The sequence below is a fragment of the Mytilus galloprovincialis genome, chromosome 2, assembly GCF_965363235.1.
Source record: "Mytilus galloprovincialis chromosome 2, xbMytGall1.hap1.1, whole genome shotgun sequence".
NCBI classification, from domain to species: Eukaryota; Metazoa; Mollusca; class Bivalvia; order Mytilida; family Mytilidae; genus Mytilus; species Mytilus galloprovincialis.
Genome location: NC_134839.1, coordinates 99219699 through 99288456, shown reverse-complemented (window position 1 = coordinate 99288456; position 68758 = coordinate 99219699). Strand labels below are relative to the sequence as shown.

At 31.6% G+C, this 68758-nt stretch overlaps 2 protein-coding genes across 8 annotated transcripts; both read left to right on the top strand.

The window, feature by feature from the left end:
• Nucleotides 1–10845: 10845 nt before the first annotated feature.
• Nucleotides 10846–36033, top strand: LOC143065079 (embryonic protein UVS.2-like). Of its 6 annotated transcripts, none has more exons than XM_076238418.1 (10): nt 10846–10898; nt 23571–23655; nt 25316–25494; nt 26172–26265; nt 26897–27006; nt 27863–28042; nt 28349–28439; nt 31453–31571; nt 33661–33801; nt 35903–36033. In XM_076238418.1, exons 3-10 carry the CDS (start codon nt 25437–25439, stop codon nt 35983–35985), a joined length of 876 nt encoding a protein of 291 aa, XP_076094533.1. In that variant the 5' UTR covers nt 10846–10898; nt 23571–23655; nt 25316–25436; the 3' UTR covers nt 35986–36033. The 6 variants fall into 6 exon arrangements, with proteins under 6 accessions (XP_076094533.1, XP_076094534.1, XP_076094537.1 ...); XM_076238419.1 differs by lacking the exon at nt 10846–10898 and adding an exon at nt 20136–20166; XM_076238422.1 differs by lacking the exons at nt 10846–10898; nt 35903–36033 and adding exons at nt 23083–23316; nt 35693–35894.
• Nucleotides 36034–38951: 2918 nt separating this feature from the next.
• On the top strand, nt 38952–65433 carry LOC143065078 (embryonic protein UVS.2-like). 2 transcript variants are annotated; one of them, XM_076238414.1, is made up of 8 exons: nt 38952–39099; nt 55279–55523; nt 56229–56341; nt 59010–59189; nt 59560–59650; nt 60218–60345; nt 62548–62691; nt 64918–65433. In XM_076238414.1, the coding sequence occupies exons 2-8, from the start codon at nt 55375–55377 to the stop codon at nt 65214–65216; spliced, it is 1104 nt and encodes a 367-aa protein (XP_076094529.1). In that variant the 5' UTR covers nt 38952–39099; nt 55279–55374; the 3' UTR covers nt 65217–65433. The 2 variants fall into 2 exon arrangements, with proteins under 2 accessions (XP_076094529.1, XP_076094530.1); XM_076238415.1 differs by lacking the exon at nt 38952–39099 and adding an exon at nt 54338–54476.
• Nucleotides 65434–68758: the final 3325 nt, after the last annotated feature.

Here is a 68758-nt window from a genome sequence, read left to right as displayed (position 1 = left end):
TTCATATTCTATAGGGCAAAAACGCGAAAACGATTTGGTACAGGCATTTTTTTATGTAGAAAATGGTGAATTAAACAAGGTTTTAAAGCTAGTAAAACCTTATAATTTGTATGACAGTCGCATAAAATTCCATTATATTGACTACAATGCGTGAACAAAGCAAACAGACATAACAGGTAAAAATGTAAATACTAGGGGTACAGCAGTGAACATTGTGTTATTTTCTTAATCACGTTAAAACAAACAAATACATTAATAAACATTTACCATGGCCCAATTGCACAATGACCGGATGTATACGTACAGAGCTAAGCCATATGCAAGAAAGAAACACAAAAAATCATCAATCCTAGTATACCACTGCTATATTATTCATTTATTACTTCATATAATTTACACCTTTTTCAAAAACAACATTTCTGTTTTAAGTTATTGCGCTTTGATCGGCAACAAGAAAGAAAGAAAATGGTTAAAAAAGTTAAAAAGTAATTCAATTTGCGTTGTTAAATCTTTAAAAGTGCTAAAATGATGACATATCGATATACAACCACTCGCATCAAATTTTTTGTTGTAGTAGTGAGTATTAGTTTTTATACTACAATGTATAGAAGAACACATTTCTAACTCATGTGTTATCATACACTGCATGCATGTTTCATTATGATACTTTTTTTTTTGATTGGCTACCAGCAATCTCGTGTCTTTCTGGAATTAACATTCATTACACAATGAAATGTAACATTCATGATGACACGAGCTCCCACAATAAAGTGCACAGGTAAATTGAAGAAAACCTAATTTCATAGGGTTGTAAAAGCGTTGACCGTGCGAACATTTTTAGAATTTACAAAAAGAAGCTTTCAATTCTTAAATTTTTTCAGGTCAGTTGTGGAAAAAATGAAACAATAAAAAATATAAGACTCCAAAGAGACAACCATCTCATAACTTGAAAACATTGCCAGAACAACCTCACTAGAATTCTGAAAAGTTAAAATACACAAGACTTATAGGCATTACCAAATATGTTGGATAGTGCAAAAAGTAAAGTAACCAAAAATCCGAACTGCAAGGAAAATTCAAAACGGAAAGTCCGCAGTTAACTGACAAAATCAAAAGCTTAAACACATCAAATCAATGGATAACAACTGTCATATTCCTGACTTTGTAAAGACATTTTCTTATGTACAAAATGGTGGATCAAACACGGTTTTATAAAAAAAGTCGCATACAATTCCATTATATTGACACCCATGTGTGAACAAAACAAATAGAAATATCAGGTAAAAATGTCCGAAATAGGGGTACAGCAGTCGACATGGTGTTATAATCTTAATATCTACAAAACAAACTAATATGTAACAAAGAAACACAAAAAGGCATATATATATATATATATAAAACTAACAAAACTCCATCAAGAAGAATTACTTAACAAAAATCTAATTTCCACTTCTAAATAATTCCCCAAAAATAAATAAAGAAAAATCACTGTACGTATGTGTCTTCTGGAGAGGCCTTCTTATAAAGTTTTATTTCAAAACAGGTACCCAAATCTAGAGAAGCAATTTTTCGGTTATTAACTGAACGTCTAAATAAAGGCAACAGTAGTATACCGCTGTTCAAAACTCATAAATCCATGGACAAAAAACAAAATCGGGGTAACAAACCAAAACCGAGCGAAACGCATTAAATATAAGAGGAGAACAACGACACAACATCGAAACGCAACACACACAGAAACAGACCAATCATCAGACAAAACACCACGAGAATAACAAATGTAACATGAAAACCAAATACATGAATTTGGGATAGACAAGTACCGTGCCACGTCTTATCTCAATATCTCAAAAATAAGAGAAAACACAAACGACTCAACGTTAAAATGCAACACAAAGAGAAACGAACAATATATAACAATGACCATCTTCCTGACTTGGTACAGGACACTTTTAAAGGGGAATAAAAGTGGTGGGTTGAACCTGGTTTTAAGGCATGCCAAACCTCGCACTTTAATGGCAAAGTTAAATATAACATTGAAATGACAACATAATATTACAGGACTACAATACAAATAAATAGGAGAACATATAAGACACAGAAAAACATGATTAATAGATAACAAAAAGCATCAGGTTTAAAATTCAATACGCCAAAAACGCGCCTTGCCCACACAAGACTCACCAGTGACGCCCAGATATAAAAGATCGAAAGTGAAAAAAGTACAAAGTTGTACAGCACTGAAGATCAAAAGTTGAAAAGGTTTCGCAAAATACGGCATTGTTTTTATGCCCGGGATAAGAACATTCTTATTATATAGAACAATTCATGCTATTGCAAACAGTAAACATGTTAAGTGTTAATTGTCTGTAAGTATGAGCAACTTATACTAGCTTAATGGTTTCACTTGTTATCCCAACATATATTATTCTGATGTGTACAGACATATATATAATTCTCTAAATCTGCAACTTCTTACCTTAAACGTATACATATTAAAATATTTCACATTACATTGACATACAACGAATTGTTTATTTCTCAGAGCCCTATAATTCGAATTATTTAGAAAATTCATTCCCAAAAGATTATTATAATTTTTTTTTATTAACTGTTACTTATGATACCCGAGGTGTAAAATAATAATTACATTGTATGTGTATTTATACACGTATAACTATGTTTGATTTATCTATTTAAGAATAGAATTAATTATAATTTATCTATGAGAATAGAATTGCGTATGATTTAATCTGTTTAAAAATAAGCTGATGTGGTATGATTCATAATGAGGCAATTATAGTTCAGAGTCCAAATTACGAAAATGCAATAAATCAAAGTCGCCGAACGGCCTTCAACAATTAGAAAAAAACCTGTAATTAACTATCAAGGGGACCGACATGAAGAATGTGAAATAATTCATTCTAAACAAAAAACAACCTATATTATATCAATACAATTTATATGAAAACACAAACATTTTAATATTGCAATTCTGTAAATATATACACTGTAATTTCATATACGAATTTGCGGCTAAGTCTGTACCACCTTTTCTATGAACTTTCGTGAAAAATTATATCCAAGAACGGAAAGTTGATATGCACTTCTATTTCATTCAAAGGTCAAAATATAGGCCTGTGCAGCATATTTTCAACATGTATATGCCCTGAACCTCTAAGAGTTTAAACTTATACTAACATACTATACTATCCCTACCTCCACTATTGGATTACCTAAGAATTAAATTTTTATCGCTACCTTGTCTTTCTATACTGGTACATTCCCAAGGTATGTCTCTTTGAGATAAAATACAGAAATCATATCTTGGAACCAGTACGTTAAAAAATTAACATATCTATGAATATTATATATCTTCCCAAAAGAGGCGTGGCAAGTGCAACAGCTGTATTTACAGAGTGCAATCTAAAAAAGGATTTTCTGTTTTGAATTTCCTTTGGAGTTCGGTATTTTTTTATTTAACTTTTTGACCTTACGACAAACATTTAGTTAAAGTCTCGTGACTTGCGGTACATAACGAATGTGGCACGGTTAATAAGATATGTAAGTAAGCGCTAAAACCCTCCTTAACACGGGATAGTGGTGTAACAGCACAACATAAGACAACTGTAAAAACCAGTTACAAATGGTTAAACTTAATATATCGGTTAGAACCACAAAACATCTAACGTGACAACAACAGATGAGCAGCACTGACAAGCCACTACTTACCTTTCCGGCGCACCTGATATTACCCCCAGTTTTTGGTGGGGCTCGTGTTGTTTAGTCTTTAGTTTTCTATGTTCTGTCTTGTGTACTATTATTATTCTGTTTATCTTTTTTAGCCATTGCGTTGTATTTTTGAACTATGAATTTGACTGTCCCTTTCGTATCTTTCGCCCCTCTTTTGCAATTGTGAATCATATTTTTTCCAGCTATTAAGTATCAATCAATACACAATAGCATATTAAGTGAAAATGCGTAATAGAAACACACGATCCGGTGCAATTCTAAATATAAGTTACCAGTATCGACAGAATGTAGGATTATGAGTTCTTATAACTGTACATATATGGCAATATATATTTAGTAAGTTTTCCAAAACAGAATAAATATGGGTCCGATAAAAACAACATTTCAAGACTTTACTAAGTTGATAATCTTGAAGAAAAACTTCATTTAAGGATCTATGAGTTTACATTGACCGTATTTGAATTAACATACTCTGTTAACCACATCACTGTAAAATTCAATGTTTTGATGTCTTAGTTTTAATAAGTACTCTACATGTACTGCCAGACTTTTAAACTGAATTCGTTGTATTCTTTTAAGAAAACTTTTTAATGTTTGCTTGTGATATCAAAATTGTGACGAAATTAGCATAAAATATATAAAGTTTTTTCTTTAAAATCACTGAATCGATATACCGCTGCTGTTAGACTATAACTGTTAGAGGTATTTTTAGCACATCGGGTGGCACTTCTGTACTGGGATGATTATAACAAATAAATTCTGCAATTGTTTGTTTATGAATTTAGAAATTATTACCAAACTTAGATTCCAACTCCCTCAGTCAGAGGTGTCCTAAATGGATTTAGGTTATTATTTTATATGTATTTATATTGCTGTTCAACTGTTTCTGTTCTATACATTCTTTGCTATCCCATTTTCGACTTGGATCGTTCTTGGTGATTGTTAATCCAGAAATAAGCGCTTGAGATGCAAGAAATATTAAATGTTTTGTTTTAATAATTTATACCACTAGGTTGATACTGCTGCTGTTGGACTATCAGTCCCCGCGGGTATCAGTAGTCAGTACTTCAGAACTGGCAGAATTTATAACAAACTTTATAAAATTTACGGGTAATGAATTTAAAAATAATTACAAAACTTAATTATGATTCACATCCTTTAAGCAATTGAAAGTTGACCATAGATATATTTGACTATTACTATTTCTTGAAGGTAAATCCAATAAAAAGCTTCAGCCGGATGCATAATTTCGTGGATTGTTGAAAACTTGCATACTCGTGGCTATTTAATTTCGTGGTTTTATACTTCATATACAGGAGTGTGCTCCTAACGCAGAAACTGCTCCAACAAAGTTATGAGTAGGACAGATTTAAATGACATTCCGTAAATTTTACGGACAACATCATGAATTGGTTGATCCATACGATGTGTCTTTGTCCAAACTAACTAAAGACATTTTTACCACGTGTCAGATTGTGGTTTGTCATCACGTCGTCTGATCTTTTTACTACCATATGTGACTTATTCCCGATTGTGACTGTTTTGCTGAGTGTGAATTCGCTTTGCTATAAGACGTGTCACGGTACTTTTCCATCCCAAATTGATGTATTTAGTTTTGATGTTATATTTGTTATTCTTATCGGATTTTGTCAAATGTCTTAACGTTTGAAGTTGTCAATCTTATTTTTTTCTGTTGTATTCGTGTGTTATGGTAAAGATAATTAATCATCCAGTTCATTTATTAGATTTAAGTTTGGAGCTACGAAATTTATACGATATATTTGGTTTACAGTTTGATTCAGAAGAAACACCGACATAGCTAGATAATACAATTAATTATCTAATTACTTCCACAATTTGATATAAATTAGTAGTGTAATTTTCATTGTTATTAATAAATGTTATATAAGTCTTACAAATCTAATCTTGAATTCTATCCTAATTCTTTCTTATCGTTTTAGAAATTCAAATGTGACGTCACTTTGTTCGTTGAACTGGCTTTGCTTAACTCGGCTGTTTATTTTTATGTGCTGGTATTTAGGCTGATTTATATAATATATAAGTTTTTATTCTGTAGTTAGTCACCACTTTGATATTATCATGTATATCTATTATATAGTCATTTTATAAAATTTACTGTTTGCAAAAGTATGAATTATTCTAAATAATAAGGATGATCTTATCCCAGGCAAATAACACTGGCCGTATTATTGGTCACAACTTTTTTGAACTTTTGGTCTTCGATGCTCTTCAACTTTGTACTTGTTTTGGTTTCCAAACGTTTTTCATCCAAGCGTCACTGGTTAGTCTTGCACAGACGAAACGCACGTGTGGCATATCCAATTTTCAACCTTGTACCTTTTGCTGGCTATTATTCGTGTGTGTTTCTATCCTATCTTTTCTCCCATTTATTTGTATTGTAGTCCTGGTATGTTATGTTGTCATTTTAATGTTATATGTAACATTGCAATTAAAGCGGGAGGTTTGGCATGGCATATAACCAGGTTCAACCCACCATTTGTTTTCTTAGAATGTCCTGTACCAAGTCAGGAAAATGGCTATTGTTATATTATAGTTCGTTTCTGTGTGTGTTACATTTTAATGTTGTGTTTCTGTTGTGTCGTAGTTCTCTTATATTTGATGCGTTTTCCTCGGTTTTAGTTTGTATTCAGGATTTGTTTTTTTTTTTCTCAATCGATTTATGAATTTCGAACAGCGGTATACTACTGTTGCCTTTATTTACAGAAATGTTAGCCAATCGACAATCTATATATATAAATACGTTCAAATGAACACTATCGTCAAACATGGATTGCTTATAGGAATTATTGTTTTGAAAAAAGGTTATTAATTTTGTCAACAGGTGGTTTTGGTCAGTCTTGAGTTTCACAAAGGATAAACAAGGTTATGCATTAATAAAGTTTTTTGTAACCATATACGATTCTGCTGTTTTGTTTCCGGCAGATCGGATTCCATTTTTGTCCTAAAAACAAATCAAAATATCGCTGGTACTTTATACTTGTTTACATAACGACATAGAGAAATCAAGTAAGTAAAAACATATAATAATTTTCTGTTGCATCCATGGAATGTATTTTGTTGTTGATAATTGTAAGTAATACAATGATACTCAGGTGTGTTTCAACACTGCTTTTGTACGATTCTAATTTCTTTATAAAAATACATCTTTTATTGCAACTTGTTAACGAAACACACCTGCACCTTATAAGATATAACTTTTAGATTTATTATGTAATGCTCAATAAATCTTAAAAAATTGAAGGAGCTTTCAAAGCAATAAGATTTAATGTTTTTTGACTGCAAAGAAATATATTTTGACATAACAAAGAAGCTCAAATAATTACAATAATGTCGTAATTGATATTATTGACATATATTCTTAGTATTAAATGTTATGCGAAAATTACCAAAAAATATAAATGACGTCGCTATAAATTTCAATGACTCTGTAATTGGGGTTTCGAGGTAGTGTACTAGCCCCGACTACTGTTCCACGGCGACAGTATCCGACCAAAGACTTCGAGCTGTTATTTCTTGCTTCTAATGAGATCATGATGTATTTAGAACAATGAACAACGGCTTGAAAGCAGAACTATTTATTCCGTTTATATGAATGATTTTAATCCGAGGTAATACTTTGTGAGCTGACATGTACAATTGTCTTTGCGTATATGTCTTAGACAACTTATGATATACTCATGTCACAATCACTTGTTATATTTCCTATTCAGCATGCAGTAGATGACGATGGATTTAAAGCGTCCATAATAACTCAATATAAAACATGGTTGAAAATAGCAACAATATAGCCATTTGATTCAAAATGAGGTTTAGGATCTAAAAATGCCCCTCACAATTATGTTGTAAACGTCAGCTTTGGTCTATTAGAATCTTAAAGGTGAGACAAATATACAATGCTGTAGTCGATAATCACATATTTCATTGATATTTTGTACCTACCGGGACTTACTAAATTTTTTTCCAGTTTGATTAAGAGTAAGGCATAATGGTTGTACTCCTGTTAGAAAAGGCAAACACTATATTGTAATTGTTTGCATGATGAATTGAACTTTGATGTATATTTTATTAGCACTCAGGTATTCACACATACAAAAACATATAATTTGACAAGGATGAGATGTTTGCGAATCATAAGTCCCTCATGGCTTCAATGATCATAACAACAACAAATCGGATGACTTACCCAGTTTGTATTAGATACTTAAACTTCAAAACATTCCTTACAAACAACACTGCATTGCCTCATCTGCATTTTCGACTAAAGAATTGTCCATTAGATTGACTAAAATACTGTCCGCTGTGGATGAGGGTCTTCAGAAATTCCGTGAAACTGTTAACTCGAGAAGTATTATTATATATATGTGGATTCTAAAAAAACTCTATAAAGAACATCTGTAAAATTTTGAATCTTGATCTTGTTCTGCGATTAGCTTTATCAAAACTTTAGATTTTTAAACCCTGTAAACCACATTCCAAATGTTAAATTGAAAATCGTTTGAAAGAAATAATCCACAATGCTTTTCCATATATAAATAGTAGCTTACGGCATAGTTTGTTAAAAGTGAACAAAAAGTTAAAACAGGATACACAGCGGAACAAGTGATCAGAATGCTTGAGTTTATTATTAACAACATATTTGTTGAATTTAGAGGTAGACTTTTCAATAAATTGTCTCTCATTGCCCACCACATCTTATTTTCATATGGATTGGAGTTCCTTCAGCAATTGTAAAAAAACAACAAGATCAAAGAAGCCGTAATTTTATTTCCCATTCTAATATATATTGATGATGTTCTTTCCATTAACAGTCCAATATTTTTTGATTGGGTTGCATTAAAATATCACCCTGAAACAACAAATACGGCTTCCTCCGCCTCATTTTAATCTGATACCTCGAATTTGTTATACACGGTCATCTCATTACCAGAATCTATGACAACGCAACGATTTTAATTTTGAGATTATCAACTTCCCCCTCCTTAGTAGTAATATACAAACTTCACCTGCATATGGGAAAATTATTGACCAACTAAATCGAGTTCAAGAGCTGAGAATTTGTAAAACGTCACCAGTATCTGGGCAGAAAGTTGATGAACCAGGGGTATGTCAAAGAACGCCTTGTCCTTTATGTGCAAAAGTTCTTCGGAAAGTACCAATATTTTGTTGATACATATTTCGTATCAACTTCACAAAAAATACAGGATGGAGTAAATAAAGTATAGATTCTGGGTACTGACGTTGTTTATCATCTTAAAACTTAATAACGTGTTGTAGTATTCTTTTATTTGCCTTTATTAATATTACTTTTACTGTTTGGTCTGTTTTTGTGGTATCAATTTGACGTGACTCTGTACTGATACATCCCGTTATTGCTCTATGATACATTTTGTATTTGTGTCTTTCGTTTTTGCTAATGTGATTTGTCTGTCTGCCCTTTTGTGTTTCTTTGATACATATGACGTGAATCTGTACTTATACATTCCATCATTGTGTAGTTATGCTATCGTAAATTTTTGTATTCTTGTCTTTTCATTTTTGCTAATGTGCTTTAACTACTGTACCCCTATTTTTGACATTTTCACCTATTATGTCTGTTTGTTTTGGTCACACATCGTTGTCAATATAATGGTATTTGTTGCGACTGTCATACAAGTGAGAGGTTTAGTTAGCTATAAAACCAGGTTTTGATTTTGTCATTTGATTAGGAACTTTCTGTTTTCAGTTCAGTATTTCTGTGATTTAATTTTTTATGGAATCAAAACATCAATAGCAGCTAAACCTATAACATATGCAAGTTTCTTAAAGTTCAATATAAATATAATCATATATTTCAGTACTTGTATCGTTTTTTTGATAACAGTTCAGTTTCATTTGGAATTATGAAACAAGTGTTTAGGCATACAAATAAATTTGAAGAAGTATATTGATTGAAATAACAAATGTAAATTATAAACTAACATCATAAAAAAAGGCATAACAATTATAGAATGATCTGAGGCAAAGTACAAAATCAGCAGATCATGTAAAATATATAATTGTTATCTATAACTATAGTTAACGGGTGGTCCTGCCGGATTAACATGATTTATGTACCTTCGTATTATAAGTAATTTACATGGATCTATTAAAAGGTTATTATCCATAACGTATGAGTTAATTGTAGTCAGTCAGTCTGGGTATTCTTTTTTTCCGAGGGTAACACCATTATTTATCAACATTTATTATAGATGGCACTGTATGAATATAGCATGTCCGGTATTGGTCATATGTGGTACCTTTTGTTCAACAAATATTTTTCAGATGAACAACATGCAACTTTTATAATAGTTGCCAATGAATACATTATACTAATAGTAATACTATCAATAAGCAATGATTGTGAAAACTAAATAGTCGATCTTGTAAAAAATATCTACAAACTAGCCTTGCTATACATATAAAAGATAGGTTTATCCTACTGTACAAATAATACATGATCATCAATGTCCTTATATGCACTTATAAATAATAGCTGTCAACCATAATCATTCACGAACAATGTTAATTTGAGCAATCATACTAATTGTTGAAAAACACTTATGGTTCTTCTTTATACAAATATTTAATAGTTTTACACCAAATGATAAAAAAGAAGTTTAGTCATTGTATCATAATGTTCAAAAAAGAAATTAAAAAACATCTAGACGCTAGTATACATCAATAATGTTAAATTGACTATCTAATGGTATCGTTTCATCAGTCAAGCAGGTCTACCAAAAGAAAATATCCTGCTATGATTAAAACCAAATTACAGTTTAAATGTATAAACTTCCAACGTATACAAAGATATTATGAATTCAATAGTGAATTTCAAATTGCAATTAAGTGTAATAACTTATAGAAATTAAGGGTCGTGCCTTTTGGAGTGCCTTCATAATTTTAAATGTTTAAATGGAAGCTCATAATAAATGTTTAATGCTGCATTTTATATATGTATGTAATTGTCATACAAACTAGGGAAAGTATTCGACGCTTTTTATGTTCGTTATAAGACACATTTTTACATATATATTGAAATTGCATTAAAGTAAGATATCATTACACGGAATTTTAGTCGTTTGAAGGTAGGGTCTAAATTAATGTTATATTTTATAATAACACAAATATTTTGACTCATAAAATATGGTATATTTATCAGCATAAGTAAAAATTATTATTACTTTTAAAAGGGAGAAAAGAATTGGTGTTCTCCTTTGTTTTGTGGAGTTCGTGTTGATCAATCTTTAGGATTCAGTGTAATGATGTGTATGCTCTCTGGACAATACATTGTCTTGTGTCTTATCTTTTTAAGTCTCTATGATGTCTTTTCATTTTTTTAAAATAAAATTTAAATGTTTGAGCAGATGTTTAAGAAAAGAGATTTGACCTTAGTTAATACCACAAATCATTAAGATAGACAGATAGATATGACTTCCAATCATACCCTTAAGTACTCCTTTTTTCCTAAAACAAATCACTTTAAGTAAATGTGACGCAGTTGCTACAGGAACTGACCCTGTCTTGAGACCAATATTAGACGCTTTTAGCAAATTGATATTCATGAGAATGACACGTTGGGAGAGGCTCGCGACAGGGTCAAGTGTAAACTTAAATGGTAAAAAAAGTCAATCAAAGAAGTTTAGTTTTTTCTTGATGATACAGTTTTTGTTGAATCATTTTTTTGAGGTTTATTTGAAGAACTAACGTAAAACTATTCAATTCGTTTGTTTTTAATCTTGAACAGTTTAAAGTTCATCATTGTATTGTCAATCAGACAAACCCATTACAGGCAATAAGTTAGACAAACACAAATGATAGCAATGGTAACAAAAGATTTGATTACCATAGCATAAATAAAGGAAGAAAACATGGAAAATACAAATAGATTTACAACATAGAAAGTATAATATCACATTTGATATTTTGAATACTGGCTTTGTCAAAACACACACACACACACACACACACACACACACACACACACACACACACATATATATATATATATATATATATATATATATATATATATATATATATATATATATATATATATATAACGCCTAAAAAAGTGTACACAACAACTCCAAATACAAAAAAGGTAACTATAAATGTAATTATTTATAAATATTTCGGATAACAGATATCATTCGTCAGTCAGATTCTGATGTTAAATGAATCATCTTTAAGTCTTCTTAGATTAAACTTTTACTAAATCTTGAAATTTATACAATAAAAAAGTCAAACCGAACATCATTTAAGACGCTTGCACCATTCTAAAAAAAATGTTAAACATGACATAGGTTATATGACTTATTACAACAGAGAGCTCACATATATGCTTTAAATACAAATAATAATGTGCGATTTGAACTAGCACAATTCTAAAACTTTATCGGGAACGACAATTATGATGGTATAACATGTATAAGCATGATAACGTCAGTAAAATTACCAAATAGACAGCACTGAACGATCTAAATATTTGAAATTGACAGAGTAAAGAAGCTACAACAGAGTCTGAATATTTAAGCATCGCGAACAAACGGCTGTTAAAATGTAATAATAATTTTTGACTAAGTATAACTAGAAGAACGTGGCTTGGTACTTATACATCCCTCAAAAAATTAAGCAATTTAAATTGGTACCTTCAACAAATTTATTTAATAAATGAAAAAGGTTAAGAAAAAGAAACAGAGACTGTAATAATAAGTAATATAACCTGAATGTGTAGCACTACACGGAGTCGAACTACATCTTTTCATTTATCCCATTTGGTGCCAAAGTTGTTAATTTACTTATCCAAAATCTTTCCCGAGCGAGTCTATCCTCCTTAGACCAAGCAGAGTTGTGGTCAATGATTTTAATGGTCAGTCGATTGAGATCTGCCTTAGTGTGGCCAGGGGATCTCAAATGTCGACTGAGAGGGAGGTCTGGCTTGCATTGGTAGTCGCTACGATGGCCGTTCATTCGTTTGTGAAACGGCTGTTCTGACTCGCCAACATACTGTTTACCACATTTACACTGAAAGAGATACACAACATTTGAAGTCTTGTCGTTTGAGTTGTCATCCCAAACACTGCACCAAGAGCATTCCCTACAGCCAGGCCATACGAATAAAAAGGATTTGCTCCACCAACGATATTGCAAAAAAACGTCTACAAGAACTTCGCGGTCACCTTAAACATCGGGGCTACAAAAGAAAAGACATTGATAAAGGTTTTTCTCGTGCTAACAACATCAGCTGAGATGAGCTTTTACAATATAAAGACAAAAAGGTCAACAAGAGGGTGCCTTCTGTGTTGACTTACCATCCAAAATTTGACAAATTATCTCACCTTATCCGCGAAAATTGGAAAGAGATCGAAAAACATTCTAAACTATCCAAGATCTTTCCCGAGCCACATGAACTGGCTTTCCGTAGGCCCAAAAGCCTTAAAGACTTGCTGGTGAGAGCTGATTTATCTTCTCAAGCAGGCTCTTCATCTATGGGCTCTTGCAAGGGTTGCGGAAACAAACGATGTCTGACTTGCAAACAAATACTGGATACCCAGACTTTTAACAGTCACTCTACTGGCACAGAATACACCATATTTTGCAATGTTAATTGCAAGACTTCCAATGTTGTGTATCTCTTACAGTGTAAATGTGGTAAACAGTATGTTGGCGAGTCAGAACAGCCGTTTCACAAACGAATGAACGGCCATCGTAGCGACTACCAATGCAAGCCAGACTTCTCTCTCAGTCGACATTTGAGATCCCCTGGCCACACTAAGGCAGATCTCAATCGACTGACCATTAAAATCATTGACCACAACTCTGCTTGGTCTAAGGAGGATAGACTCGCTCGGGAAAGATTTTGGATAAGAAAATTAACAACTGTGGCACCAAATGGGATAAATGAAAAGATGTAGTTCGACTCCGTGTAGTGCTTCACATTCAGGTTATAGTACTTATTATTATAGTCTCTGCTTCTTTTTCTTAACCTTTTTCATTTATCAAATAAATTTGTTGAAGGTACCAATTTAAATTGCTTAATTTTTTTAGGGTAAGTACCAAGCCACGTTCTTCTAGTTATACTTAGTCAAAATTATTATTACATTTTAACAGCCGTTTGTTCGCGATGTTTAAATATTCAGACTCTGTTGTAGCTACTTTACTCTGTCAATTTCAAATATTTAGATCGTTCAGTGCTGTCTATTTGGTAATTTTACAGACGTTATCATGCTTATACATGTTATACCATCATAATTGTCGTTCCCGATAAAGTTTTAGAATTGTGCTAGTTCAAATCGCACATTATTATTTGTATTTAAAGCATATATGTGAGCTCTCTGTTGTAATAAGCCATATAATCTATGTCATGTTTAACATTTTTTTTAGAATGGTGCAAGCGTCTTAACTGATGTTCGGTTTGACTTTTTTATTGTATAAATTTCAAGATTTAGTAAAAGTTTAATCTAAGAAGACTTAAAGATGATTCATTTAACATCAGAATCTGACTGACGAAGGATATCTGTTATCCGAAATATTTATAAATAATTACATTTATAGTTACCTTTTTTGTATTTGGAGTTGTTGTGTACACTTTTTTAGGCGTTTATATAATTTATCTATTGTGTACATGTATCGTTACTCGTAACGATCCAGCGCCTTCGTGGGGAAAATCGTTGACGACTATTCAGACGTTATATATATATATATATATATATATATATATATAGTGTCTAAAAATAGCAACAATCAACATTCAATCTATCTAGGTGTGGATCAGTTTGTAAATAAACTGATGCAGTTACTAAATTAAATTATATATATTTTTTTGTCATGCATCCGATTTCACCTAGATAGATGCACACGCCCGATGAAGCTAATTTGTTTAGCGAAATATTGCGTGAATAATATATAAAATATAACAAATAATTTTATAACACTCATTAGTGTGTTAAAGTTACATTCTTAGACACTTATATATATATATATATATATATATATATATATATATATATATATATATATATAAGTACGTCTGAGTCAGTGACAACTCTACAACAGATGTATCCATCGGATCGCCATCAATGATGGTGATACATGGCTGTGTACATAATGTATATACAACTCGTCTAAACATCAACCCAACAATGTTAGATCTGTAAATTTGCTTTCGCAAATTTTTGGTTCTTCTCTCGCCGGGATTCGAACCCATGCTACTGTGATATCGTGACACCAAATCGCCTGCACTGCAGCCGTCCCGCTAGACCACACGACCACCTGGGCTCTCAAAAAAAGAGCTTTCACTGGCCGTGTGTTACCTTTCCTCGTCAGTTTTAATCTAGCGGCGTACTACAGTACATGATATATAAGGCATGAAGATGTAATTGTTACAGATCAGCTAAATTATCATGGGTTCGAATCCCGGCGAGGGAAGAACCAAAAATTTGCGAAAGCAAATTTACAGATCTAACATTGTTGGGTTGATGTTTAAACGAGTTGTATATACATTATGTACACAGCCATGTATCACCATCATTGATGGCGATCCGATGGATACATCTGTTGTAGAGTTGTCACTGACTCAGACGTACTTATAAATATAATTATTTTCTGTGACTGTATATTACATTAATTTGTAGGATCCTTTACTATAGATAATTTAGCTGATCTGTAACAATAACATCTTCATGCCTTATATATCATGTACTGTAGTACGCCGCTAGATTAAAACTGACGAGGAAAGGTAACACACGGCCAGCGAAAGCTCTTTTTTTGAGAGCCCAGGTGGTCGTGTGGTCTAGCGGGACGGCTGCAGTGCAGGCGATTTTGTGTCACGATATCACAGTAGCATGGGTTCGAATCCCGGCGAGGGAAGAACCAAAAATTTGCGAAAGCAAATTTACAGATCTAACATTGTTGGGTTGATGTTTAGACGAGTTGTGTATATATATATATTATGTTTTGACATTGATAAAGGCAGTGATCCAAAAATTGAAAATAAACTGTATACTGAATTAAATATTCAGTATTTTTTCAAAGGCTTGAATATACATTAACTCATAATCGCAAATGTCAATAAATAAATCAATCAAATCAAAGTGGCTATATGGTATTAACTTGTACGCAGGAAAAAGTAGAATTAAAAAAACACGACATTTGAAATGAGAATCAATCTCAACATTATTTATATAGTCCAAGAAAATTGAATATAATCTAAACCCAATTCAGATGTTCGGCATCCTTCTTGAATTGTGACTTGTTTAGAGCTAACATTATATCTGATCCATATTATAGATGTGGTTTGAATATTGAGGACATGCACCATTTTTCTTTGATTGTCCTTTCTATCTAAATAAAAGGGATATTCTGTTTAATAGTCTCAGCTGGCTTACCGAAGGCTGCGATTTGGAATTAAAACTATTGGCTTTCGGAAAGAAACTCTTTCCTAAGATCAAAATGTGCAAAGTGTTAATCAAGTATTCAATTTTATAAAGAAATCAAAACGATTCCTCGTAGAATAGTACCAAAATAGGTAAAACGCACAGCACCATCATCATCATCCTAATCTCTGCCGTTCTTTCTTCATTCCCTCTCCTTTTTCAGTATAGTTTTTAATATTTATGATGTTATATTATTTAATGCATGATCATGTTCATTTTGTATTGTTATATATCTTGTATTTTGGAGAAGGCTTTATAAGTATGTTTCACTTGTGTCTGATCCTTTTTGCTTTGAGCAAATAAGATATTTTAAAAATAAGCAGGAAAGTTAACTGTTGGTTTAAACCAGTTATATGTATCAATAAAGGTAAGATCATAGAGTAGTTGTTAAACTATTTGGTACTTTAACACTACAATTGTATGTTAGGTTGATGGTTGGTGCTTATGAGAAAGTTAAAACCTGCTGCATTTGATTGCACATGACAAGGAATTTGTTGTGAGTGGTTGTCGTTTTTTTTTAATGTGGTTCATATGTGTTTCTCGTTTCCTTTTTATATATAGATTATACCGTTGGTTTTCCTGTTTAAAAGGTTTTACACTAGTCTTTTTTGCCCTTTATAGCTTGCTGGTTGGTGTGAGACAAGAATCCGTGTTAAAGGCCGTTTTTTAATCTATAACTGTTTACGTTTTACACATTGTGACTAACTTATATCAAAGGTTGTCTCATTGGTACTCATGTCACACCTTCTTATTACTATAAATAAAGACAAAGAAGATGTGTGTATGAGAAAAGTATCAAACAGAGACAAAATAACGGGAATTTAAGCAATCAGAGGTTTGGCATTCTACAAATAACATAATCCATACCGTAATCAGTTATAAAAGGTTTGATAAAAGACTTGGAATAGGCACATACAATAAATGTTTCTAAACAAATATGTACTTAAGAGATATTCAAACCCGTAAACAGCAAAGCCGTGGTTAGAAAAGAAAAAGATCACAATACAAATATCAGAATACAAAATACAACAGAGAAAACTCAATACTGGACAACTCAAACACGTCCAAAAGCCAGAGATTATCTCATGTGCTCCACCAGGGTAATACTATTAAGCGGATCCTGCCCTACATCTGCTCCACCAGGGTAATATTAAGCAGATCCTGCCCTACATCTGCTCCACCAGGGTAATATTAAGCAGATCCTGCCCTACATCTTCTCCACCAGGGTAATATTAAGCAGATCCTGCCCTACATATTCTCCACCAGGGTAATATTAAGCAGATCCTGCCCTACATCTGCTCCACCAGGGTAATATTAAGCAGATCCTGCCCTACATCTGCTCCACCAGGGTAATATTAAGCAGATCCTGCCCTACATCTTCTCCACCAGGGTAATATTAAGCAGATCCTGCCCTACATCTTCTCCACCAGGGTAATATTAAGCAGATCCTGCCCTACATCTTCTCCACCAGGGTAATATTAAGCAGATCCTGCCCTACATCTGCTCCACCAGGGTAATATTAAGCAGATCCTGCCCTACATCTGTTCCACCAGGGTAATATTAAGCAGATCCTGCCCTACATCTGCTCCACCAGGGTAATATTAAGCAGATCCTGCCCTACATCTGCTCCACCAAGGTAATATTAGCAGATCCTGCCCTACATCTGGAAACCGACGTGTTGCTCATGTAAGTACAAGTCCAATGATAATTTCAATTCAGTAAGTCACTTTTGAGAAGAGGATTGGATTGTTGTTATCACTCTTTGAACATACCTGCATCATGTGTGAACATATAAACCATGTTATGTTATGATGGCGTCAGTGTCATTTTTAGAAGTGGTGTCTTCAAAATCACCACTTGGAACTCTTGGTGTAATATCTTCCTTGTAAGCAGCAAACCTCTATCAAGGAAAATATGATAGGAAATGCAACCTCTGAACTATCATTATAACTAGGAGATATGCATATGCATGCGCTGCTAAAATGTTGCTACTTCACACTTAGAATCCTGAAATCATATCTTTTGTCGTGAAGCTGTGTTGGGAACAGGTTGACTCACAATATCGACACGAAGCAGAAAAACAACTGACATAAAAACATATAGAACCGATGTAAGAATACTCCCAGACACTGGAAGTTTATTCAGAGACAATACACACTAATAGATAAATAATGTATTCCTTAATGATATCATCAATCGGTACACAATCAACGTATTTAAAGACGCCAAAAACATTTACAGATAATAAGTATAAGCTTATTTCAAAGTAATTCCCTTTCGGTAAATTTTCGAAGTATAATAAGAGTATTATTACTATTTAAAGCAAAAATAGTATCAAGGTAACGGATATCGTCAGAAATATAGACGGATGATACTGAGTTTTGCAATAAACTGTGATTCAAAGCAATACAGCACCGAATACACAACAAATGGAAGTTTTTAACGACCTTGACTGGCTATACGGCCCTTGCAAGGTCGGTCCAGCACCGAATATGACTGCAATGGCGCTATTGGTACCAATCGGAACACATAATCCTGTCGATGAACGTTCTAATCATAGATTTGACGAAACCAGCTTGCCATATTGGAGCAAATTTTATTTCAGGCCTGATACTTAACCAGTCATGTGATACATTAAACTTTTCAAGTAATCGAATATGTCGTATGGACCTATTGATGACAGATGTTAACATAAACCTAATTCGATCTCTGGTGCAATTGAAAAATCTGACCCCATCACTTTAAATTATATTGATCAATATAATATATTTTGACAAATACATATACATGTTTTTATGGCCCCGCAACGAAGTTGTCGGTGCCATATAGTTTTACCCTTGTCCGAAATTCCGTCATTCCGTCATTCCGCAACAAACCATTATACGGAGTTTTTTTTCTGAATGCCTTCAGATAATGGACTGAATTTTGGTATATGAGTTTACCATGATGAGTTACAGATCAAGTTTAAGTTTTGCTCCGCTCTGCTATTTTTTACCGAAATTACGGCATTTGGACTTTGAAAAATTGTTGAAAATCACAGTTATAGAGACTTTTTTTCTAAATGCTTTCAGATATTGGGATGATTTTTGGCATGTGAGTTAACCAAGATGAGTTACAGATCAAGTTCAAGTTTTGTTATGCTCGGCTAATTTTTGCTGAAATTACAGGCTATGGACTTTGATAAATTGTTGAAAATCACAGTTATACGGACTTTTTTCTAAATGCTTTCAGATTTTGGGCTGATATTTGGTATGTGAGTTATCCATGATGAGTTACAGATCAAGTTTAAGTTTCGTTCCGCTCGGCTAATTTTTGCTGTAGTTTTGGGGTTTTTGACTTTTATAAATATTTGAAAATCACAGTTATACGGACCTTTTTTTCTAAATGCTTTCAGATATTGTGCTGATTTTTGGTATGTGAGCTAACCATGATGAGATACAGACCAAGTTTAAGTTTGGTTCCGCTCCGCTAATTTTTACCAAAATTAAGGGTTTACAACTATAAAAAATTGTAGAAATCACAGTTATACAGCCTTTTTTTATATGCCTTCAGATTTTGAGCAGATTTTTGATATGCGAGACTACCATCATGTCTGTGTCCACATGTGTTATTGAAATTGCAGATTTTTCAAATTTTTGAGACGAGGCCATTCGTGTCGCTTTGACACATCTAGTTAATTAATATCTATCTAATTTTAATATATTATTTCCTACTTTCAATTCTCCTATACCACTGAACGTTAAGCAACCAATGAATCAATCAATTAATTATCATACATGTCTATGTATGTGTTGTATCTACCGGTTTCAGTTTTATCTATCCATTGTCTTGATTAATCATGTTTTCATGCATTCGACGGTACCTCATAAATTTTGTGATGTATGATAGTTAAAATGGAGGCATATACAAATATGCTCAGGTATGATGTCTTACGTAATTTACATGCGTAACACAGCAAATTAAACTATAGAAGAGTAGGACATGTTAATCGAACCGGAGAACATAAATCTACCTCAAGTATTTAATGCCATATGCATTGCGCATTCTTTGTTGTATGTGGAGTGTTTTGTTGTCTATTGTTTATATTTCGCCATTTTCTGGGTTTTCGCGAAATAAAAACGCTCTTCATTTCAGAAAATATACATTAGAAAATATAAAAGTGTTCTAAGCCAAATTGAATCGTCGGATGAGTGGGTTTCTTCATAGTGAAGAATGAAAGTAAAACATGCTCTTAGTAAGGGATGTTCCTATCGTTAAAGCCTATTTACAGTTTACAACAAAGAGCTTTATAAATGAGTTGCAAATGACGAAGCACATTTATCAGCTTTAAAGCCCTTATAATTGATGGGACTAAAAGATTTTTTTAAATTTTAAAACAAATATAATTTCAAATTTACTATAAAAAAAATAATGTCATAGCGATGCAAAAACGAAAAAAAAAAAGAATAAAGTTTTAAAGGGCGTATGACATTTGCGCCGATTTAAAAAAATTTGATTCTTTCATTTGCGCCGATTTCATTTTTTCATTTGCGCCGATTTTATATTTGCTCCTAATTGGATTTACAGGTAAGTTAATACTTGTACATATACTATACCGTGCAGGTATATTGGTAAAATATGTTTATAAACAAAGGTTTTAGTTAATTTTGATTCATATTGTTCTGAACTTTGCTGTAATTGATGGACATATTGCACACTGCAACTATCCTAGAAGTCAATTTTTATAACCATCGACGGCCATACACATAAGTACGTTAATAGCAAGACAAAGAAAAGATGGATTTCGTTATTGACAATTACAACAAATATAGAAGAGACGAAATCACAAGAAAGGAATATATTAGATATGTTGCCTATAAATACTCAGCAATAACAGATTTATGATTTTAATGTATTCCGTTTTTATGGATTTAAATGCTGTAAATAGATTTTCAATTCGTCATTTTAGTATAAACCAGAGTGCTTTTATCTAAGGTTTTTACTTCTTGATTTTAAAGTATGTGAATATAGTGTACAACTTGAAGACGGAAGAGGTCTATAATGATAAATGAAAAATAACATGACTTGGATGGAGAGTTGTCTCATTTGCACTCAAACCACATCTTCCTATATCTATTCACCTGTAATTAACCTGTAATTTACCTGTAAAAAATCGGCGCAAATGAAAACAAAAATCGGCGCAAATGAAATGCAGATCGGCGCAAATGCAAAACGCCGGTTTTAAATTAAATTAAATTTAAATCTTTAGCTAATACGCATACCACAAAACTCTGATTACTGGACCACCTGTTGGTAAGAACAGTAGTTTCCTATATTCCGATAAGATTAAGAAAAGAATCAGTTGTTTAATTTCACTTTTAAATATATTCTATGATATGCATGTAAAAGTAAAGATATCGACTAGTTCATTTATATGTGAATTTTATTTAAAGCAACTATATGCACAGGAATTATTTCACAGTTTGATTTAGAAGATAAACTGACATGGTTATGAAATACAAATAATTAAACCATTACTTACACAATTCTATATTAATATCATAATTTCTTAATGTTAAAAAGTACATCAATTAACACCTGTACAAACCTAATACCAATTTTATATTCTGTTCTGAGAAATTAACCTTTGAAGTCACCTTTTTAGCGTCGATACATTCTTGTGACGCATAGTTCATCATTATAGTTATATTGTGCTGTATTGGTGTACTGTCGTGAATTAATTTTAGTTGTTCGTTGGTATTCTGTGGTTTACATTTTGAAATGTACTATTATATTATTTATTTGTGTATTTCTCTGTCCTTGAGTGTTCTTGCGTTTATTTGTACTGTATTCCTGTCACGTAAAGTCGTAATGTTAGCATTACAATTTAAGCGGGAGGTTTGACAAACAACAAGTTCAGGTTAACCCCACTACATTTCTAAAAATGTCCTGTACTATTTCAGGAATATGGCAGTTGTTATCAAATAGTCCGTTTCGATGTATGATGGCGTTTGATTTTGAAGCAGTACAGATTTTCTGGTGTTCCCTTTCCCACCTCTTATAGTTGATAAGTGTCCATCAGTTTCGGTGTGTGATCCGGATTTGTTTCAGTAATAATGATTTATGACTACTAGACCTCGGTGTACTGAAACTGTCGTTATATACTAGGACATTACTCACGTGCATCGATTGAAAATGCTTTTGGTGTCACACCACCAATTACTCCCTCCAATTTAGAACGTATGTGAGAGTAGCCCTACTCTGACACAAAATAGTGCTTTTGGTGTCCTTGTTTACTTAAACTAAACAACAAATTTGCAGAAATGAAACTTTTGGTGAAAGAGAAATATATCTTGACCATTTTGAGCCAAAATTTACTTGTCAATGAGTTTGCATTAAAAATTGAGGATTAATGCACTCCATAGTATACTAATTTAAGATTTCCTGAAAACCAGGGGTTATTTTTGGGGTACCTCTGTTTGAAGGTCAGTTATTTTGTTAGAAGGCTTTAAAGGTATGGTGAAAATTGGCATGTAGAAAGCTGATACATGTACAATTCAGGATATACCTTGTTTCTATATGAAGTTAAACTTAAGGTAAAATATTTAGAAAGCTGTGAAAATTGCAAAATTTGGTTGAACAGATAGGGACTTGTAATTGGTGGTATGACACCTTTTATATTAGTAGAATAGTAGATAATTAGTATCACTACTTTTATTATGTCATACAGAGAAATGCCATTAAGGTAATATAAATGGAGTCCCATGATAAAGCTTTTGATATGTCAAGCAAATTATAGTTTAAATGTTAACACTTCCAACTTATACAACGCATTCATATTACAATTGAGTGTAAGAAGATATAGAAATTAAGGGTTGTCCCGTTCGGAGTGTCATTTTTTAAGTGTTTAAATGGAAGCTCATGATATATGTTTAATGCTGCATTTTATATAATGTTTATTATTGTCAAACAAATATTGGAGAGGAGTCGACACTTTTTTTTATATACGTTATACAAGACAAATTATACGTATATATTGATATTATATTATTAACAAAATAGTATACCACGGAAGTTAAGTCGTTTGAAGGTAAGATCTAAATTCATATTATACTTCTTAAATAACAAACAAAAAAAATGTATCTATAAAATAAAGATTATTTCTAAGTTCTTGTTTGTCAATCTTTAGTTTTGTGCTGTGATTTGTAAACTAGTTTTTGTTTTGTTTTATTTGATTGTGCCTTGTGTTAATCATTTCTTTTGTTTATTTTGTCTGCTTTAACAGTTTTTATTTATTTCTTGTCCGCAAAAATTCTGTTGTCATTCTAAACTTTCTATCTCCAGAAAGTGTAAGAACCAGAGACTATATAGTTCATAAATGTGGTGATGCTGTACGGTTAGAGAAAAGACGTCTACAAACCTACTTTATGTATGTATGATGACATATACCTGGATGTGACTCACGCATTTTACATGAGTAACATAATGTGTGTAACTATAGAGGTACAGGACATTTTGATCAATTCGGAGAACCTAAATTTAACGCCAGTTTTAATGCGATTTGAACTGCTCAATCTTCGTTTTCAGTGAATTGTTGTGGTCTATTATTCATATTTTTCGCTTATATCCGTAATTAAGAACTCTTTATTTCAGAAAATATTCATTAAACGTAACCCTCAGATTGTTAATAAATTGATATGGATAATTTATATATTCGTTATCAGTATCACATTAGCCATTTGTTCTACAGTGAGTGAATTTCAAAGTTAAAGCTCTTTTATATTTCACATGTTCATTTTAGGGATAAAAAAATAAAGATTGGCAACAACGCTTGCCTTCTGTGATTCACAAAGCACGCAATAAAATTATTTGTTATTCGGGATCCTTTATACGTATTTCTCCTGAGACGACGTACAAAGGGGATATAGAGCATTTATCGGTACATGTACTATGAGCTAATATCCTCTTTGAATACCGAATAACAATTATAGCATACATGATGTCCAGATTTTAACACTCATTACCATTTCCCCCTTTAGGTAACCAATCAAATTACAGGATTAACCGAGATGTATTTAATGCATGTATAATATACGAATATATAGGATGGTGATCCTTAATTGGGCAATGCTTATTATGAAATATGCATGATGTATCTTTTATGAAAAATGCCATTTCCCTGTCTTAATATGTATACCAGGCATGTTTTACATGATTTAATTCCTTATTTAATTAGAAAAAAAAAAATACAAAGATTCATTAATTAAAATGTATATGTTATTTGTTTGAAATACAGGCGGAGTTAGAAGAGTTTCCCTCTTATTTATAAGTTGCTTATTTGCGTATATACATTGTATAAACAACGCATTTATTAATTTACGCAATATAAGAAAAAAGTTCTTCAAATTTTAATGTAATTAGAAGGCGTTTTAACATTAGAATAACATTAAGGGAAAAATGCATATCATTCATTCCAAAGTGTTCAATATGCTGTCATTCATAAACCCAGCAGGACCTCGTCTCATTTTGTCCCGTGTTTTATATACAATTCAATTTTAAAATTTACGCTGTTTTAAGTTTTAATGCAACAGTTACTTTCAACCCATCTTTATCATTAGTTTTCATTTGACGGATATTTGAATTTATCCAAACATTTGGCAAACCGCAATCATATACAAATAAATTGATAAAGCGTTGGAGCATCAATGCAACTGTATGTATGTCTGCTTTATTCGTACATATTCTTGTTGTAATTTGAATAAAAGTAACATTTTTCAAAAAGTTTGTTTAAAAGTGAATGTATGGTATCAGTCAAAAAATTGTGATACTTCCGTGTTATCCTCATTTGTTAATTGAGACATCGTAGAACAATTCAGTTCGGATCGGATTCCTAAACACCGGTTAGAGTTTGAATTTAACATCATATTGAAGTGTAAAGATGTAAGCATATGGTAACTGATAACGAAGCAGTGTTCAAGACATGTTAGAACAACACACTGAATGAAATAGATCTTTATTACAATGTATCAAAAATATTTGATAGTTTATTACCATGTGCATATGGTCCAACAATTCATCATTTATTGTAGGAATTCGAAACTAGTAAAATTAAAGTGCATATCATAACAGATGTTAGACGATATATTTAATAGAAGAACAAAAAAATCACAGTTAATGGTTGCCGCCTTGTTAACGTACTAAGAACTGAAGATGATATCAGTACGATATCTGCTGCTTTGTGTGCTTCTTTCACTTACCATATATCAAGGTAAATGAAGGAACTATATATTTTTTCTAATCTTAAAAATATGTTTTGCACTGATAAAGTATTGGCATTTTGTACTCTTTTACTTTTTGAGTCCATATCAAGTAATATTTTTTTTTTACGTATGCCTTATGTTCTCTTTCAATGTACTATAATAGGCGATTATTTTTTGTTATAGATGTTTTGTTGTTTTCGTATTTTATAATTACCTGTGATTTTGTTTGTTGTTTGATGCATTCTAAGTACACATTCTCTTTTTCCCTATGTTTGCATCAGAATAAACAATTCAGCTGTCATCTGTCAGACGCTTTGCTACAACAAGTAATGCCAAATGATGTATTTGAATAACGATGTGTAAACAATTTATAGTTCGCTATGATAATAAATAAAACTGATATTGGTTTTCCATTCTCCTTGTAAATAATAAATTTTATTGATGATTTGTTTGCAATAAACAATTAATGTATATAAAAAACACCATATTTAGTTTTCAATTGAACAGTGTTTTGAAAAATTTGAAGCACAGCAGATGTGCAAAATTTCAATAACTTTTATTATTTATCGTGACAAGATTGAACTTTAATTTTATTTCTCTACCTACCTTTTTAAATTGATATCCGAACATTGAATATGATCAATGTTAGAAATATAAACATTATAATTCATTCTACACATTACAGTAGCAGCACAATGTAGTGGTACACCAGCTGAAATGATTGTAGGATATAGCATTACTAGCATCACACCTCCTGGATATCCTAACGGATATGCTGGGTGAGTATCATAAAATAGTATATTAGTTTAAACATTTTTTATTCACTCAAAGCAAAAAGGGTCAGACACTTATAAAAAAATATAAGAAGATGAGGTATGAGTGAGAATGAGACAACTCTCCATCCAAGTCACAATTTGTACAAGTGCACCATTATAGGTCAAATTACAGAAAACACGAAGCCTTGGCTCACACCGAAAAGTGATATGTTTAAGAAGTCTTATCCACAATACAATATCGTCTCCACAATACAATACGTTTAACAAATCAAATTGAATGTGAGCATGCTTTACATAATATAAACAACATAAAAATTACTAAACTATACTGAAAAGGGAATAAAGGATAAAGAGAGAATGACACAACAAATCAGGATACTGATGATACATATTGAATATAATGCTAGACCCTAACGTGTAGGCTGGGTGAGTATTAAAAATAGTATATAATGCTATTGATAACGAGTATGTATTGCATTATTTTCGATCTGGTTTAGCATTAATCTCTCGAATAATGTTTAATTGAAACGACGCATAGTCCTGACTTAATAAAATTGCAAATTAAAGATTACAAATGGTGATTATGACAATAGTTTTGCACGCAATGTTATCATTGTCGTACTTCTTATTGCAGAGATCTAAATTGTTCTTGGATTGCTAGAACTCAAGTACAAGGTGATGTTTTGTTAATAATAAGCACAGAGAACACTGTATCATGTGGTGACACAGTCAACGTTCATGACGGTAACTATTTGCAAATATATACAAGTTTATATATAAACTTAAAATGGCAGAGTATACTTAATTTTATAATTTGTTTTATAAAATAGAATCAAAAGAAAAAAATTTGAAAGAGTGGAAATATTTTTTTCCATTTATAATCAAAATGGTTTATTTTCTTTTTAAAGGAACATTTTATATATGTTTGTGATTGTTCTATAAGCTGAACACGTTGTTCTCTACTGATTTTTCCTCCATTCATATGTGCTTCAATTTTTAATTTATATATAATAGTAATTTTAATGATTTAGAATGTGTGCCACTGGTGTATTCCCCTTGATTGTTTTTCTATCTGTGAGCATGGTATATGTGGCTTTGATAAAACTCTCAACTATTGTTTCCTTTACTAAGATATGCTTAAATAGATATAAGAAGATGTGGTATGAACGCCAATGAGACAACTCTCCATCCAAGTCACAATTTGTTAATAGAAAAACCATTATAGGTCAAAGTACGGCCTTCATCACGGCGCATTTGCACTTACAGAACAACAAGCTATAATGGGCCCCCAAAAAATGTAAAACCATACAAACGTTTGAATTACTTGACTACATTCTCATCCAAACTGATGATTTTGATAGTTTACTAAATGGTTCCTAGTTTAATAGAGAACCGCAAAAACATTATGGAGTTATATATATATAAAAAACACAATAATTCACTGCATTAGTATTAAAAAAACTGAAAATGGTTTCTCATTCTCAATGGTTTTCGTTTACTGATGACAAGTAGATAAACCAATAGAGAAAATCAATACGATTTACTCAATTTATATATTTTGCTTTACAAATCAGCATATGCAAATTGTTTGTCATTTTAGGTCAGAATAGTTCCGCTAATTATTTGATATTGAAACATTGTTCATCTAATGGAAATGTTGCACACAGTGGATTTAAAGTAACAACAGCGGAATCGGCATATATTGAATTTGTATCCGACGGTATATCTGCATCTACTGAAAAAGGATTTGATATGAAAATAATCAGTGGTCATGATTTTTGTAAGCATAATTAATTTCTTGATATTCTTATGTTAAAATAAAATATGCAATGTATCGCTCAATTTTGCTGCATAACGATAATTGATTTCTGATCATGAATATTCTTTGTCTCTGTTTAGTTCCTTTACCGTTTGTCTAGACAATGCATTAAAAACAAAATACTTTGATTAATTAAATCCTGTAAAGTTTAAACTTGAAGCATGCAGTCAACATATCAACAGATTTTTTCTATCTATAACACTCTTTTTCATTTTTCAATTCATTGTAATCTGAATTATCTCATCATTCATTGTTATCTCTTTACAGCAGGATCAGCATGTAGCTCACCGGTCAATCTCACTGCAACCAGCAATCCACAATATATTACTTCCCCTTCTTTCCCTGAATCGTATACCACGTAAGTTTCAATATATATGCACGACATGAAACATACTAGACATTTACTAAAAATAAATGTGGACAGTTATTTCAATATGAGGATTCGAGCTTCGCTATCACCTCATATGGAATAAACTGACCACATATATTTCGTATTAGGTCTCTAGCACACTATGTAAATAATAACATTGACAGTATATATCTTTTTTTTTTCTTTATGAATATTCCGTATTCAATTGAATGTCAACCGAGAACTAAAGCATAAACGAGTAGATATAAGCTTGTAACACCTCTTTGGCATGATCGGTAGGATAGTATTTTATATAAGAAATAAAGTATGCATTATTGTGAACGATACAGCTTTTTATAGAAATGGACGAAATAAAAAGATTCACTTATCTATGATTTCTAAAATCATATACTAGCAGTTTTGCTTTAAGATAAGGATCAGAGTTTAACTTCTAGATTTTAAATGACCATTACTCTCATATGACCAATCGTAATTTTATATCCCATTGAATGAATGATTGGTTTCTTACACACGTGTGTACATTCACCTGTAACACGCTATCCAAATACTTAGAGACAAAATATTAAAACGACTACAAACTAAGAAGATCATAGGTACTTGTCTATCCCAAATTCATGTATTTGGTTTTGATGTTATATTTGTTATTCTCGTGGGATTTTGTCTGTTGCTTGGTCCGTTTTTGTGTTTGTTACATTGTAGTGTTGTGTCGTTGTTCTCCTCTTATATTTAATGCATTTCCCTCAGTTTTAGTTTGTTACCCCGATTTTGTTTTTTGTCCATGGATTTATGAGTTTGAAAATCGGTATACTACTGTTGCCTTTATAGGTAGGATTATTTGCCATGGTATTTTCGATATAAAAAACAGGGAGATGGGGTATGATTTCCAATGAGTCAACTGTCAACCCAAGTTGGAATGAAGTGTATCTGAGCAATTTTAGTCAACTGTACAGCCTTAAAAACTGAAAAAAAACTATTCTTTATAGAAGGCTATAATAGACCCCGACATAAAAAATATAAAACAAATAGGTTACAAATACTAACGACCTAATTCATAGCAAAACAATTTAAGAAAAACACCGATGAAAGACATGAACCAACGACAACCACTGAAATACAAGCTCTTGCCTTGAGGTAGGGACATACAGAATATGGCGGGTTAAACATGTTTGTGAGCGCTCAACCCTCCCCTCACTTACATATTATGTTTTGCTTCCACACCACAAAGACACCTTTCATATGCAAATTATTTGATACTATTATACCAAAGGCTTCCATTCTGAATAAATAGTTTTGTCGTTCCCTGTATTTCATCCTGATACTTTGACCTCATTTTTTAAGTTGACAATTTGATATATATATGTTTGTATCATGGTGACATATAGCAACAGAAAGTTTTTCGAGATCTTACATCACCACTGCTTAATGTAAAATTGAGAAAGGAAATGGCGAATGTGTCAAAGCGACAATAACCCGACCATATAGCAGACAACATCCGAAGGCCACCAATGGGTCTTCAATGTAGCGAGAAGCTCATACACCCGTAGGCGTCCTTCAGCTGACCCCTTAAAAATATGTATACTAGTACAGTGATAATGGAAGTCATACTAAACTCCGAATTATACACAAGAAACTAAAATTTTAAATCATACAAGACTAACAAAGGCCAGAGGCTCCTGACTTAGGACAGGCGCAAACTTTCGGCGGGGTTAAACATGTTTATGAGATCTCAACTCTCTCCCTATACCTAGCCAATGTAGAAAGTAAACGCATAACAATACGCACATTAAAATCAGTTCAAGAGAAGTCCGAGTCCGATGTCAGAAGATGTAACAAAAGAAAGTAAATAAAATGACAATAATACATAGATAACACCAGACTACTAGCAGTTAACTGACATGCCAGCTACAGACCTCAATTAAACTGATTGAAAGATTATGTCTTCATCATATGAATATCGGGCACAATCCCTCCCGTTAGGGGTTTAGTATCATTCTATCATAAAATATATGAGAAGAACATAACCCGTGTCATGCCAACAACTGTTTTTTTTTTAAATAAATGTGTTTAGTTCCGATGCAAAGACCCTATAAGTGAATCAATATTAAAGCCAAAATATGCAATCTTTAATGACCTGACAATAGTATCGTAACTATATCCCTTCTTAATAAGTCTGTTTAAAGGTTTTGTAAGCTTTTGATGTGAATACTGACATTTGTGTGCTTTGTGATTAAAGAATATTACCTTAAAAGATTGGATGTGAAATACCTGAACGTATAAGATGTCTGCATGTTGAGTTATATATACGAATTATATTTAGATTGATAAAGGTTTTATTATCACTGGTCAGTCAATATGTAGGCGTGCATTAATATAATGGGATTGTCTAAAAATTTAGCATCCACAGTGTTTACAGGCTTTGAGTGGTTAATGTACTTTTAGCGTTTGTTGTTATCGAACGCTATAGTGATTAAGATGATAACACAATGTTGACTGCTGTACCCCTATTTTTGACATTTTTACCTATTGTGTCTGTTTGTTTTGTTCACGCATCGGTTACAATATAATGGAATTTGATGCGACTGTCATACAAGTGAGAGGTTTAGCTAGCTATAAAACCAGGTTCAATCCACCATTTTCTACATTTGAAAATGCCTGTACCAAGTCAGGAATATGACAGTTCTTGTCCATTCATTTTTTATGCGTTTTGTTATTTGATTTTGCCATGTGATTATGGACTTTCCGAATTGATTTTCCTCTGAGTTCAGTATTTTTGTGATTTTACTTTTTCCTCTATTATTCTGATGTTAAAAAAACATTCAATTTATATTTAGTATTAAAGGAATTAATTCCTCATTATATAGAGCACAGGAATCATGAATACTTTGACATTAAAACATAGCAGTCTTCTAAATTAATTAATATTAATTATAATTTAACGATGGTGATATTTTGACCTAAACATATTGTTAACTCATAATTTACCAATTCTTCTTATATTCAGCAATACAGACTGCCAATGGATAATACAGACTACATTAGGAAGAGTTATGTTAAACCTTATGTTCATGGACATTGAAGTGGAAGAATCCTGTTCGTATGATTACCTTAACGTTACAGATGGTTAGCTATTTAATTTTAATTTCTTTCGTGATTAACACCACGTTAATCATCACAATTACCGTCACCGTCATCGTCATTATCACCATTTCCATCACCGTCACCTTCATCATCATCATAGTCACCATCACCATTACCGTCATCGTCAATTTCATTATCACCATTTCCATTACCGTCACCGTCATCGTCATCATCGTCTTCATCACCATTACCGTCATCGTCAATGTCATAATCATTATTTTCATCAATGTCACCTTCATCGTCATCATCGTCATCATCACAATTATCGTTATCGTCTATGTCATTATCACCATTTCAATTACCGTCACCGTCATTATCATCATCAAACTATGTTTTATCAATATGTGTTTTTCTGAATTCTTTGAGTTTAATCGACAAGTCTTAACAGCATCATTTTTAATTGCAAATGTCTGAAATATCAGAAAGGTGTCAGTTGCTTTAAATATTTTTGGAGGCCTCTGGTGTATCTTCTTGCAAATATCTTAACTATCAGAAAAGTGTCAGTTGCTTTTCAATAGTTTTGACAGTGTTATTGTTCATTTGACTGAGGTTTTATATGTGACGTATGATTTCTGCATACAAAATTAATCTAATGAAGATAAGAAATGAGTTCACAAAAAAAAAAACTAACAAAATCAAACGCACGACTGTATAAACCAACGGCAATAGAAATGCACTGTCATATTTTTGACTCAGTTAATATAAATAAAGGCAACAGTAGTATACCGCTGTTCGAAACTCTTAAATTGATTGAGAAAAAAAACAAATCCGGGTTACAAACTAAAACTGAGGGAAACGCATCAAATATTAGAGAAGAACAGCGACACAACAGATAAGAACATCCTTATTATTTAGAATAATTCATACTTTTGCAAACAGTAAATTTTATAAATTGACTATATAATAGGTATACATGCTAAAATCGAAGTGGTGACTAACTACAGAATAAAAACGGATACATTACATAAACCAGCACATAAAAATATACAACTAAAATGTTATGAAGGGGTGATTAATAATATTAATAATCTTTACCATTACACACAAATATAACAGAAAAAATAAGATTTACAACTACAAATGTTAAGAAAGTTGACAAAATCCGATGAGAATAACAAATATAACATTAAAACTAAAAGGTTTGGTACCATTAAAACGTTTAATTCCGCTGCAAATGTTTATACCTGTCCTAAGTCAGGAATCTAATGTACAGTAGTTGCCGTTTGGTTTTGTAATTTATACGTGTTTCTCGTTTCTCGTTTTTTATATAGATTAGACCGTTGGTATTCCCGTTTGAATGGTTTTACATTAGTAATTTTGGGGCCCTTTATAGCTTGTTGTTCGGTGTGAGCCAAGTGTTGAAGGTCGTACCTTGACTTATAAAGGTTTACTTTTATAAATTGTTATTTGGATGGACAGTTGTCTCATTGTCACTCATACCACATCTTCCTATATCTATTAAATACATGAATTTGGGATAGAAAAGTACCGTGACACGTCTTATACCAATGCGAACTCATATCAACAAAACAGTCACAATCGGGAATAATTCACGTTCGGTAATTAACAGATCAGACGACACAATGACAAACCACAATCTTACACGTGGTAAAAATGTCCTTAGTTAGTTTGGACAAAGACACATCGTATGGATCAACCAATTTATGATGGTGTCAGTAAAATTTACGGAGTATCATTATTAATCTGTCCTCCTCATAACTTAATTGGAGCAGTTTCTGCGTAAAGATCACTTATAAATGCATTTATCTTGTTGGCTAAACCTAGTTTTATAGTTAGCTTAATATCCAACTTGCATGACAGGTGTTCATAGTCCGTTATATTGACAAAATTAGGTGAACAACAACTATTTTTTAATATTTCAGCGTTTATAATTTATTCTACTATTCAGTATTTCGAGAAGGATTTTCTTCTTCTAAATTGCCGTTACAAAATGTGAGGCGTTGCTTATTGCATATAAATTCATATTCCAATTCCTCGAGTCATTTGTATTTATACTGTCAGATTAAAGCCAATTTCCTGATATTTGATGCATTGTTTTACTCCTTGTTAGAGGGATATAGTCTAAAGTTATGTGAGGAAAGATATTGGTCGGAGATAAAATATGTCTCGAATGGGACGTCCATAACAGTCGATTTCCATAGCGACGAGCAGTCAACACGACGAGGATTTATATTATCGTACCAACAGACAAGTAAGTATAATGGCGTTTAAAAAAAAAACTTTTATGAATTGCTTAAAATTTGAAATTTTAAACATCTTCGTGTATGTGCTGTAATATTCAAACAAATTTACATTTTTTTTAAACTATAAATACACAATACTGATTTTAAATAGATTTTAACAAGAAGAGAATAGACATCGTAAGCCGAAAACAAAAAAAGCTAGGTAACGGCACTTGTATTGTTGTTCTTCATTTCAAAGTCACATTGAGGCCTTAATTACGAAGCAATAATTTTCACCCCACTGCAAGTTTCAGACGGCTTCTAGCGCGAGTATGAGTGGAATCCTTTGCCAGCTGACAATCACGCCACAACTTTGAATTGAAGAATAAAACCATTGAATGATATCAATAAAATAAATTTGACAAAGAAATGATATATCACTTTATAATAGAACGGTTACATGCTTAGTTTTGTTGTTAGATTGTCTATGCAAATATTATAATGTAATTATGAATATAATAAATATACTGCTGTTCGAAAATCACTATAAAACAGTAAAACAACAACACAATAGAAACACTAAAGTGCAACAAAAAACCGAACTACAATGCAACACACACAGAAACAAACTATAAGATAACAATTGCCATTTTCCTGACTTGGTACAGAACACCTTAAAAAAATGGTGGGTTGAACCTGGTTTTGAGGCTAGCCAAACCTCCCACTTGTATGGCAATGTTAAATATAACACTAAAATGACAACATTACTTGACAGGACTAAAATACAAATAAATTAAAAAGCATTCAGGACAGAGAAATACACAATTAAACAATAGACTTACGGCATGATAGTAGTTAAAGGTACCAGGCTTATCATCTAACAATATTTTACATGATACATTAATTCATTCTTAAAATCAAATTTGTATACATTCTTTAAAATCAAAATACTGTGTTATCAACTCATTTTGAATGTATCAGTTGAGACACTTAGTGCATGCGTAATGTGAACAAAAACATGAGAATTAATTGTGAAAAAAGATGGCAGTTATTTATTGTGCACTAATAAGCAGATACAGGCAAATGTTAAAATTGTAGACCAGGCAAATATGTGCTTCAATAAACGTTCATAACTCGGCATAAATCACTCAGACTTTAAAATAGCTTTCAGTTATGAAGACACAAACAAAAATATAATAACTCAAAAGCAAAATCACTCCATAATATGAAAAAGGAAAGCAAAATGAGACTTGACAAATTGGTTTTTAGCTTTTTCTCAAAATTAGCTACGAAAATAAAACCAGCTACATCCGATCATGACAACACCTGAGCAACTTTATAAACAACGTATTTGATTTCAGCGAAAGAAATCTCTCTATTACGGACAAAAATTTACACCAGGTTTTTGATATCACCAATTAGTGAAAACATTTACTAAATTTTGTCATCGGTACAAGGACATCATTTGTAAATATAAATCAACATGCAGACATCTTATAAGTTCAGGTATTTCACATCCAATAATTTTTGGTAAAATTCTTTAAAAAGCACAAAGTGTTGGCATTCATCTCAAAAGATAAACCTAACCTTTAAGCAGACTTATTCGGAAGGGATATATTTACGATATTGTTGTCAGGTTATTAAGTATTGCATATTCTGATATTAATATTGATTATTTGCATCGGAAATAAAAACATTTATGATAAAACAAAGTTGTTGGCTTGAGTCCTTTGTCAATTTATGTATCATTGTCATTTTGCTTAGTTTCTTTTGATACCTATTTTGACATCGGACTCGGACTTCAACTGAATTCTACTGTGCTATGTGATTCTTTATTATACATTGGATAGAGTTCATTTATGTGGTTTGGAGTTTAGTGTTACGTCCATTTTCACTGAACTAGTACACACTTTTATTTAGGGGCCAGCTGAGAACCACCTCCAAGTGCGGGACTATCTCGTGGCGTTGAAGACCTATTGGTAGCCTTTGGCTGCTTTATGGTGGGTCAATTGTCTCTTTGACATATTCCCCATTTCCATTCTCAATATTGTTATTTTAAATAATAAGTATAAATCTAACTATAAAGACATTAATGAGTGTACAACTGTCAGGATTTATTTTCTATTTCAGATTTGCCATGCTCATACTGCACAGCAAATATTACAAAACCATTTTATATGTTAACATTCATCTTGGCAATTTGTCTCAGCTGAAAATATAACAAACTATGATCATACCTTCAATTAAAAAATGTATTTGAATATCACATATAATGCATTTTCTGTGATTGCCAGAATTAATGTATGGTGCGAAAGGATTTTAGTATAGAATCAAAAGAAGAATACCTGTTGAGTTGAGAGTCTAGATAATTTTTTTCCATTGATATTGTTTCCACCATCTTAAATTAAATCTAGTCACTTTACAAACAAACAGAATCAGATGTTCAACAACAGCATTACTTTGAAACATCAGTTGGGAATGTTTTAATCGACCTAAGCCGTAGACGTTTTACTAACCTATCAACAATATGGTTCATTGGGAGTTCAATTCAATCCCTAAATTAAATGGGGTTCGTGTTGTTTATTCTTTAGTTTTCTATGTTGTGTCATGTGTACTATTGTTTGTCTGTTTTTTTTTTTTTTTTATTTTTAGCCATGGCGTTGTCAGTTTATTTAAGATTTATGAATTTGACTGTTCCTTTGGTATCTTTCGTCCCTCTTTTGCATCATTAGAACTTTTTAATCAAACTTTATTCTCTGATCTAGGAAAATACCATTCTTTGAACACGTCAAAAAAATATAATTGCTCTAAATACCCTTAAATTTAGTTAACAATAAAAAAAAATATAACGCCGAAATAAATTGAAAGAGAATTTGTTTGAAATGGTTTTTCCAGATGTAAACTTCTTTTGACACTGTGGGTACTTACATTTACAAAATGCTTCATATAACAGAAATAAAGCGTTACTTTCTTGGCAAATAACTATACGAAATTATACAATCAAATTAAAGACATAGAAATATTTTACTGCAGCAAAATCAGAAACAGTAGTTTGGTAAACTGTCATACTTCTTATAAAAGGGATATCTTTGTTAGTATTTAAACAATTTAATTTATTAGCAGCTTGTAATTTTAGATGGGTGGATGAAGAAAGAATTGCATATTAAAGTGTTTTTAATATTATATATGTTGATATGAATTGGACAGCTAGGAAAATTGGACATTATGTGGTATTTAATAAAGGCTTCAGTAGTTTACCACTGTTCAATAGTCCTAACTCGATTAAGCAAAAGGAAATTCGGGAAACAATCTAATACCGAGGAAAACATATAAATCATAACAGTAAAAAAACGGAACAACAGGAACAATAAGCTACAACAAAAGAAAACCCATAACCACATAGAGTGTTGATATTAACTGTCATATTTCTGACTTGGTATGGGACATTTTAAGAAAAAATGTTGGGTTAAACTGGGTTTTAGGGCTAGCCCAACCTCCCGTTTTAAACGAAACGTAGTCCTTCTATCTCAAACAAGATAATACAGAGGAACTCGGTCAAAATATACAAATATCAATAACAATATAATTATCAAGAACTGAAAAAGTTCAAACAATTAATCAAGTTGGTAGGGCAAGTCGAAGAACCAATTATAATAAGAGGATATGTGGAGGTAGAGTCATCAATTTGGCACTACAACAAGACACGTAAAATGTAAAATACTCCAGTAATTGCTGCAATAATTCCATTACATGCAAACTATGATATGTCGATGAGAAACTGACAACGTCATTGCAAAAACAGAGACAAAAACACAAACACCAGTCTAGAAACAAAACACTACATATAAAGATAAATATTTATCAATGACATACTGAAGTGATTGATTGATTGGGGATTACAGAAATGGACAAGATGTCTTGATGAATTGTTTTAACTTATGAAGTTACTCTCAGTAGCCATTTTGTTTTGCTAAGCCAATACGACACATAATCGTTGTTAAATATTGGAATCTGAGAACGGATTGACCTGATGTTTCGTGTATTGTTGTTTTCTTGAATTTGTTTTCTGGGTTTTTGTCATGACACTTTCAGTTTGTTTTCGAGTCATGATTTTGACTTTCCCTATGAGATCTAACCAAATACTCTCTTTACGTACTTGTAAATAAATCATGGAGTTTATTCCCCTCTATAGTAAATAATAAGAATACAAGAATTATTCAATATTGCATAGTTCAACAAACCACACATACCACAAAATATGGTTGAACAATGACACACAATGTAGTCCCTAGTGTAAACAGTGTTTAACTTGCCATTTTTCTTTTTTATACCGTTACTCAATTCATTTCTTGATATTTCATGCATGAAATATTAAGTAAGGGGATGAAACTACATGTTAAAAAACTTTGGGTGCTGAATCTTTATGTTAAGTAGTGGTTTTGTCTAGTTTGAAAAAGTCAGAAATTATCATGTCTGAAACTGTAAAACTGAATTTTAAACCCCATTAACATCGTCCATATTTTGAGTTAACTATGGTAGACTTTTCAATAATTTTGATATAATTTGCCCCAATAGTAAAACACTACTGTAACACTGAAAAACTCTTTTTGAGTTATCAGGTGCGTTTTTTTTTAAATTTAAATTCAATGTCCAAAAGAAATACACTGCGAAATAATTGTGTTTTCGGACCACATGGTCCATGGCCTAGTTATACACTATGTTGTAAACACTATAACAACCAGCAATGTCCAGCCACTGATCGATTAGATTTTTATATAGCAGCTGAAATTTGTTTTATCGATATCATTTGTACGTTGTTGTTGTCAGATTCTTTAAAAATTGTTCGGTTGGAATTTGGACACAATGACAGCCGCTGAGACAAATATCCAAAAAATTATCAAAGAACAATGTTGTTATTAACTACAGGTTACCCACAAAACCTTTAACAATGAGCAAATACCATACCATATAGAAAGATAAAAAATGGTAGTTAAACAAATGTAAAAATAAATCAAAGGTCATAAAGGTCATGAAGCATATCTAAGGATAACATTTTAGACATTTTCATTTTACAGGCTTCTGTTTTTATCTTTTCCTTTAGATAAATTACAACTGATAGTTATCTCGACCAACATACAAACTGTATTTTTTATACCTTTAAATGTCAATCAATAAAATTTACAGACATATACTGACCGTTATTGATTGTAGATATGTCACTCGAATATTTTTAACAACAGGGGTAGTGTCTGACTAATATAAGTTCAGCCATTCTTTGACGACGTTGTGTTTTTTTTAAAGAAAAGATTTAGGAACAAAAGATTCATGTAAGTAAAGTGTTGTTTCACAATTGATGTCTATCTGTAAAATTGTGTTCTTAAATATATGAATGTTTTTAGCTTTACATTTATTTTATATATTTTTTCACACACACAAAACTAAATAAGACAAAACTGTTCTAAATTTATATGAATTGAAAAATTAAATGTTTTCAATCAATTGCATGATGATACATCAATCTTGTTAAATTTCGGGATTTGTACAAGTATTTGCCATCTACTACTTGATTTTGATTTATTTTGTATAGTATGAAATTGAGAATGGAAATGGGAAATGTGTCAAAGAGACAACAGCCCGACAAAAAAGCAGAAAACAGCCGAAGGATACCAATAGTTCTTCAATACAGCGAAAAAAAATCCCGCACCGGAGGCGTGCTTCAGCTAGGCCCTTAACAAAATGGATACTTGTTCAGTGATATTAGACGTCATACTCATTTCCGAAATTTTTAATATATAAATGAACTAAAATTAAAAATCATATATGACTTAAAAAGGCCAGAGGCGCCTATCTTGGGATAGGCGCAAAAATGCAGCGGGATTAAAAAAAGTTTTGTTTTTGATGAAAAATAAATGTCTATTTAGTTTGGCAGTTTATTTGATTTAGATTGAATACTCAATGACTTATGATTTGTGATAAAATAAGATTTTGAAATATCTTCCAAACTTAACTTGTAGTTTAATCAACTGTGTTGTTTTTTTAAGTCCTTATTGAATTAAATTTCGAGACAAAGCACTAAATATGATACCCCATTCAATTCTTCGCTACTTTGAACGATATAGTTCATCGGTATAGCATGCATGCTTAATGATTATATAAATTATAACTTACAAGTTGTATAGCGTTCAAAAAAACAAAAATATCAGTCATATCATTATTAAAATTTTTATTAGAAATACTATTGATAGGGGCCAGCTGAAGGACGCCACCGAGTGTGGAAGTTTCTCGCTGCATTGAAAACCTATTGGTTACCTTCTGCTGTTGTCTGTTCTATGGTCGGGTTGTTGTCTCTTTGGCACATTCCCCATTTCCATTCTCAATTTCAAATCCTTGGTCACATATTCAACGTTGAAACATATACGTTGAAACATATAATACTGTCTGGAATAAATACTTCAATGATTTATAAAGGACAAAACAATGTCTTTAAATTTGTTATATAGGAGATACATTTATTCTTTTCAAAATGCATTTCCCACAATCAACATCATCGACAAATTTAAGAAAGGAAAATTAGTAGAAATGTGCCTGTCTACTTTGCAGAACATGTTGTTCGCTATATGCTTATCTAAAACAAAGAGTTCGGTATAACACTGAAAAATAAAGGAAAGGCAGATGCATGAGATGAGGGGAAGAATTTAAAATCTGACGAAAATAAATCCTATATGCATAACATTTCAGACCAATTCAAAAAAGCAAAAGTAAATCACAAAAATACTGAACTCCGAGGAAAATTCAAAAAGGAAAGTCCCTAATCCAATGGCAAAATCAAAAGCCTTAAACACGAATGGATAACAACTGTCATAGTTCTGACTTGGTACAGGCATTTTCTTATGTAGATTAAGGTGGATTAAACCTGGTTTAGGCAAGTATAAAATAAAATTGGCAAGGCAACTATTTTGTCATTATATTGCTCCTGTATTGGTAAAAGAGAGGAAAAAGATACCAAAGGGTTATTCACTCTCATAAGCCGAAAATAACTGACAACGCCATGGCTAAAAACAAAAAAGACAACTCACAGTCAAACAGCAGAACACAAAACATAGCAGAATAGAAAACTACAGACTGAACAACACGAACCCCACTAAAACTTTGGACTATTCAAGGTACACCGAAAGGGTAAGCAGATCCCGCTAATAATTCTTGTTTTTGATTGTACATTTGCTAATGGCTGTATGCAAATGATTGAAATTCAAGAATTTCTAATATGACTGATTGTTCAAAATATATGTAATTTAACTCAAATACACCTTCATATGCATGTTCCATATCATAAATCTCACTTATATCGTTAATTTGCTATCGCATTGATGTCACTCCAACAGCTTAATGTATTTGAATTTATAATTGACTTGGACCTTTGGGTCAAACTTAGGATCCAATTTTGGTAAATATTTTGCACTAAAATTACAGGATTTTCTAGTTTTCCTAATTACGGTTCTTCAACTGCTTTTATGATTCTAAGTATAAATGATTCCAATTCCACTGATGATGAAAAGATATTCTCGTACTTGCACTATTAACAGTTGAACTCATATAAGACTTTTTAAGAAAATTGTAAAACTCAATCCAAATCTAGCGGGAGGAAAATACAAAACAAAATCAGGTTATATATAAATCAACACTTATAATTGAACCCTAGCAGTGTGGTCTCTGATCGGATCGGATCCGTGAAGATATGGTATATGCTGTTCAGAAATCTCACAGCAATTAAAAACTTAAAGATATACATTTCCATCCTGTGAGCGTATCGTACTGTAAAAAGACATATTGACAGGTAAAAAAATTAACGTAATGTAATACTTCCTGCGATATATCCTCCCTTTCAAAAGCGAAATTTGGTAATTAGGAATTATTACTTTCTATGCTAATAAAGCAGTTTAGATAGTGTTAAATACTTTTCCCTAGTCGTTTCAGCATCAAAATGTGCATTTTAAATGTATCTCAAATACATTTCAGAGAATGATTTATTTGAGATCACCCCTAGTTTATTGTGGGGTTCGTGTTGTTTATTCTTTAGTTTTCTACGTTGTGCCATGTGTACTATTGTTTGTCTTTTTGTCTTTTTAATTTTTAGCCATGGCGTTGTCAGTTTATTTTCGATTTATGAGTTGAACTGTCCCTCTGGTATCTTTCGTCCCTCTTTTATTAAAATAATGTTATTGCATATATTGAAAATGCTCCAGAAATAAGGCCATTTAGTATTTTTTTATATAAAGAATTTAAAAATAACATTCCTCGAAATGCAAAATAATAAATCATGACAGACGTGATTAATAATGAAAATCAAATATCCTATTGGCAAATGTAAATAAGCTTAGGTTTAAAGAAGTATTTAAATTACAAACTTCTGAACGGTTCAATAAAAGATAAGTATCCCTTTATGTAAATACTTAGTGTCAGTATTTATTTTCCCGTGACTTGAGACAAATGAGTTTGAACAACCACATATAATTATACCACAAATTGCATTTACATTTCCTAATTGAAGAAGTATTTCGTTTCTTCTTTATTGTAAATATTGAAGGTTACGGCACTAAATACAGTATCAAATAGCACTTCAGATTATACAAACACGACTGTATATTCATAAGTCGACAACATACATGAAGTACATGCCAAGTTCACATGATTGTCTCGATCAAAGTTACGGATGCCATGTTGTTCTATCTACCGACTAAACATTCCTGTCCACATTACATTTTTTTCCTCAAATATGTTGTCCAATATGTTGAATACGATCTGTGTACTGTCCGGAGTTGTCCAATATGTTGACTAGGATCTGTGTACTGTCCGGAGCATTTAAAATCAAACTCAGTTTTTGTGGATGAGTCTTCTATGTAGTGTTTTGCATTTTTTTCGTAGCTTTTAATTTTTTTGGCATTGCTTTGTCAGTGGTTTTTTTCAATTATAAATTTTGAATGTCCAGTTGGTATCTTTTGTCTCTTCTATATAAAAAGAGTGGCGAAAGATACCAGAGGGGCATTCAACCTCGAAAAACTGACAACGTCTTGGCTAAAAAAAACAAAAAAAAAACCAAACAGACAGACAGACAAATAATACTTCACGAGACACAACATATAAAACTACAGACTAAGTAATACGAATCACATATTAAGTTATATCAAGTTTGTCTTATGTAATGAGAAGTTACAGACACAGTTGGACAAAGGTACCATACGAATGTATAAAATCAAAGTTGTAAACACCGTCTAAAAGATGTGTCACTGCATAAACTCTGAATCTGTAATTGGATAACCTGTCCTTCTTTTTATGCCAAGAATATCGTTTGTAAGTATCTTTAAAATTTACTTCATAACAGCCTGTAACTCAGATGGGTGGATGTTGAAAGAATTGCATATAAAGTGTTATACACTTACTTTCCTTTATTTCTCGGTTTCATGTATTGAACTATGTTTTATTGCGATTATTTGTTATTTCATATAATTTATTTGAGTCGTTATAAGGGAAAAGAAAAGTAATGTTATGTGATGAATTAGAAATAGAAGTTTAAATAAAATCAGTCTTTTGCACTTATAAGTTGAATGATTTTTTAATTCGTTGTTTCTTTTAAACCAAACTTTAAAAATAATAAATTATACTTAAATTATTTTTATTGTAAATATTTAGGTGTTCTCAAACACTTGAATACTCGTATAGCGTATATTCATATTTATTTATTTTGAAGTATTTACATTGAAAGGTAATTGACTATTTTATCAAATAACAACAAATAGAATTGTCCCAAATGTTTTCAAATAAGAAGTCATTTGTGTCAACTACATTCGCGTGATAACAAGTTAGATCGTATGTGATGGTAACTGTCACTACTTATTATAGTTTTAAGTAGTTACCAATTGCGCGATTTAAATGCACAGACTTTAATTTTAAGGTGTTGAAATAAAAAGAAATTTTACAGCACTTGTAACTTTGACGTCATAGATAAGACTCGTAACTAAAAGCATCAACTGAGATAATTAGAAAAGAATTAAAGTGAAGTAAAATTGCATCGTAAATTAAGAAAAAGATAGAAGTTGTCACAAAAACCAGAAAACAAAATCACTGCTATCAACAAGTAATTCGTTGCGCTTCAATTGTTCAATGGGAGACCAAAAGAGCAATTAATGCCATCATTTCAAAGGCAATAAATTGACGTTCAATGATAAAATAAGTATGATTATTTTACTCTTATCAGCTCAATATATTGTTTGTTTTTGCTTAAGAGTTGAGGGAAGAGACCCAAACAAATATATGGTCCATTTTAAAACCATAAATTAAAAACATAAATAAAATAAAGTAGCATATAGTTTAAACATATCAGCTGTGTCGGCAATGTTAAACTAGTTCGGTAAATTAACCGTCCAGGCAACGACTTTTTTTCTGATATTTAAGTTACTAAGCAATTTGAACATTTGCCCTTTGATCTTGCTGCCTAATATTTTTCAGATCATGAAGATGACTTGATAATGAAAATATTAGGCAATGCCATCATGTAAAAATGCGGAGACGTTTCGTGCACAGGCATAAAGACCATCTGCGTCAATTCTTGCCGATAAAATCAGTATCAAAAACAAAAAATGTTATTATTCTACATGTGCATGTATATATCTCTGACAGCAATTACCTGTTAATCATGAGTTGAGATACAGACGCATCGTATTGGTCAACCATTTCTTCATGGTAATCGTAAATCTTGTGTAAAGTCGATTTCAATCAGTCGGTATCGCTCGTGGTTAATCTTGAAGACGAAGATTGTGATATTCTATCGTATATCTCAAATTACACGTTGATTAATAAATAGTCATGCGCTTATGTAAATTTATCATAAGAGATTTCTTTGACAACATTTTAATGAATTTTAGATTATTTGTACTGTATCAAGACATGATGTAATATGTACATGATACTGAAACAACCTTGCTTATTAGGAATTCTTTTTTTCTTCAGAAAGCTCTATGGTTGGAAAAATAAAATAAAACTACATAGAAAGTTGTCCTCAATATCAAATTCATATGTATTTCTTTTATTGTGTTCACATGTGTCTTTTATTTGTCCCCACTGTACATTTAACTTAAAAACACATATATATGTTAAACTTTCGTTATGTTAATTCTATGTTAGACGTATGCATGAGGATATCGTTCATTTAATTCAATAAACAGTCATCATTCGGTCAAAAATAAATAATCACAAAACATCAACTACAATGTAGTCTTTGTCAAACCTGATATGTGCTACAATTACTGTTCATTGCCTTTCCTGCTATAATTGGGTTTCTACCATTTTTCGTCTCGTGATGTTTTTCACTATTCCTTCTTTAACGTATGTCCAGTTTAACAAAAGGTTATTCTCCAATATATGTTAAATTCTCAATAGGTACAGTTATAAGTTATCATAATTTGTGTGTGTGTGTGTGTGTGTGTGTGTGTGTGTGTGTGTGTGTGATAATAAGAACAATCATAGACATGTGATATGTCTTGGACGAGCAGATTAATTATACCATCTTCGCGTTGTATGGTTCATATCTGCAATTCGAAAATAAGTGTTCAAAGTATTTTATTTCAAAATACTTTGGTTTTTAGTAGTGTAATAGCCAATAAAGGACATGGCAGCTCTATTGCAATTGTGTGATACTTTTACAAGTTTTGTCAATTTCCTAAGTTTGATACTTGCTACTGGAAGAGTCATTCGTGCATATAACAGGATAAGCCAATCCTTCAAATGTATTTGATGTTAACTAAAATTGAATTTTCGTTCAAAGTTTATGTAATTTCGACTGTTTATATATGTGTAACCGAACTAACATCTGATTCAAAACTTTAATAAACACTTTTATATGTTTAGATGATAGATTGGCTCTCAATAATGACAACTTCAGTATATACACTAAAGAGATTTGTTCCTGGTTATATATCTCAATTTGTTCGATGCGCTCGTGTGTGTTACAACGTATATTTTAGATAACGTAAACTAGTTAAAAACATTAACTAAAATGTATTATCGGTACGAGGACATCATTCGTAAATATACTTCAACTTTCAGACCTCCAATCTTTTATGGTAATATTCTTAACAAAGCACAAAAATGTCAGCATTCACCTCAAAAGCTTAAAATAAACGTTTGAATAATCTTATTCCAAGGGGATATAGTTACGACACTGTTGTCAGTTCTTTAAAGATGGCATATGTTGGTATTACTATTGATTCACTCATATGGTCTTTGCATCGGAACACATTATTTTAAAACCAGTTGTTGGCGTGATACGGGTTATCTTATTCTCATATATTTTATAATGGTATGATTCTAAACCCCAGACGGGAGTTATTGTGCTTGATTTTCATATGAAAACATAATTTTTCAATCAGTTTAAATGAGGTCTGGAGCTGGCATATCAGTAACTGCTAGTAGTCCTTCGTTAATTTATGTATCATTGTCATTTTGCTTAGTTTCTTTTGTTACCTATTCTGACATCGGACTCGAACTTCTTTTAAACTGATGTTTACTGTATGTATACTGTGTTTTTCACTAAACTAGTACACATTTTTATTTAGGGGCCAGCTGAGGCCCACCTCCGAGTTCGGGGTGTTTACTCACTGCACTGAATCCCCATTGGTGGCCTTCGGCTGGTATCTGTTCTTTGGTCAGTTAGTTGTCTCTTTGACATTTTCCTCATTTCCATTCTCAATTTTATTATGATGTATTTCCATTTTAGTTTTTTTTTTCAATTATTCAAGTAAACTGGTGTATTATTTAAAAAACATAGCCCTTATAATTATAAAAGATTATTGTTTTTCTGATGAAAGAACACTTCCAGCAATGCCGGTTATATTGTTATATTACAATATATTTCATATGATGTTTTTGTCTCTCCAACATGGATTTCAATTAAGAAACAGAGATTGTTATGACAAAAATAGTATTTTGTTTCATTTTTCATATTCAGGCAAAAAAAAAACCCGAACAGTTTAGTTTCAACATAGCGCATGTAAAACAAAATCACAGGAAGAGTTTTTACTATATTAGTTGACAACTTTCTTTGGTGAAAGTGTAATTACAAATAACTTGATAAATAATTTGAAAATAGAAAATGGGCGTAAGACACGTGAAGGTGAATAAATAACTTAATAAATAGCGATATTATATGGAAAGGTGTAATGCCATAACTCTATTAACCAGAACAATAATTGTTTAAAAGGTTAGTTCGTTATACATTCTTTGATTCTGTAAATGTAAAATGTTTCTTTTTTTTTTGCAAACATAAACAATTTCAATCATTTTTTTCTTTAATATCATTGAATGTTAATATGTTTTCCTCTTTTTTTGTTCATTGTTAATTGTAATTAAAAAAATTAAAAAATACCGATGAATATAATAAATGCTTAATCATTATAATTTTCTTATACATTCATAAAATTGGCAATATCTACAATACATGTGCATTTACTGATAGGGCCATGTAAGTCAGATATGTCTTTGGATGGCCCTAATTCGTTATGATTTTTCATACAAAAGTTCTGAGATGGTCTTGGTCGTAAACTTTAGATTTCCTACTTCAAAATTGAAAATAAAGTATGGCACCTGTAAATGTAAACACTGATACAGTCAAAAATAAATTAACGATGCTGATAATATACGTCAATGAACAATTTATTTACCAACGTGTTGGTAGACCGTGTAACTGTTATAGAAAGAGTATATGTAGCGTGTATCTCTGTACAGCTACTTTCCCGTGTTTTCATTTTGGCATTTCCCGTTGATTAACTACAGATTCCCGACAAGAGGGGTGTATACAGGGTCAAAATTACCCGAATCGAGGCATGTCATGTACTGTCACCCTTCCGACGGACATTAGAAGCGCATTTTAGATCCGGCTTGGCAAAACGGAAGCCACTTCAACAATAACTCAAATGTTCAGCGGCCTCTATCGGTCAGAGTCCTTTAGTGTAGTTTAAACATATTTTATTGTCCCAAAACATTGACAATAGGATTAGACACAAGTTTTGCAACTAAGAACGTCTTCTCCATTACATACAAATGATAAATAACCGAACAAAAATAAAATACCATAATAATAACATCATAAACAATATTAATATGAAGACATGAAATTAACAAGAATTTAAACGACATGGCTCATTGATTCCTAAAAGTCGAGTTGACCGTAATTTTTTTTTTTTGATAGACCTACCTAATAGTTGCTTTAATCTTAGAATAAATATTTACTCAAAAGGTAAGTTATTATTGTATTTTAAACAATTCAATTAAATTGTTGTTGTCAACTGATCGGATTTTATAACAAAATCAAATGGATGATTTATGTCTTAGGAAAAAATGAACAATTTCATTCTCATTCGAAGTCAACAAAAAGTAATTACATTATTATTGGTATATATTTAATTGTAATGTCTATAAACTATGAAAAGCGATTGGTCTCTTAAATATAATTCTGGGGCCGTGTCAATGAAAGTATCCTAGGACATGTCCTAAGATAGGTCTTATGACATTATTTAGGATGGTTTTAGGACGTGTCTGAGACATGTCTTAGGATGTAAAACAAAGCTGTCTTAGGACAGTCCTAACTACGATGGTCCTAGGACCATCATAACACATTTATTTAATTGAAAATATATGTAGAGTTTTGTATGACATTGGTTGAATTGTATTTTAGAACCTATATGTAAAGAGAGGGAGGATGACTCTTATATAGAAAACAATTAACGCAAAATAAAAGTTAAAGTTTTTACGGAATACTAATAAATACGTGATTAAATATGATAAAAAGATATAAATGAATTTAGTACGAAAACAAAAGGTAAATGGTCATACAACTTTGTCATATTTGTGCTGCAATTTAAGTACATAAACTAGTTTTGTCTTTAGGTCCACTCGATTTCATTACATGTACCGAATCAGGATTAGGTAAAAAAGAAGTAAAATTTTCTCCATATTTGAATTATTTAAAATATATTGCTTATGATGATAGTATTGTTTATGCTTCAAAAAAGGAAGCACGAAATAGTTAAATATAATACAATTAAATCTTTAACAAAAATAAAACAATATTTTGTTTTATTAATTTTATCTAATGATACTAGTTTAATATTGTATTAGTATTTTAGTATTGAGTTTATGCCATATTTGTTGTTTTTATTACGTTTTAGGACGATGTAACCTTTAGGACTATCCTAAGACACCTAATTGTATATCCTAACTTTAGGACCAAATTTAGGACATATCTTATTTTAGGAGACTTTCGTTAACCCGACTTAGGACTAAGACGTGTCCTAAGACCATCCTAAGATATGTCTTAGTCCTAGGACAGCTTCGTTGACACGGCCCCTGCACTTTTGTAAAAATTAGCGTGTTTATGTTCATATCAAACAAAGCATTGCCATACATTAAATTTTCAAAGTCGGTAGGTATATTTTCTTCTACACCATTCTGATGTTTTACGTCAATATCTTAAGAATTTTGTGTTGACATTGACCAATGATTATCCGCTAAAGCATACATATATTAGCATTTTTGTTATAACAGATCAAATTTCTTGATTTAAAGAGGTCTATTTAACACTTGTGTTTTAAAACAACAAGTAGGAATGCGTTTTCGGAAAGGAGAACTAATGATTTAGATATTATAACTGGACAATTTAATTCATTTCGATCAATTGAAAGTCACGTTATTTAATTGTAAAATGGTTGAATTATTTAAATGAAACTGAAAATTTAATTGCAAATATTGAACGCTATCTAAATGTATAACTTATATTTATTTACTGCACTTCAAGTTTATGCATTTTAAGATTTCTAAAGATTTTTTATATACACAAATAAAGTATCACAAAGGTTTTAAAAGCTATTAAATAAATGAAGCACATGATCATTGTATTTTTTTTTGCAATTAAGAGTGTTCTTAAGATATCGTGAATCTGCTTTATCTTTTTATGATTGAAATTTTTATTTTAAAAAATACATTTGTAATTTGCCATGTTAATTCCATTCACTTTACTCTAATGGTTATTTGAAAGGCAAACATTATACAAGTAAATGCGATATTTTGTCATAAAATGGTGTTTTTTTTCACAACTGTATAGTTAGGAAATTGTTTTTGAATGTTTATACTTATTGAACAATGAGCACTTTTATTACAAATTATGGTTCCGATTCAAGGTCAGGTATATTTGAGCTAAACGAAAAAGCTTCCTTAATTTAAGTGTCTTATTGAAGGAAAATCTTTTATTATTTAGTTTTACTATACATACGAGCCAAGCTATGCATCTAATAACAATAATCTTTAGTTAGTAGTTTTACTACACCAGGTGTGTATTTCAACGCTAAATGTCTGTTCGCACTATAGACATGCACATACACGTAATCCATTTATTATTTTATTTTTGAACAATTTAAGACGGCTATTTTTCAAAAACAGAACAATTCTGGTATTAATATGTATGATATGATTGAGTTTTTACGGAGTTTCTATACATTAAAACACGTATGTTTGTAAGTATGTTTCTAGTAGTTCTATATCGACTATTTTTTTACAGAAATTTCTTAATATCAAGCGTATGTACATGATGTAAGCAGCCATGCAACTGCGCAATTTATTATTTTGAAGATTTGTCAAGATTGAATCATGGGAACTCGAATAAAGATTATTAGAATCATGGATCATATACATGTGTACCTTTTGATTTTTTACATCTTTTTTAGGATGTTTTTTTTCAGGATTTTTTTTTACCATTTATTTGATCATGTAATCTAGAACTTAAAGATATAAAACATGAAAGGGGATGTTTGTGCCATCCCGAATATGTGCCTGGACCTAGTCAAGATATTTAAACCATGTGTTGTTCGATATGCATGCTACGTAATTGTTTGAATGTTTGTTTTTGGTTGGTGATCTATTACGGTTTGTTGTATACTGGATGATTCCTGTTGCCAAAAAATGGCTTTATATTATGTATTGTAACATTATAAGAGGTCAATTGTTATTGGTTAATTATAGTTTTGTTGTTCTTCCTATGTTTAGTTGTGCGGAGTTTTCTAAACAGTTGATAACAATCAAACCACAAACAAGGATTTTTTTTATTTCATTTTTGTTAAATAATATACCCTCTAAATCTAAATAGATATTTTTAATTTAATAGAGAACAATCCATGGTTTGTCGAAGAAATACTGAAGCTGGTATCCATTTACAGAAGGCTAGAGTACTTTTAACTCAGATCTGCTTAAAAGAAAGACGATATACATGTTCATAATTAGGACTTATTTAAACGTCAAGCTCATATGGGTTTCAAGCAACAAACAATCATTTCACGATTACATCTCATTAAAGGGGACAAATTCTTTTAAATATGTAAAATTATTCACTTTGGTTTGGATTGTAGAAATCTTTTTTTAAGCTTCATATATTGGTATTTTTAGAAACACAAGTGAGTGTGTCCGACGCACTTTTCTGGATTTACCTTAAACACCACAACCCTAACAATATGAAAGCAAGTTTGTTTCAATGTAACTTTCATTTTAAAACAGATAAACAACGTTCGATATAAATAAAGGCTACAGTAGTATACCGCTGTTCAAATCTCGTAAATCGATGGAAAAAAAACAAAATCGGGGTAACAAACTAAAACTGAGGGAAACGCATTAAAAATAAGAAGAGAACAACGACACAACATTAAAATGTAACCAAACAGAAACGACCTAAGCATTAGCCAAATCCGATGAGAATAACAAGTATAACATCAAAACCAAATACATGAATTTGGGATAGAAAAGTACCTCGACACATCTTATAGCAATGTGAATACACACTCAAATATAAGAGAAAACAAACGACACAACAGAAACACAACGTTAAAATGTAACACACACAGAAACGAACTATAATATAACAATGGCCATATTCCTGACTTGGTACAGGACATTTTTTAAAAGAAATATAAATGTTATCTAAAATATGAGGCTTACACCTACGTCATTAGGTCTCTGATATATCGTTGTTTTATTGGTAGTCATATTTGAGATGGAGAACAGCAACGAAAGCGCTGTGCTTTTGCTTTTTGTGTGTTTTTGTGTGTGTATGTTCTAATTTTGTGTCTAAATAGATACCACATATTCTTTGTTTTTCTATTATACCACATCTTCTTCTTTTTTTATTTAATAAAATGACTGGAATGCATATATTTTTTTATTTATACTTTAAAACGCAAACAACAGGTTTGATTTTTAAAAATGATATAGTTTTTGCTAATGAAAGCATTTTTGTTGCAAGCGAAAGCAAGTTGTGCTGTTTTAATGTAAATAATATTTTAAATATTTCAAATAGTGTTTTTGCTTTTGTTTTTTCAAGATCTTTTAATCAGGTTTTGGGGTTGGTTTGTGAAACATCAGAGAAAAATATAGATATTATGCTATTATACATGGAGAATTGTTGGGCGAATATTAGAATAATTCAAAACATTCAGTCGAATGATACCGATCCGCGTCATCACTAAAACTGCACTGACTTTTGCCTATTCCACAATATTCAAAACCAAATACTTGAGTTTCTTATTTTCATTTGAATGAATGTAATAAATTAATAATGTAATAAATTTAGTGCTGTATAAATTCTTGTATAGTTTCCTTATTTAAACTCTAAAGACCATAACTAATTAATAAGCTAAGTAGTTAAATTATGCATTCATCTATATTATTGTATGATTTATTCATTTATTCTCCTCTATCAAAACCGAAGAAATCTATAAATGAATATCAATTAATTGCATTCAATTCAATTGAAATCCAAAAGTGCATTTTTTTTTAATGAATTTGAGATATTATATAATTTACCAGCAGATATTGTAATACATTATGAATGGTGCATAACCCTATTATCGTAATTACATTGAAGATTAGCGATGAAATTGAACACAACACGCGACTTTGTCAATTTTTATTTATACCTTACAAAAAATTCATATTAACAATTTTGAAAGTTCCATATGTTGAAGGAAAAACAGGTTAAGCAATATGTATATGATAATTAAAATTCATACTCTTATACGCTTCAAAATGAGAGAACATAGTTCTTGACATGCTATTTGAGTATATGTCTCATACGTACATACAAAATAAAGAGACTGAACATTTTTTCTTTTATGTTTTAGACTTATGAATAACATGTTTTTGTTCGGTGTGAGCCAAGGCTCCGTGTTGAAGGTCATACTTTATACTTTATTACCTATTATGGTTTACTTTTACAAATTGTAACTTGGATGGAGAGTTGTCTCATTGGCACTCATACCTCACCATCTTAAATCTATTTATTAGGTATTACTTACTTTTGCAGAAAAGCGCATCAGCCATATGACATATCCTTGAACCTGCGAGACCAGCGTTTACTATATCCAAGGAGAGGCCTTCTTACACAATTGTGATAAGAGAATTCATTTGCATATCCAAAAATAAATTGCATACAAAATTGACTTTTGGGAAAATTGACCTTTGTGACACTTGACTTTTTTCAAATTTTCACTTCTGTTTAACAAAACTAAATTTTGTCTACGAAAAAATAAACACAATATTGAATTTTGTCTCACAAAATTGACTTTTGTGTTTTAATTTCCATATCAGGTAACAAAAGTCAATTTTGTATGCAAATAAGTTTATATTTGCATACCTATTCGACAAAGTTGTAATATTTTTGTCATGACAAAAAACGAATTGTGTCTTCAAAAAAGAATTTTGTCAGTAAAAAAATTAAAGTTCTCATAAAACAAGTCTGTATAACATAGTTTTGTAAGACAAAAATGAATTTGTTATGACAGAATTGAATTTTGTGTATATACAAAATTGATTATGATTACAAAATGTTCAAGTCCCAACCGCGCCCCGTAATACGCTGCAAGCACATATACTTACTTGCTTTATTGGCACTTCTATAATTTCTCTTATTTTTTTTTTTATCAAAATGAATTCGGTAAGTTATAAAAGTGATTTGATTTTGAATAATATTTTTATTATTCGTCATGTTAATATTGTTTTACAAAACAAAAAAAAGTACAAAGACAGTGTGTTGTAGGAGCCCTGGGACATACTAATGTTTTGTATATATTATATCATATTATTTCTTTATGGGTAATGTGAAATTGAAGTGTAATAAACGAATTCAAGCGATTAGTTTATTTCAATTGTAATTAAAATTAAGAAGTTCAACTTGCATTTCACTATTATGTTTTGTTATTATGTCAGACAAGTAAAGGTTTGTGTCACGAATCTAATACTTTCTACATGACAAAGCTTTGGCTAAACAAGATAAAAAAATAATGTGAAATTCAATGGCGATTTACAATGGTATCATACTTACTGAGCGCAGTCAAGTTTTTCAACTTGAATTGTCAATCATAAGTTAATTAAATATTTTGACTACGTTTTTCATTTTAAAATTAATATTTTTCATAATTAGTTACGCCTCTTTATTGAAATAAGGTCCGAGTAATTAATCCTGATAAATATCGGTGTATTAGATTGCTGATAGAAATATACGGATTTAATCTTGACAGTTTTTTCTATAATCTCTAGGTATGATTGCTAATTATCGTCTATGCATTTACAATGCAGTTTTAACTTTTAAGGGAGTAACTCCATAACTGTCATCAAGGTACAGTATGTGTATAGTGGTTTTGATTATTATTGTTCCTAATTAGTCAATCTATGTAATGTCAGGATATCTCGTCAATAATATGCAGTCAAATAAGAAAATGGACGAAAAGTTGTTTAACAAAACAAATTATGTTTTTGAAATGTCAACATTAGAACGAAGACTTCACATAAAGAGATAGAATACAGATGTCGAATAGCTTTTGTAAGGGACACTTGTTGATGGGGAAGGTGTCAAGTGAGTTAAGAAATTCACAACTCTTCGAAGGCAAACGGACAACATCAGTTCTTTATATACTACACATATACAGCTCCGTATTAATATTGAGCAGCACAAACCCCACTATAAAACGGAGCTTAATCAATGAACAATTTGACGTACATTCGGAATTGCTTAGAACCCAAATGAAATTGTGACGAGGTGCGTCGTCAAAGTAAACAATATATAGGTTTATATGTTCTGGTAAGACTGTATATGTTTTTTTTTTAAATATTAAAATGAACCAGAGGTATTGTTTTTCTTTATATTAGTTTTATCAATTGTATTACGAAGTATCCTGACTTGTCTGATTTAAAATTGTTGAAAAAAATAAGATTGCAACAGGATTGAATAAAATAAATATGATCTTCTTTACGTAACAAACGCCGATGGGATCTGGAGACAAGGTATTTATTATACAGTTTTCAAACAGTCTGGCTTAATTACTTTTTCTATGGTAGCATTTAAACAAGATATCTTAATGACAAGAAGGTTATTGTAAATTAAAATTTTTATTTATAGAGTTTCATCTATTTCATTTCAGATGTGAATCCATGGTATTTTAACAGAAAACTACTTGATCAATTGAATATTTTAAAGCAATATACATGGACGCAACTATGCAGCATTATGTAGCAAAATGAATGGTGCTTTTGTTTTTTTATTGGTATTAACATTTGTTATCTGGAAAGTGTCTGGACAATGTTCTGGTACTGCTGAAAGTAAGACTGTCGGATACACAACAGTTAAAGTGTCTCCACCAGGATATCCATCGCCTGGCTATGCTATGTATGTACTGTTTCTCCTAAATATAAATGATATCAGAATCAAATTATTAAAATTTCTCTGCTAGTTACCGAAGCTTCTAAGTAGACTTAAATATAATAATGTCTAGGAATGTTAAACTAATAAATACAAAAAAGTGCAGTTTGTTTGACAAGTCTGTGATCATATAAAGTAAAATCACAAAAAAAAAACTGGACTCCGAGGAAATTTCAAAACGGAAAGTCTCTTATCAAACGGCAAAATCAAAAGCTCAAACACATCAAACGAATGGACAACAACTGTCATATTCCTGACTTGGTACTTCTAAAAGATTTCGTGTTGTGTAATGTTCTTTCAAAACCTTACACAGTTACATCAGTTAACACATTCCTTTTTTTCCTTTCTTTTATCATTCTTTTCTTCTTTATCTTCACTTTTATTTTCTCACAATTCTTCAGAATTTGTTTTAATTTAATTTCATACAATCTGCAAGAATTATAAAATGACTTTATTTCAGCAAACAAAATATGTTTAATTTAGTGTTCTCCCTACCTTTTATATCTTTTGATTTAAAAAAGAAAGAAAAGAAAAATAAAACTACTAAAAGGAAAAGGAAAGTAGATTAAATCGAAAAATAAATAATTAAATTCAGGTACTTTCACAATATAAATTCATAACTTTTTAAAAATAGCTCCAACAAAGTTTTCTACAGCTTCTTTTTATTTGTAGAAACTCGAACTGTGCTTGGTTAGGATCGACCTCTATATCTGGATCCGTCCTTCTATTTAGAGTTACTGACATCACTTTAAGTTGTGCTGGAGACGCCATTAATGTTTATGATGGTAAGATATTTGCTTTTACACTTTTAAAACTTTTAAAGTGTATTATAAAAAAATCATACATCCATCAACATTCGAATTATTGTGAACCAAATATAATACTTGCATGCATAGGGTAATCTTATGCTCATACATGACATGTAGTAACTCTGGAAATGCTTTGGGGGTTGAAAATTGTGTTTTATACTAGATACAGTAAAGGTATAAATAATGATACTCTTACAATAAGTCATTAATTGTGCTACAACCGGTACACAAGTCAATATATGATCGGCTAAATAGATATTCTGATTTAAAACCGATCGTAAATGACATCAATTCATATGTGCTACCAAAGCTTTAAATAAAAATATAGACTGATGCGTTGTTTCATTGATAAATGATCATGAATAAATATGGATCATACGCAGACTATCTGGTCCCTGAAATATCTGCTATTACAATGTGACCGGGGTGGACAAAAATAAATAATTAAAATCAAGAAAAAGACTAAATTGAGCGAAAGGACGTATTTTGAGACAACTACATTGTATCCACCGAAGTTCAAATGAAGATGGTTTAAGCAATTATAGAAAACCGTGCTACATTCAAAATGAGAAAAAAGCCGTATAGTTGGCCAGAAAGGGCCATGACCTGAAAAATACGAAACAATTCAATTGAAAAAACAAACGGTCTGATGAAAAAGGAAATAATTTACGAAAAGCACATATGCAGATATGAATCAAAGACAACCACTGAAATAGAGGCTCCTGACTTTAGACAGGTACATAAAAAATGTGCCAGTGTTAAAATTAGTTGAGCGTTTAACCTTTCCCTAGCCAGGGACAGTGGTGTAATCGCCTAACACAAAACAAACTATCAAAAGTAGTTGGGACAGACTGAACTCATAAGATCGACACAAGACAGATGCAAAATCAAAAACAAACACACACCAGACGTGGCAGAGTACTTTACCATTCCTCGTGCATAACAACCCTAACAACAAAAAATGACAGACGTGAGATACGAATAGCTATTGGCAGATATTTCAAAGCAAAGACCAACCGATAAAATGTATTCAAGACTCAAAAATCAATCAGTTAACCAACCTAAAAAAATGTAGATAAAGAAATCATATACAGAGAAAACATGATCTTTTACAATGCCAAATGTAGATGTAGACAAATTGTAATACCGTGAAAGTACATATTTGTATAACAATAATGTTTTGTATAATTTTAATTTACTGATAACAAAATCATTATGCATAACACTAATAAGTTTATCCTGATCGTATACCAATTTCCGGGTTCCGTCATCAACATCAACACAAAGATTTGCTATTGCGTTTAAAATAAGTTGTCTACAGGTATAGCCAAACTTCCAAACCAAATCTTTGTATCAATGGAAGAATTTAGTAAAGGTTTTAAGTAATTTGTGGTAATGAAATTATTGGCTATTTTCTGGAAATCTACAGATTACGCTCATTGAAGTCCAAATCGTCACAAAAAACACCGGCATAGCGAACAAGTTCGAATGTAGAAACACCGCAATACGGTGTAAAATGAACATCACCTTCAAAAAAGGAAAGTTAATCATGGGAAAGAAAAATTATCCCTTTTGTCGTAAATTCTTGTGTAGAATTTCTGGTGTAACACTGAAATAGCTAAATCTAGCTATTTAGTGTTGTGTAAATTTAGAAAAACTGTAAATTAGAGAAATAATTTGAAAATCTTACCGAAATTCCGAATTTGCTGGATGTACATGTTATCTTTAATTTACAAAGCTCATTATATTGATCTGCTTCTTATGAACACAAAAAGTAGCTATTGAATTGAAGCAAATGTATACACAATACTCTTTTATTATCATAGAATCCAATTAGATATTACTGACTTTGGATGTATGTCATGGGGAAGGGGATACAGTAATTTTACTCAGATATATTGTAATGTGCGTATTCTACGTGGATTGTTGTAAATATTTTGTTCGTTGTGAATAAAGTAAAATTACAACAAGACTGAACTCCGAGGAAATGGAAAGTCCCTAATCAAATTGCAAAATCAATAGCTCAAACTCATCAAACGAATGGAAAACAACTGTCATTAAACTGACTTGGTGCAGGTTTTTTCGTATGTCAAAATGGTGGATTGAACCTGGTTTTATAGCTAGCTAAACCTCTTAACTGTATGACAGTCGCATCAAATTTTATTATATTGACAACGATGCGTGAACAAAACAAACAGACATAATAGGTAAAAATGTTAAAAATAGGGATACAACAGTCAGCATTTTGTTATAATCTTAATCACTATAAAAAAAATTAACAAAGAAGCACAAAAAGGCATATATCAAATTAATCAACCTCATTCATTGCTTTTTTATTTTTTTATTTTATTTATCACTGTTTAATCCACCCATGAAGGATAAAATATTTTTTAAGTACGGGGACCGAATTCTTACCCTGACAGGCACAAGGTTAGGTTAACATTTACTCTGAGGTAGAATCGAGCCTATCAGTTGATGAGAATTTAAACGTCACACAGGTAGAGATATAAAATAAAGATGCAGTGTTGGATAATTGTCCATCTTCTTAAATGTATTTTGTTTATTGCGTATGTTTACTTTTTAATCCGTTTCCCATTTTTAACTTATCCACTATATATTCTCTTTATTTTTTATATTAAATTAGGAACATCAACTTCTGGGACCCAAAAACACACAAATGAATGCTCACCAAGTTCTGGTGCAAGAACTCTTGGATATCAGACCGCTTCAACTGGAAGTGTTTACACGACCTTTACATCAGACGCAACATCTTCAGCTTCTGAGCTAGGATTTCTTATGTATATGATCAGTGCTAATGATTTTTGTAAGTACAAAGACACAACTTTACATAATTTTCGCAAGGTTTTTTTAACAATTGACTTGCTTGCTTACATTCACCTTACTTTTTGTCAACAACTACTTTTTAATATTAACACTATATTTGAAGGGGTCAATTAGAAATTTGAGTGAAAACTTTTCAATTAATGTACTTAAATTGATAGAGCTGATATTAGAGTTTTATAATGCATTGCTTGTTTTAAAACCCTGTTAAACTGTATGGGTTGCTTCCAGTAATTGTCAACAAATAATCGACGAAAATTAAAGTATCTGAAACAATCAAAAGTTCTCTTTTTATATAGCATGGAGCACATTTTAAAAGGTATGAAAAAACAACGTGTATTTTTTTTTCAAAGCTGGAACAGGGTGTATATCAGCACAAAATTTGATTGCCACAAGTACAGAGCAGTATTTATCAAGTCCAAGCTTTCCGAGTACTTACCCACTGTATGTATCTTAACATATTTTCCTTTATATTTTAGTTCTTTGTATAAGATTGTGTTTGCGTTGTATTAAGGTTTACTTTTAAACGTTCATTGATTTTCTGCAATATAAAGACAAATTGTGTTGAACAGGGGCATTTGCATATAGAAGTTATTTCATTATAAACTACAACTCATAATAACGCCTTACTAAAAGTAAAATAAAAAAAAAAATACTGAAATCCAAGGAAAATTCAAAATGGAAAGTCCGTTGTCAAATGAAAAAATCAGAAGCTCAAAAATTAGACTAAATCTGGGTTTATAACTAGATCAATCTCTCAATTCTTCAAATGCACTCTCGTCGGATATAATATAAATTGCTTCTTCGGTCGCGCCTTTTATTCATAAACATTCAATATTGGTTTGGTTTTCTTTTTATATTTTACGAAATGTTGCTTTGCATCCAAACCTTTTCTTTTTAACACTAGCAGAGTTATACCAATGATTATTTTGTTTCCATTGCTGACGTGATGGTACGAAGAATAATCATTGCATCTGAACTTAAGCGTGATATTTGTTTTCGTATTTTCAGAGAAAAAGATTGCACATGGGATATCACAACAACAGATTCAAACGCCAATGTTATTTTGAAGATATTATTTATGGATATTGAAAATGAAGCATCGTGTGGGTATGATTACATAGCAATAACTGAATCGGGTATGTGTTTGATTATTTTGCGTATAACAAGAACATAATCTTTGAAAAAAGAGACACACTAACACAAGAGACAGTAAGCTCAATAAAAGCAAAAGGGAAAATTTGTCTGATTTTAATCTCTACCCACATTGCACATAAAGAAAAAAATCAATGATGTATCCGTCAACAGCCAGGTTGCAAATTTCGTAATTGACCATATTATTGAAGATATATTTTGTATAAAAGGTTCCCTTAGGAGGGACATACATTTTTACTGACAATGAAAAAACCTCAGAAAGAGCCTTTTATTTTGGCGAAATGTGTGTGAACTTGCAGTCTTTAAACACATTTGTATTGCATTTTTTTTTATATCACTATACATTTTTGTTTAAAAGTCGCTTATTACGCCTATATACCTCTAATGATGGTTTGCAGGAGCAGGTAATGTTGTTTGGTATAGCGGAACAAGTATATCATTGTCAAAGAAAACGACCTATATCAAACGTGTTTAAAAACAGAATGCAATTAGTGACTGGCAAATAAACTATTGAAAAATGGAAATGCACTAAGTCCCTGACATTTCCGGACGTGTCGTTGTTTCTTCTTGTTAACATCTTGTACTATTCATTTTATGATGATACAAATAAAATTAGCAATTAATTTACTTAAACAATTTGTAATATAAAGCACTGTATGAACTGTATATTCTCGATGCGCTAAAATGAGTATTTCTTTTACAAGTTTTATTAATGTTAACGGCATTAACAAATCAGTGTTGGCCTTGTTTGTGTTTTATTTTTGTTAAAATGCATGCAATGAGATGTTAGTGAGTTAGATCCAAATGTAAAAACGCGCGTCTGGCGTAACAAATTATAAGCCTGGTATCTTTGCATGTCGAAATGTATTATTGTATTGTTTATTTGTGTATTTCTCTGTCCTGAATGTTCTTAGATATAGGAAGATATTTATTCCTACTTATTCCTATTTATTCGAACTGTAGTCCTGTCATGTAATGTTGTCCTTTTAGTGTTATATTTAACATTGCCATAAAAGCGCGAGGTTTGGCTAGCCACAAATCAAGGTTAAACTCACCATTTGTTTTTAAAATGTCCTGTACCAAGTCAAGAAAATGGCAGTTGTTATCTTATATGTCGTTTATGTTTGTGTTACATTCTCGTTTGGTTTTTTGCTGCACTTCAGTGGTTCAGTTGTTTCGTTTCCTCTTGAAGTTGATGTGTTTCCCTCAATTTTAGTTTTTAACTCGGATTTGTTTTCTCCTAATCAATTTATGACTTTCGGACAGCGGTATACTACTGTTGCCTTTATTTGTCCATTAGGGCGACCTAAGTTTACCGATGTTAAAATCTCATATAATTCAACGAAATTGTGTGAATCGCGTGCACTCGAAAAGGAGCGAAACCGAATGGGTCGACAGGATAAGTGTCTCCTGGGGAAAATGTAACATTCGGGAATATCTCATCGGTAAGATTACAGATAAGACGACTTTTCTACAATCTTAGATCTAAGACCGCGAAAGCATGTCGCCAGTGAGTTAAGACAAAGAAACATTTAACTGGGTTTGTAACTACATGATCAACACGACGGGTGCAACATGTGAAGCAGGATCTGTTTACCCTTCCGAAGCACCTGACATCACCCAAAGTTTTTGGTGGGATTCGTGTTGCTTAGTTTTTAATTTTCTATGTTCTTTCTTGTGTAATATTATTTGTCTGTTTGTCTTTTTTCTTTTTTTAGCCATGGTGGCATGATGGCATAATACAAGTAATTACTTGTACAAAATGTATGTTTGTACAGGTAATAACGTGTACAATGTAATAACATGTACACGAAATATACAGTAATTTAAAAGTAAACGATTAGAACAGCAAGAGCAATCTTGAAATGACGATTTTTTATGTCATAGTATACAAAAATATATAAATCATTGTCTTACCGGAATGAGAGAGAATATTTTTGTTTGCCGAATCAAATGCCAAAAGCGGTTAGCCGGCTGACTTAAAACGACTGTAAATAAAGCAATCGCATTTCAATATCAAGCATTTGTACGATTTCGAAACATTTTTGTGTCTAAAGCGTAGCTCAAGTCCTTAAAATTTAAGATTTGTTCGTATGCATTAAAACAAATTATGTTCACATAGGCAGATGCTATGATGGTCCTTAAATTTTTGTTTTGTTAAGATGTCAACATTTTGTCTAAATCAGGATCAACAACAATAAAACTCTGCACGCAAGATTTGTGGGAACCTACTCACACATATACTAGTTTAGGAAACAGTTTTCATATTGAATTCAAGTCTGATGATGCAAGTGCAAAGAGAGGATTTTTGTTATCATATGTTCAATCAGGTACGTTTTTCTTTATTTAATAAATTGATTAATTTTAAGAAGCATTAAGGGTACTAACAAAGCAGTCTGATACTTTGTGTGTGATGCACATAAAACTAAAAGCCTGAGAGATAATCCTGTAAACATCATCTGTTGCGTCCATATTTCATTATGCAAATAACAAAAATAAAGGTATTTTGATAAGTGTCATATATTTTGATACTCCATACCGGCGTTTTAATGGCATATCTTCCGTTAATTACCTTGAAGTATACTAAAAGGTCAGCTGTTTCTACAAAATATTGATTTAGATGTTTATTGTTCCCAGGTTGTTTCTCACTGACAGAATAATAAAGTAGAAGAGCATACGTACAATGTATAAACGCTTTGATAAATCATATGCAAGTACTTGTACAACTTAACACTCAACATTTAACATGAAGTAAAGAAAAGCACCTGTGAGGGCTCTATTACTCGATGTTTTCCTTTGATTTTGGTTTGTGAGCTATTAAACAGCGGTATATTACAATTGGCTTTCTTTATTAACTTTCGTGCAAAATGTCAAAAAAATATTTCGAGTAATCACATCAGCTACGACATGTCCACGATGGTTCCACGATAGGTACAAGACAGAAAAAAAAGAATTGTAATTGTACTGTCGTGGATTTTTTGCAGGTCGGTCGTGTGACCGTCGTGCGACAGTCGCGTGATAATCGTACGACAATCGTAAGTTGTTTGGGGCTATTTTTCAGGTTTTCATATTTTATATCGTACGACTGTTGTGCCATTGTGATGCGACTCTAATAGAAATCTCTTGAAATATGCCAGGCTCCATCTGTATGAATCCAACGAAATCACCGGCATATTCCCACTCCAACTCTTGCATCAGTGTACTATACTGCCCAAACATCAGGCGCCGTTCGATTCGTGGCTTACCAACCAACGTCAGGCGTTTCGCTGGTTCCTTCACTGTTCACGGGCTCGAATCAACCCTTTAAGAACCATATTTTGTCCTTGTTGGAGTCCGGGAAGGCGCATTTTCAGCAGGGCCAAGTATAATAGTTCTGATGGAATAGCCATTCTCTTTAAACGGTAGACGGTATGTTTTTCCAAACATTCATTCCCGCCGAATTGTATTCTTCTAAATAAAACGAAAATATGTTGGCCGACGAACGTACCACTGTCGTATGACAGACAATCTATGTTGTACGAGCATCGTACGATATTTGGTATTCGTGAGACAATCGTGCGACTGTATCATGAGTGTCTTGCGACAGTCATGTGACGATTGTTTGATTAAAATGGTTTATGTTGATACTCACGACAATGTGTTTATTGCACGACAATCGCACGACGGTTGTAAGACACTTCTACAAGACAGTGACACTACAAAAAATCTTAGAGCAAAAAATGTGCATGTCCAATTTTTTTTTGTCCACGACAGCGACACGATGCTCAAAATATCGTGGGACTGTCGTGCGATTGTCGTACGACGACCACAAATGACCCGCGATTTGACAAAATTTCATGTCGAGGCGCTGCATAGATGTGACGTGGGTTCGTTGTGACTAGGGTTTAAAGGCCTGGTAATTTTCGATTATCTGATTTTCAGTTAATTGATACGCTAAAATATTAATTGCAAGTGGCAATTTAAAGTTTGCGCTTACTGCTTTTTGATCATATCAATATGATGGAAATCTGATAACTTATTAGTCTAAGATTTTATCACGTAGTTGTGGGGACATTTGTTCCATTGAACATATGTTATACAACCGTAATTAAGCCGACATACTCACATTACAATGGACCATACGCTTCTATGTAGTCCTTATTGGGCTTGATATTGTGTATATAGGGTACTTGTGATCTCAATTGGGTCCTATATTCAAACTTGTCAAATATTATGACGTCGGTGATAAACTAATTTATACCGAAACTAGCATATTTGACATTAAAAGCATTGATATGAAATTGTATAAAGAGCTGGGCATATTATAAACTTATTTGTTCCTATTTTCTGCATATTGATATTGTAAAGTATAAGCTGTGAGTCACAATTCTGAAGATTTTCGTCAAGTGAGCGCAGTACACAAGTTAAAACAAAGTAAAAAATATTAACCTTACTACGTACACTTGTAGAAATATAGTATTATCATATGACAAGTTATTTATTGAAAGCATATAATAAGACATGTATCAAACCGTGTAAGGTTGTTATTTTCATTTTTCTGTTTTAAATTGTTTCAGATACTTCAACAGCTCAGTCATCTCGACAATCAGATGGTGATTCAATAGTTGGACTAGTATGTGGAGTACTTGCAGCATTTTTACTGGTATCCACTGCAGTAGTGGTCGCTATTCTTTTATACAAGAAATACAATAAACAGCAAAAAATACATGATAGTAAAATAGTTCCTAAGGTATCATCCAATGATCAGTATGATAATAATAAAAATGTCTCGTATACTGATAGCATAATATTTGCATTACCAGAGTGTACTAAAGTTATGTCTCAAAAAGCTGTTTTTTCAGAAAAATCCCTTTAACTTTTCTCAGGTTATAAAAGTATATCTACTACTAAACAGATTGTTTCATACTGAACTGCATTTATACAATATGATTTATAGTTTACATTGATCTACATTGTTATAGTATGAACAAATATTTGATTTCCTATTTTAATCTTTTTATGGTTCCAAGTGCAATTACGCTTTTGATATATATTATATGTTTTATGATATAAATAAATCTTCAAGAAACTTATTATTACTTTTTATTGAACAATATATTAATAAACTTGTTTTGTTTACAAATATAAACATTTTAGTCACATTGTATCTTCCTTAATATATATTAGTACTTTTTCATGATTTGTAGATTTATTGTTTCTTCATCTTGTATATCATATTCTGTATTATCATATTTATTGTTTGTATAACAATATATTTCTTATATATAAATGCAGTTTATATATATAATCAGTCTGTTTAGTAGTACCTTATACTTGATACTTTTCTTACTCTTTTTCATTAAGTTTATACTTATCTTATATTCAATAACCTGTATCGATAGTTATAATTATTGTTCATAAAAACAATATTGAACTTATCCCAACAAGCCAATCTAGATGTGTATAATATGCTAGATGCATTTAGAAAAGTGTCTAATGGCAACCTGCATCGCGAAATGTATGAAGTTCATTAATATCAAAATACTGATACCCCTTATTTTGTTAAGATATGTACATAATTTGAAAAACTATCAGACTAATCAAATCGTATAAAATTTAGCTTACCTAGATAAAATTTTATTGTAAAAGAGAATTTTACCTACAACATTTTACGAGATTCATCGACAAGACTAAGGAGCACTGTTTGTTGGCGTCGTTGTCAAGGCGACAAGTTTTCGTGATTAGGTCAGTTGAAGGAAAAACAATAATGTTAAGGTAAGGAATTTGTGTATGCATTTGAATATGTATTGGGCATATATATATATAAATGCCCAATGACATTGTGGCATAACATCGTGGCCACAAGTTAAAAAAAAAAATTCTGTTCAGTATTAAACTTATATTAAGATCCATTTTGTTACATCTTGTGATCAATTTTATTTGGCAATCGCCAATGGCAGTCAGCAGGGTTAAAGAACATCAGTTGTTCGACCTGTTAGTCAAATGCGTTTTGTTTAAATATACTTTTTCACTTTTTTGGTCTTTTGGAAAATGTTGTTTGTGCTGTTTTTAGACCCTTCTACAACGAAATTTGTTTTACATGCACACGTATAAAAATTGCGGTTTTTATCCAACGCAATCATAGGTTTGAACGTAGTTTTCAATTTAGACTCGTTTATATTTTTTCGTTTGGGCTTGTATCATATTTTCCCTCCGGTTTATATGATCTGTTCATCCTATATTGACTCTTAAAATTCAAGAGTCTATCTAGAAATGAGGGTAATTTTTATATGGCCTTCCAAATACCGTTTCGATCCCTAACATCACTGAAGAGACATTTATTGTCGAAATCCGGATCTGGTGTACTAAAAAAATATTGACACCGTATGTTTGTGGCATAACATCGTGGCCACAAGTTAAAAAATAAAATTCTGTTTAGTATTAAATTTATATTAAGATCCATTTTGTTACATCTTGTGATCAATTTTATTTGGCAATCGACAATGGCAGTCAGCAGGGTTAAAGAACATCAGTTGTTCGACCTGTTAGTCAAATGCGTTTTGTTTAAATATACTTTTTCACTTTTTTGGTCTTTTGGAAAATGTTGTTTGTGCTGTTTTTAGACCCTTCTACAACGAAATTTGTTTTACATGCACACGTATAAACATTGCGGTTTTTATCCAACACAGTCATAGGTTTGAACTGAAAACTACGTTATATACGAGTCTAAATTGAAAACTACGTTCAATATACGAGTCTAAATTGAAAACTACGTTCAAACCTATGATTGCGTTGGATAAAAACCGCAATTTTTATACATGTGCATGTAACACAAATTTCGTTGTAGAAGGGTCTAAAAACAGCACAAACAACATTTTCCAAAAGACCAAAAAAGTGAAAAAGTATATTTAAACAAAACGCATTTGACTAACAGGTCGAACAACTGATGTTCTTTAACCCTGCTGACTGCCATTGGCGATTGCCAAATAAAATTGATCACAAGATGTAACAAAATGGATCTTAATATAAATTTAATACTAAACAGAAAAAAAATTTACTTGTGGCCACGATGTTATGCCACAAACATAAGGTGTCAATATTTTTTTAGTACACCAGATCAGGATTTCGACAATAAATGTCTCTTCAGTGATGTTAGGGATCGAAACGGTATATATATATATATATATATATATATATATATATATATATATATATATATATATATATATATATATATATATATATATAATAAGATTCTACCACTGCATCGAGTGTGATACGATATTTATCCACTCGAGACATTTAGATTTTCAAATTTTAAACGCGAGGTTCGTCGAACGTTTTAAATATTTAAAATTTAACCGTCGAGAGTAGATAAATATCGTATTACACGAGATTTGGTGGTGGAAGCTGTTTCTCTAATGATTTTTTAACAATATGCAGACAAATTCAATACTTCTTTTCAAATGATCTGCAAAAAGATGTGTTTTATCTGTGACGTCATCATGCATGGTCGCCTTTTTTCGTGTCGTCACAATAGGAAATTCAGGGGAAAGCAAGAAATTCGACGTCATAATCGAGTTTTTACCAATGAAGAACTGAGATCAAACTAACAACACGTTGATTGAATACAAATAATCAACATGTCAGGAAAGCGATAAATCGTTTAAGAATTAGAGAAATATATATATATATATCATACAATAATGTTTGACTGTATCCTAATGAGTTATCAGAGTTACCAGTCTTATAATTTCTAAGTCGTTGTTTAATGACTTTAAAACCAGCTGTGTATATGCTTATGTTTGTTAAAGACGTCTTTAAGGGAAACCGATATGTTTAAGTCAATGATCCGTATGCCGTTGTATAAGCAATTTTGTATCTCATTGCCATGGATTTTGTTTGAACCCACCACCTCAACCATGGTGAAATGGTTGTTGCATTTTCGCATAGCAAAAGTCACAAAGCTCTACTAAGCAGGCTGTTTCTGACGTAATTTGCGATTCAATCAGTTTTATGGTAAGTCAGTTATATTTGGTAGGCATCATTGAGATTAATTGCAGATCCATTTACTCAAGGTTTATTGCCTATGAAACGATTACTTTGATTGCACGTTGAGTGTTAACATTATACGATAGTAATAGTTTACAACCAAGACGTCACTGTCAACGTCAACGATATATGTTTTGCTTACAAAAATAAAGGCTACAGTAGTATACCGCTGTTCAAAACTCATAAATCCATGGACAAAAACAAAATCGGGGTAACAAACTAAAACTGAGGGAAACGCATTTAATATAAGAGGAGAACAACGACACAACATTGAAATGTAACACACACACACACACACAGAAACGGACTAAGCGTTAGACAAAATCATATGAGAAAAACAAAAATAACATCAAAACCAAATACATG

Bases quoted from the DNA above. Each gene is read 5' to 3' on its own strand.
- LOC143065078 (XM_076238414.1), top strand. From the start codon at position 55,375: ATGAATGGTGCTTTTGTTTTTTTATTGGTATTAACATTTGTTATCTGG. The intron at 56,342-59,009 runs GTAAGATATTTG...ATATTAAATTAG, and splicing joins CGCCATTAATGTTTATGATG to GAACATCAACTTCTGGGACC. The intron at 59,651-60,217 runs GTATGTATCTTA...TCGTATTTTCAG, and splicing joins TTTCCGAGTACTTACCCACT to AGAAAAAGATTGCACATGGG.
- LOC143065079 (XM_076238418.1), top strand. From the start codon at position 25,437: ATGATATCAGTACGATATCTGCTGCTTTGTGTGCTTCTTTCACTTACC. The intron at 28,043-28,348 runs GTAAGCATAATT...ATCTCTTTACAG, and splicing joins AATCAGTGGTCATGATTTTT to CAGGATCAGCATGTAGCTCA. The intron at 33,802-35,902 runs GTAAGTATAATG...TTTCTATTTCAG, and splicing joins ATTATCGTACCAACAGACAA to ATTTGCCATGCTCATACTGC.